The sequence below is a fragment of the Mesoplodon mirus genome (assembly GCF_964341445.2).
Source record: "Mesoplodon mirus genome assembly, contig: HAP1_SCAFFOLD_34, whole genome shotgun sequence".
Taxonomy (NCBI): Eukaryota; Metazoa; Chordata; class Mammalia; order Artiodactyla; family Ziphiidae; genus Mesoplodon; species Mesoplodon mirus.
This window is the reverse complement of record NW_028295813.1, coordinates 6,567,252-6,639,340: the sequence shown is the minus strand read 5'-3', so window position 1 is coordinate 6,639,340 and position 72,089 is coordinate 6,567,252.

The following is a 72,089-nucleotide window of genomic DNA, read 5'->3' as shown; positions in this document are numbered from 1 at the left end:
TGATGACAAGAGCATGTAATATTTTGAGGAGAAGTGTCATGTAGCATTGTGATGACAAGGACGTGGAGAATTGTGATGACAAGGGACATGGAGCATTGTGATAACCAGGGCATGGAGCATTGTGATGACAGGGGCCATGGAGCATTATTATGACAAGGCCATGGTGCATTCTGACATAAGATATCACTTATGAAGGGAATGTAAACATGGCTACATATGAACTGAATTAGGGAAGAGAACAGAGTCTCAGATATAGAAAACAATCTAACGCTTGCTTAAGGGGAAAGACACGTGGGGAGATGCACAAAAAAAGTTTGATATTAGCACAGGTACCGTTCCATAATCCAAAAACAGAAGACACAAGCCCTACTCCTTCCTCAGTGAACGGAACTCAACATCCTTATTCCCCGCAGAGAAATATATCTGACTAGTAAGAATCTTAAAACCTATGTATTGATATGTCTCCGTAAGGGAACTAAGTGTGTCTAGAACGACATAAACATGGCAGTGAGAATAAGCTCAAACCCACTATAAAAATGAATTTCAAAACAAAACATATATACAGTAAAATTCTTACACAATACCTTCAGGGGTTCTGATGAAACCTGGAATGACCCTATCTACAATGACAGCTGGATGTGGCATAACGCTGGTCACTTGGGACTGAGAGGATTGGTGAGATTGGGTGAAAAAATGCAGACGCTTTAAAGCAATAATGCCTGCCACGCATTCCAAGGTTCCCAACTCTCCAAGTAGAAGGGAATATCACTACAGTTATAACATGTATGGGACCCTAGAGAATGGAAACCATCTGATGGTGAAAGGTTTCTAAAACTCTACTACATTTTTCTCTCCTTGTGCTCCAGTTAGACATTCCAACTGCTTTACTATAAATCTCCCAACTTGGAGAGTCAGCCCCTATAACCTGCTGGTTCGCACAGTTGGCAAATTGTGCAGAGGATATAAGGGAACAGAGAGAACCAATGAGAGAGTAGCTGTAGGCATTTGGACGGTCACATTTCACTCTAATTTCCCGTCACAAAGAGGAATTAACCAAAGACTCAGCCTGCCCCCCCCAGAACCAGTATAGGTCCAGAAGCAAAACTGTGGATTTGCGGTCAGCTCACAAAAACGCGAGTTGAAAAATGGAACTCAGGGCCACAGCAATTCACTAACCTGCAGAGTTATAAAGGACTACTCTCTTCCAAAAATCTGTTGAGGGAAAGCCACGAGGCGGAAGTGAAAATGAGGCAGAGTGGCATGAAACAGATTTCAAGAGGTACATTGGAATCGCCTTTAAACACAGGAAAAGCATCACAACTTCGAAAATAATGGAAATGGTCATAAAGGGCATGTGGGTTTTCACGTGAATATATTCAGGAGTAAACGCATATGCCCTTTTCGGCCAAGCAAGCAAGGGGGCAATGCAAATCTGCATTACAAAGAACTATCACTTTCCACCAGCCAAAAGGGATATCCGCAAAATGTGTAAAAACCAGACAGGAAAGACAGGCACTGGAGAACAGGGAGCCTTGTTATGCTGATGGGCGGGATGTAAATTGCCAACTGCCTCTCTGGAGGAGTGCACTGTGTTCCCTAAAACAAGTAAACAACAGAGCTACAGAGCAAAGGGCACTTCCAGTCTAGGGAATATTGCTTGGGAAAACTGAAAATTAATAAGACAGATCCACACCAAAATTCAGGGCTGCACTGCATACAAAAACCTCAACTTGGGTACACCTTAAATATCCCAGGAAAGACAAAAATGGTTCAAGAAATTGTGGTACTTATGTATGACGGAATATCCCTCAGCCATGAAATCAATGTCATAAGACGAGTAGCAGCAAAATGAGTGGATTCAGGTACGATAATTCTAAGTGAAATAAGTCACACAGAAAAAGAAAATTATCATAAGATATCAATGATGAAGATCCTGTAAACATGGCTACACATGAACTGAGTTAGGAAAGAGAAGGGAGTCTCACATTTAGAAAACACCCTTATGCCTTCTTAAGGGGGAAGGAGGGGTGGGGTGATGCATAAAACCAGGGTTTGATATTAGTACAGGTACAGTTCCAAAAACCATATACGGAATAGACAAGACCTACACCTTCCTCAGTGAAAGGGACTCAACACCCCATATTCACCACAGAGTACTATATCTTACTAGTAAGAAACTTAAAACTTATGTATTGATATGTCTCCGTAAGGGAATCAAGTGTGTCTAGACTGGCATAAAAATGGCAGTGGGAATCAGCTCAACCCACTATAAAAAGGAATTTCAAAAACAAAACAAAAAAAAAACAGGGACATTCCTTAAAATTCCTTCAGGGTCTCTGATGAAACCTGGAATGACCCTATCTACAATGACAGCTGGATGTGGCATAAGGCTGGACACTTTGGACTGAGAGGATTGTTGAGATTGGGTGAGCAAATGCAGACCCTTTAAAGCAATAATGAGTGGCACCCATTCCATGGGTCCCAACTCTCCAGGTTGAAGGGAATATTACAACAGCTATAACATGTACGGGATACCTAGAGAATGGACACACTGTGAATACAAAAGGTTTCTAAAACTCAACTAATAGTCCCTCTCCTGGTGCTCCGGATTGACTTTCCAACTGCTTTACTATCAATCTCCCAACTTAGAGAGACAGCCCCTTTAACCTCCTGCTTCTCACAGGTTGCCAATATGGCAGAGGATGAAAGGGAAGAGGGAGAACCAATGAGACAGTAGCTGTTAGGCATTTGGACTGGCAAATGTCACTCTAATTTTCCGGCCGGAAGGAGAATTAACCAAAGTCTCAGCCACCCACCGGACACCAGTATAAGTCCTGAACCAAAATTTGGACTTGGATTCAGCTCACAAAAAACGAGGTGAATAATGGAGCTCAGTGGCACAGCAATTCACCAAATGGCAGAGTAGTGAAGGACAACTCTCGTTCAAAACTCTGTTGCGGGAAGGTTAAGAGGCAGACGTGAAAGCGAGGCAGAATAGCAGGAAACAGATTTCAAGTGGTATGCTGGAATCGCCTTTAAAGCACGGGAAGAGGGGCTCAACTTCGACAATGATGCACTTGGCCAAAAAGCGTGTATGAGTTTTCTCCTGAATATATTCAGGAGAAAACACATACACCCTCTTTGGCCAAGCAAGTAAGCGGGCAATGCAAATCTGCACTACAAAGAAGTATAACTTCCCACAAGTCAAAAGGGATATCCACAAAATGGGTAAAAACCAGAAAGGCAAGACAGGCCCTGGCAAACTGGGAGCTTTGTTATGCTGATGGGTGGGAGGCAAACTGCCAACGGCCTCTCTGGAGCAGTGCATTGTGTTCCCTAAAACAAGTAAACAACAGAGCTACAGAGCCCAGGGCACATCCAGTCTACATAAGATACCTTGGGAAAACTGAAAATCAATAAGACACAGCCACCCCGATATTTAGGGGTGCACTGCTTACAAGACCCTCATCTTGGATTCACCTTAAATATCCCAGGAAAGATAAAAATGGTACAAAAATTTGAGGTACTTACGTCCAATGAAATATCCCTCAGCCATGAAATAAATGCCATAAGACATGTAGCAGCAAAATGAGTGGATTCAGGTACGATGATTCTAAGTGAAATAAGTCACACAGAAAAAGAAAGTTATCATAAGATATCACTTATAGAGATTCTGTAAACATGGCTACACATGAACTGAGTTAGGAAAGAGAACAGAGTCTCACATTTAGAAAACACACTTATGCCTGCTTAAGGGGGAAGGAGAGGTGGGGTGATGCATAAAACCCAGAGTTTTATATAAGCACAGGTACCGTTCAAAAAATCAAATACGGAATAGACAAGACCTACACCTTCCTCAGTGAAAGGGACTCAAAACCCCATATTTCCCTCAGAGGAATATATCTGACTAGAAAGAATCTTATAACCTATTTATTGATATGTCTCCATGAGGGAATCAACTGTGTCTAGACTGGCATAAACATGGCAGTGAGAATCAGCTCAAACCCATTATAAAAAGGAATTTCAGACACACAAAAAAACAGGAAATTCTTTACAATTTCTTCATGGTCTCTGACGAAACCTGGAATGACCCTATCTACAACGACAGCTGGATTTGGCATAAGGCTGGACACTTGGGACTGAGAGGATTGGTGAGATTGGGTGAGCAAATGCAGACCAATTAAAGCAATAATGCATTGCACCCCTTCCATGGGTCCCAACTCTCCAGGGTGAAGGGAATATTACTACAGCTATAATATATATGGGAAACCTAGAGAATGGACACACTGTGAACATGAAAGGTCTCTAAAACTCAACAAATAGTCCTTCTGCTGGTGCTCTGGTTTGACTTTCCAACTGCTTTACTATCAATCTCCCAGGTTGCAGAGACTGCACCTTTAACCTCCTGGTTCTCACAGGTTGCCAATTAGGAAGAGGATGAAAGGGATGAGGGAGAACCAATGAAAGAGTAGCTGTTAGGCATTTGGATGCGCACATGTCACTCTTATTTCCTGGAGGAAGAAGAATTAACTAAAGTCTCAGCCAACCACCCAGAACCAGTATAGGTCCTGAACCAAAATATTGGACTTGCATTCAGCTCACAAAAAACGAGTTAAATAATTGAGCTCAGGGGCAAAGCAATTCACAAACAGGCAGAATAATAAAGGACAACTATCGTCCAAAAATCTGTTGAGGGAAGGCAACGAGGCGAACTTGAAAGCGAGGCAGAATAGCAGGAAACAGATTTCAAGAGGTACGTTGGAATCGCCTTTAAAGCACAGGAAGAGGGGCACAACTTCGACAATGATGCACTTGGCCAAAAAGGGCGTATGCGTTTTCTCCTGAATATATTCAGGAGAAAACACATACGCCCTTTTTGGCCAAGCAAGCAAGCGGGCAATGCAAATCTGCACTACAAAGAAGTATCACTTCCCACCTGTCAAAAGGGACATCCACAAAATGGGTAAAATCCAGAAAGGCAAGTCAGGCCCTGGAGAACAGGGAGCATTGTTATGCTGATGCGCGGGATGTAAATTGCCAACTGCCTCTCTGGAGGTGTGCATTGTGTTCCCTAAACCAAGTAAACAGCAGAGCTACAGAGCCAAGGGCACTTCCAGTCTAGGGAATATATCTTGGGAAAACTGAAAATCAATAAGACAGAGCCATTCCAAAATTTAGGGCTGCACTGCTTACAAGAACCTCAACTTGGGTACACCTTAAATATCCAAGGAAAGATAAAAACGGTTCAAAAAATTATGTTATTTACATACAATGGGATATCCCTCAGCCATGAAAGCAATGTCATAAGGCCAGTATCAGCAAAATGAGTGGATTCAGGTACGATAATTCTAAGTGAAATAAGTCACACAGAAAAATAAACTTATCATAATATATCTCTTATGAAGATCCTGTAAACATGGCTACACATGAACTGAGTTAGGAAAGAGAACAGAGCCACACATTTAGAAAACACTCTTATGCCTGCTTAAGGGGAAAGGAGAGATGGGGTGATGCATAAAACCAGAGTTTGATATAAGCACAGGCACCGTTCCAAAAACCAACTATGGAATAGACAAAACCTACACCTTCCTCAGTGAAAGGGACACAAAACACCATATTTCCCACAGAGCAATATATCTGACTAGTAAGAATCTTAAAACATATGTATTGATATGTCTCCGTAAGGGAATCAAGTGTGTCTAGACTGGCATAAACATGGCAGCGAGAATTAGCTCAAACCCACTATAAAAAGGAATTTGAAAAAAAAAAAAAAGGTAATTTTTTTACAATTCCTTCAGGGTCTCTGACAAAACCTGCAATGACCCTATCTGCAATGACAGCTGGATGTGGCAGAAGGATGGACACATGGGACTGAGAGGATTGGTAAGATTGGTGAGCAAATGCAGACCCTTTAAAACAATAATGCATGGCACCCATTCCATGGGTCCCAACTCTCCAGGTTGAAGGGAATATTACTGCAGCTATACCATGTACGGGAAACCTACAGAATGGACAAACTGTGAATACGAAAGGTCTCTAAAACTCAACGAATAGAACCTCTCGTGGTGCTATGCATTGACTTTCCAAATGCTTTACTATCAATCTCCCAGCTTGGACAGACTGCACCTTTAACCTCCTGGTTCCCACAGGTTGCCAATTTGGCAGAGGATGAAAGGGAAGAGAGAGAACCAATGAGAGAGTAGCTGTTAGGCATTTGGATGTTCACAGGTCACTCTTATTTCTCGGGAGGAAGAAGAATTAACTAAAGTCTCAGACACACACTGGGAACCAGTATAGGTCCTGAACCAAAATTTTGGACGTGCGTTCAGCTCACAAAAAACAAGTTAAATAATTGAGCTCAGGGGCACAGCAATTCACTAACAGGCAGAGTAATAAAGGACAAGTATCGCCCAAAAATCTGTTGAGGGAAGGCAACGAGGCGGACTTGAAAGCGAGGCAGAATAGCAGGAAAAAGATTTGAAGAGGTACTTTGGAATCGCCTTTAAAGCACAGGAAGAGGGGCACAACTTCTACAATGATGCACTTGGCCAAAAAGTGTGTATGCGTTTTCTCCTGAATATATGCAGGAGAAAACGCATACACCCTTTTTGGGCAAGCAAGCAAGCGGTCAATGCAAATCTGCACTACAAGAAGTACGACTATCCACCGGTCAAAAGGGATATCCACAAATGGGTAAAATCCAGAAAGGCAAGAGAGGCCCTGGAGAACAGGGAGCCTTGTTATGCTGATGGGCGGGATGTAAATTGCCAACTGCCTCTCTGGAGGAGTGCATTGTGTTCCCTAAACCAAGTAAACAACAGAGCTACAGAGCCAAGGGCACTTCCATTCTAGGGAATATATCTTGGGAAAACTGAAAATCAATAAGACAGAGCCATTCCAAAATTTAGGGCTGCACTGCTTACAAGAACCTCAACTTGGGTACACTTTAAATATCCCTGGAAAAATAAAAACGGTTCAAAAAATTGTGTTACTTCCATACAATGGAATATACCTCAGCCATGAAATCAATGTCATAAGACCAGTATCAGCAAAATGAGTGGATTCAGGTACGATGATTCTAAGTGAAATAAGTCACACAGATAAAGAAATTTATCATAAGATATCACTTATGAAGATACTGTAAACATGGCTACACATGAACTGAGTTAGGAAAGAGAAGATAGTCTCACATTTAGAAAACACTCTTATGCCTGCTTAACGGGGAAGGAGAGGTGGGGTGATGCATAAAACCAGAGTTTGATATAAGCACAGGTACCGTTCCAAAAACCAACCATGGAATAGACAAGACCTACACCTTCCTCAGTGAAAGGAACTCAAAAGCCCATATTTCCCACAGAGGAATATATCTGATTAGTAAGAATTTTAAAACCTATGTATTGATATGTCTCCGTTAGGGAATCAAGTGTGCCTAGACTTGCATAAACTTGGCAGCGAGAATCAGCTCAAACCCATTATAAAAAGGAATTTGAATAACAAAAAAAGGGATATTCTTTACAATTCCTTCAGTGTCTCTGATGAAACCTGGAATGACCCTATCTACAATGAGAGCTGGATGTGGCATAAGGCTGGACACATGGGACTGAGAGGATTGGTGAGATTGGGTGAGCAAATGTAGACCCTTTAAAGCAATTATGCATAGCGCCCATTCCATGGGTCCCATGTGTCCAGGTTGAAGGGAATATTACTACCACTCTCACATGTACGGGAAACCTAGAGAATGGACGCACTGTGAATATGAAAGGTCTCTAAAACTCAGCGAATAATCCCCCTCCTGGTGCTCCGGTTTCACTTTCCAACTGCTTTACTATCAATCTCCAAATTTGGAGAGACAGCACCTTTAACCTCCTGGTTCGCACAGGTTGCCAATTTGGCAGAGGATGAAAGGGAAGTGGGAGAACCAATGAGAGAGTAGCTGTTAGGCATTTGGACGGGCACATGTCACTCTTATATCCCGTGAGGAAGAAGAATTAACCATAATCTCAGCCACCCAATGGGAACCAGTATAGGTCCTGAACCAAAATTTTGGACTTGCGGTCTGCTCACAAAAAACGAATTTAAAAATGGAGCTCAGGGGCAAAGGAATTCAGAAACTGGCAGAGTAATAAAGGACAACTGTCGCCTAAACATCTGCTGAGGGAAGTAATCGAGGCGGACATGAAAGGGAGGCAGTATAGCAGGAAAAAGATTTCAAGAGGTATGTTGGAATCGCCTTTAAAGCACAGGAAGAGGGGCACAACTTCGACAATGATGCACTTGGCCAAAATGAGCGTATGCGTTTTCTCCTGAATATATTCAGGAGAAAACGCATACGCCCTTTTTGGCCAAGCAAGCAAGCGGGCAATGCAAATATCCACTACAAATTAGTATCACTTCCCACTGGTCATAAGGGACATCTGCAAAATGTGTAAAAACCAGAAAGGCAAGACGGGCCCTGGAGAACAGGGAGCCTTGTTATGCTGATGGGCGGGATGTAAATTGCCAACTGCCTCTCTGGAGGAGTGCATTGTGTTCCCTAAAACCAGTATACAATAGAGCTACAGAGTCAAGGGCACTTCCAGTCTAGGAAATATACCTTGGGAAAACTGAAAATCAATAAGACAGAGCCACCCCAAAATTTAGGGCTTCACTGCTTAAAAGAACCTCAACTTGTGTATACCTTAAATATCCCAGGAAAGACAAAAATGGTTCAAGAAATTTTGGTACTTACGTACGATGGAATATCCCTCAGCCATGAAATCAATTTCATAAGGCCAGTAGCAGCAAAATGAGTGGATTCAGGTACGATGATTCTAAGTGAAATAAGTCACACAGAAAAAGAAACGTATCATAAGATATCACTTATGAAGATCCTGTAAACATGGCTACACATGAACTGAGTTAGGAAAGAGAAGAGAGTCTCACATTTAGAAAACACTCTTATGCCTGCTTAATGGGGAAGGAGAGGTGGGGTGATGCATAAAACCAGAGTTTGATATAAGCACAGGTACCGTTCCATAAACCAACTATGGAATAGACAAGACCTAAACCTTCCTCAGTGAAAGGGACTCAAATCCCCATATTTCCCGCAGAGGAATATATCTGACTAGTAAGAATCTTAAAACCTATGTATTGATATGTCTCCGTAAGGGAAACAAGTGTTTCTAGACTGGCATAAACATGGCAGTGGGAATCAGGTCAAACCCACTATAAAAAGCAATTTCAAAAACAAAACAAAAAAACAGGGAAATTCTTTACAATTCCTTGAGGGTCTCTGATGAAACCTGGAATGACCCTATCTACAACGACAGCTGGAGGTGGCATAAGTCTGGACACATGGGAATGAGAGGATTGTTGAGATTGGGTGAGCAAATAGAGACCCTTTAAAGCAATAATTCATGGCACTCATTCCATGGGTCCCAACTCTCCAGGTTGAAGGGAATATTACTACAGCTATAACATGTACAGGAAACCTAGAGAATGGACACACTGTGAATACGAATGGTATTTAAGACTCAACGAATAGTCCCTGTCCTGGCGCTCCGGTTTGAATTTCCAACTGCTTTACTATCAATCTCTCAACCTGGAGAGACAGCACCTTTAACCTCCTGTTTCGCACAGGTTGCCAATTTCACAGAGGTAGAATGGGCAGAGGGAGAACCAATGAGAGAGTAGCTGTTAGGTATTTGGACGGGCGTATGTCACTCTTATTTCCCGGGAGGAAGAAGTATTGAACAAAGTCTCAGCCACCCACCGGGAACCAGGTCATGAACCAAAATATTGGACTTGCGTTCAGCTCAGAAAAAACGAGTTAAAAAATGGAGCTCAGGGGCACAGCAATTCACAAACTGGCAGAGTAATAAAGGGCAACTATCGTCCAAAAATCTGTCGAGGGAAGTCAACGAGGTGGACTTGAAAGCGAGGCAGAATAGCAGGAAACAGATTTGAAGACGTACGTTCGAATCGCCTTTAAAGCACAGGATGAGTGGCACAACTTCGACAATGATGCACTTGGCCAGAAAGGGCGTATGTGATTTCCCCTGAATATATTCAGGAGAAAACGTATACGCCCTTTTTGGCCAAGCAAGCAAGCGGGCAATGCAAATCTGCACTACAAAGTAGTATCACTTCCCACCGGTCAAAAGGGAAATTCGAAAAATGTGTAAAAACCAGAAAGGCAAGACAGGCCCTGGAGAACAGGGAGCCTTGTTATGCTGAAGGAAGGCATGTAAATTTCCAACTGCCTCTCTGCAGGAGTGCATTGTGTTCCGTAAAACAAGTAAACAACACAGCTACAGAGCCAAGGGCACTTCCAGTCTAGGGAATATACCTTGGGAAAACTGAAAATCAATAAGACAGAGCCACCCAAAAATTTAGGGCTGCACTGCTGACAAGAACCTCAACTTGCGTACACCTTAAATATTCCGTGAAAGATAAAAATGGTTCAAAATATTGTGGTACTTACGTTATGATGGAATATCCCTCAGCCATGAAATCAATGTCATAAGACCAGTAGCAGCAAAAAGAATGGATTCAGATATGATGATTCTAAGTGAAATAAGTCACACAGAAAAAGAATATTATCTTAAGATATCACTTATGAAAATCCTGTAAACATGGCTACACATGAACTGAGTTAGGAAAGAGAACAGAGTCTCACATTTAGAAAACACTCTTACGCCTGCTTAAGGGGGAAGGAGAGGTGGGGTGTTGCATAAAACCAGAGTTTGATATAAGTAGAGGCACCATTCCAGAAACCAAATACAGAATAGACAAGATCTACACCTTCCTCACTGAAAGGTTATCAAGACCCCATACTTCACACAGAGGAATATATCTGACTAGTAAGAATCTTAAAACCTATGTATTGATATATCACCGTAAGGGAAACAAGTGTGTCTAGACTGGCATAAACACGGCAGTGAGAATCAGCTCAAACCCACTATAAAAAGGAATTTCAAAAACAAAACCAAAAAAACAGGGAAATTCTTTACAATTCCTTCAGGGTCTCTGATGAAACCTTGAATGACCCTGTGTACAACGACAGCTGGATGTGGCATAAGGCTGGACTCTTGGGACTGAGAGGATTGGTGAATTTGGGTTAGCAAATGCAGACCCTTCAAACCAATAATGTGTGGCACCCATTCCATGGTTCCCAACTCTCCATGTTGAAGGCAATATTACTACAGCTATAACATGTACAGGAAACCAAGAGAATGGACACACAGTGAATACGAAAGGTTTCTAAAACCCAACTAATTGTCCCTCTCCTGGTGCTCCGGTTTGACTTTCCAACTGCTTAACTATCAATCTCCCAACTTGGAGAGACAGCCCCTTTAACCTCCTGGTTTTCTCAGGTTGCCAATTTGGAAGAGGATGAAAGGGAAAAGGGGGAACCAATGAAAGAGTAGCTGTTAGGCATTTGGACGGGCACATATCAGTCTAAATTCCCGGCAGGAAGAAGAATTAACCAAAGTCTCAGCCTCCCGCCGTGAACAAGTATAGGTCCTAAACCAAAATTTTGGAGTTGTGGTCAGCTCACAAAAAACGAGTTAGAAAATGGAGCTCAAGGGCACAGCAATTCACAAACTGGCACAGTAATAAAGGACAACTATCGTCCAAAAAATCTGTTAAGGGAAGGCAACGAGGCGACCTTCTAAGCGAGGCAGAATAGCAGGAAACAGATTTCAAGTGGTTCGTTGGAATCACCTTTCAAGCACAGGAAGAGGGGCACAACTTCGAAAATGATGCACTTTGCCAAAAAGGGCGTATGCGTTTTCTCCTGAATATATTCAGTAGAAAACGCATACGCACTTTTTGGCCAAGCAAGCAAGTGGGCAATGCAAATCTGCACAGCAAAATAGTATCACTTCCCACCAGTCAAAAGGGACATCCACAAAATGTGTAAAAACCAGAAAACCTAGAGAGGCCCTGGAGAACATGGAGCCTTGTTATGCTGATGGGCGGGATGTAAATTGCCAACTGCCTCTCTGGAGGAGTGCATTGTGTTCCCTAAAACAAGTAAACAACAGAGCTACAGAGCCAAGGGGACTTCCAGTCTAGGGAATATACCTTGGGAAAACTGAAAATCAATAAGATAGAGCCACCCCAAAATTTAGGGCTGCACTGCTTACAAGAATCTCAAATTGAGTACTCTCTAAATATCCCAGGATAGATAAAAATGATTCAAAAAATTGTGGTACTTATGTACGGTGGATTATCCCTCAGCCATGAAATCAATGTCATAATGTCAGTAACAGGAAAATGAATGGATTCAGGTACGATGATTCTAAGTGAAATAAGTCACACAGAAAAACAAACTTATCATAAGATAGCACTTATGAATTTTCTGTAACATGGCTACACATGAACTGAGTTAGGAAAGGGAACAGTGTCCCACATTTAGAAAACACACTTATGCCTGCTTAAGGAGGAAGGAGAGGTGGGGTGATGCATAGAACCAGAGTTTGATATTAGTACAAGTACCATTCCAAAATCAAAATACGGAATAGACAAGACCTACACCTTCATCAGTGAAAGGGACGCAATACCCAATATTCTGCGCAGAGGTATATATCTGACTAGTAAGAATCTTAAAACCTATGTATTGATATGTCACCGTAAGGGAATCAAGTGTGTCTAAACTGGCATAAACATGGCAGTGAGAATCAGCTCAAACCCAGTAAAAAAAGAAATTTCAAATACAAAACAAAAAAAACAGGGAAAATCTTTACAATTCCTTCAGGGGCTCTGATGAAACCTGGAATGACCCTACTTACAACGAGAGCTGGATGTGGCATAAAGCAGGACACTTGAGACTGAGAGGTTTGGTGAGACTGGGTGAGCAAATGTAGACCCTTTAAAGCAATAATATGTGGCACCCAATCCATGTGTCCCAACTCTCCTTGTGTAAGGGAATATTACTACAGCCATAACATTTACTGGAAACCTAGAGAATGGACACACTGTGAATACGAAAGGTTTCTAAAACTCAACTTATAGTCCCTCTCCTTGTGCTCCAGTTTGACCTTCCAACGGCTTTACTATCAATCTCCCAACTTGGAGTGATAGCCCGTAAAACCTCCTGGTTCGCACAGGTTGCCAATTTGGCAGAGGATGAAAGGGAAGAGGGAGAACCAATGAGAGAGTAACTGTTAGGCATTTGGACAGCTACATGTCACTTTAATTGCCCGGCAGGAAGTAGAATTAACCAATGTCTCAGCCACCCGCCGGGAACCAGTATAGGTTTTGAACCATAATTTTGTATTTGCTGTCAGCTCACAAAAACGAGTTGAAAAATGGAGCTCAGGGTCACAGCAATTTACAAACTGGCAGAGTAATAGAGGACAACTATCGTCCAAAAATCTTTTGAGGGAAGGCAGAGAGGCGGACTTTAAAACGAGGCAGAATAGCAGGAAACAGATTTCAAGAGGTACGTTGGAATCACATTTCAAGCACAGGAAGAGGGGCACAACTTCGAAAATGATGCACTTGGCCAAAAAGGGTGTATGCGTTTTCTCCTGAGTATATTCAGGAGAAAATGCATACGCCATTTTTGGCCAAGCAAGCAAGCAGCAATGCAAATCTGCACTAAAAAGAAGTATCCCTTCCCACTGGTGAAAAGGGACATCCACAAAATGTGTAAAAACCAGAAAGGCAAGACAGGCCCTGGAGATCAGAGAGCCGTGTTATGCTGATGGGCGGGATGTAAGTTGCCAAATGCCTCTCTGGAGGAGTGCATTGTGTTCCCTAAAACAAGTAAACAACAGAGCTACACAGCCAAGGGCACTTCCTGTCTAGGGAATATACCTTGGGAAAACTGAAAATCAATAAGACAGAGCCACCCTAAAATTTAGCGCTGCACTGCTTACAAGAACCTCAACTTGGGTACACCTTACATATCCCAGGAAAGACAAAAATGGTTCAAGATATTGTGGTACTTACGTACGATGGAATATCGCTCAGCCATGAAATCAATGTCATAAGGCCAGTAGCAGCAAAAAGAGTGGATTCAGGTACGATGATTCTAAGTAAAATAAGTCACACAGAAAAAGAAACTTATCATAAGATATCACTTATGAAGGTCCTGTAAACATGGCTACACATGAACTGAGTTAGGAAAGATTACAGAGTAACTAATCTTATCATAAGTTATCACTCATAGCGGGAATGTACACATGACTACACATGAACTGAATTACAAACACAACAGAGTCACACATTTAGAAAACGTCTTCTGCCTGCTTAATGGGAAAGCCGAGGTGGGGTGATGCATAAAACCACAGTTTTAAATTAGCACAGATTCCGTTATATAAACCATGTATGTAATAGACAACACCTACTCCCGGCACAATGAACTGGACTCAACACCCCCTATTCATTGCAGAGGAATATGTCTGACTCTAAGTATTTTAAAACATATGTATTCTCATGTCTCCATAAAGGAATCATATGTGTGTATAACGGCATGAACACAGCACTGAAATTCAGATAAACCCACTTATAGAAATAAATTTCAAAACCAAAATGCAAAAACAGAGAGAAAGTCTTAAAAATTATGTTCAGGGCCTGTGATGCAAGCTAGATTGACAACCTTTACACCCACAGCTGGATGAGACATAAGACTGGACTCTTGGGGCTGACAAGATTGCTGAGGTTGTGTGAACAAAAGAACACCACTTAGAGCAATACTGTGTGCTACCCATTCTAGTGGTCCCAACTCTCCAGGTTTAAGGGAATCTTCCTCCAGTTAAAACATGCATGGGAAACCCAGTGGATGGTACACTGTGTAATTGGGAAAGTTTTCTATAAGGTACCTCATTTTTCCTTTTGTCGTGCTCGGCTTTGCCATTCCATCTGCATTACTCAAAATCTCCACACTTGGAGTGTCAGTGCCTTTACCCTCCCGTTATGCACAGTTTGCAAACTGTGCAGAGGATGAACAGGAAGAGGGGAAATAAATGAGAGATTAGCTGTAGGTGTTTGGATGGGTACATGTCACTCTAGTTTCCCATCAGGAAGAATAATTAACCAAAGGCTCAGCCTGAAGCCCTGGAAGCAGACTAGGGCCTAAAGCCATCCTGCGGTATTGCAGCCAGCTCACAAATAGGCGAGTTGAAAAATGGAAATCAGGGGCACAGCAATTCACAAACTTGCAGAATTATAAAGGACAACTATCATCCAGAAATATATTGAGGAAAGGCAGTGAAGAGGATTTGAATGCAAGGCAGAATTGAAGGAAACAGATTTCAAGAGGTAGATTGGAGTCATCTTTAAAGCACATGAAAAGCGACAGAATTTCGACAATGTTGCCCTTGGCTGAAAAGGGATTATGTGTATTTTCTTGAATATATTCGGGAAAAAATGCATATGCCCTTTTTGGCTAAGCAAGCCATCAGGCATTGCAAATCCACACTACAGAGAAGTGTCCCTTACCTCCAGTCTAAAGGGCCATCCACAAATAGTGTAAAAACCACAAATGCAGGACAGGCCATGGAGAAAAGGGAGCCTGGTTACGCCGATGGACAGGATGTAAATTTCCAACAGCCTCTCTGGAGAACTGTATGTTGTTTTCTAAAACAGAGCTACAGAGTATAGCACACTTCCACTCATGGGCGTGTATTTTGGGAAAACTAAAAATCCACAACACACAGCAAGCCCAAACTTTAGGGCTGCTCTGTTTACAAGAACCTCGACTTCGGTACACTTTATATATCCCAGGACAGGAAAAAAAAATGGATATAGATGTTGTGGTACTTATATACAAAGGAAAGTCACTCAGACATAAAATCAAAGTCATAAGGCCAATAGCAGCATAATGAGTGGCTTTAGGTACGATGATGCTAAGTGAAATGAGCCACAAAGAAAAAGAAACTTATTGTAATATATCAATTATAGAGGGAATGTAAACATGGCTACACATGAACTGAATTTCAAAAGAGAACAGAGTTACACATTTAGAAAACACACTTATGCCTCCTTAAGGGGAAAGGTGACGTGGGGTGATGTGTAAAAGCAGAGTTTGAAATTAGCACAGATCCTATTCCATATACCAAATAGTTAATAGACAAGACCTACTCCTTTCTCAATGAACTGGGCACAAAACAACCTATTCACTGAAGAGGAATATATCTGACTGGTAATAACCTTGAAACCTATGTATTTATATGTCTGCATAATGGAATCAAGTGTATGTAGATTGGCATAAACACAGATCAATGGAACAGGACAGAAAGCCCAGAGATAAACCTACATACCTATGGCTATCTCATCTATGACAAAGGAGCTAAGGATATACAATGGAGAAAAGACAGTCTCGTCAGTAATTGGTGCTGGAAAAACTGGACCCCTACACATAAAAGAATGAAATTAGAACACTCCATAACACCATACACAAAAATAGACTCTAAATTGATTAGAGATCTAAATATAAGACCAGACACTATAAATCACTTAGAGGAAACCAGAGGCAGAACACTCTATGACATAAATCACAGCAAGATCCTTTTGGACCCACCTCCTAGAGAAATGGAAATAAAAACAGAAATCAACAAATGGGACCTAATGAAACTTAAAAGCTTTTACACAGTACAGGAAAACATAAACAAGATGCAAAAACAACCCTCAGAATGGGAGAAAATATTTTCAAATGAAGAAATTGACAAAGGATTAATCTCCAAACTTTACAAGCACCTCATGTAGCTCAATATCACAAAAACAAACAACCCAATCCAAAAACGGGCAGAAGACCTAAATAGACATTTCTCCAAAGAAGATATACAGATTACCAAGAAACACATGAAAGGATGCTGAACATCACTAATCATTAGAGAAATGCAAATCAAAACTACCGTGAGGTATCACCTCACAGCAGTCAGAGTGGCAATCATCAAAAAAATCTACAAAACAATAAATGCTGGAGAGGCCTTTATTGGAGAAAAGGGAACACACTTGCACTGTGGGTGGGAATGTAAATTGATATGAGCACTAGGGAGAACAGTACGGAGGTTCCTTTAAATAACTAACAATAGAAGTACCATACGACACAACAATCCAACTACTGGGCATTTGCCTTGCGAAAACCGTAATTCAAAAAGAGTTATGTACAAAAATGTTCATTGCAGCTCTATTTGCATTAGCCAGGACATGGAAGCAAACTAAGTGTCCATCGACAGATGAATGGATAAAGAAGATCTGGCAAATATATACAATCAAATATTACTCAACCATAAAAAGAATCAAAACTGAGTTATTTGTACTGAGGTAGATGGACTTAGAATCTGTCCTACTCAGTGAAGTAAGCCTGAAAGGGAAAAACAAATACTGTATGTTAACAGAGATATATGGAATCTAATGAAGAAAAAAAAAAGATTTTGAAGAACCTAGTGGCAGGACAGGATTAAGGACACAGACATAGAGAAAGGACTTGAGGACACCGGAAGGGGGATGGGTAAGCTGGGACGAAGTGAGAGAGTGGCATGGACATAAATACATTACCAAATGTAACACCGATAGCTACTGAGAATCAGCCACATAGAACAGGGAGATCAGCTCCGTGCTTTGTGACCACATAAAGGGGTGGGATATGGAGTGTGGGAGGGAGATGCAAGAGGAAGGGGATCTGGTGATATTTGTATATGTATAGCTGATTCACTTTGTTATACAGCAGAAACGAACACTCCATTGTAAAGCAATTATACTTCAATAAACGTGTAAAAGGAAAAAAAAAAAAGCCCAGGGATAAACCTACACACCTATGGTCAACTAATCTATGACAAAGGAGGCAAGACTATACAATGGAGATAAGACAGTCTCTTCAATCATTGGTGCTGGGAAATATGGACAGCTACATGTAAAAGAATGAAATTAGAACACTCCCCAACACCATACATAAAAATATATTCAAAATGGATTAGAGATCTTAATGTAAGACCAGACAGTATAAAACTCTGAGAGGAAAAATTACGAAGGATACTCTGACGTAAATCACAGCAAGATCTTTTTTGATCCACCTCCTATAGCAATGAAATTAAAAAGAAATCTAAACAGATGGGACCTAATGAAATGTAAAAGTTTTGCAAAGCAAAGGAAACTACAAACAAGACGAAAAGACAACCCTCAGAATGGCAGAAAATATTTGCAAACGAATCAATGGACAAATGATTAATCTCCAATATATATAAACAGCTCATGCAGCTCAATATTAATAAAACAAACAACCCAATACAAAAATGGAAGATCTAAATAGACATTTCTTCCAAGAAGACATAGAGATGGCCAGTACGCACATGAAAATCTGCTGAACATCACTAATTATTAGAGAAATGGAAATCGAAACTACAATGAGGTATCACGTCACACCTGTTAGAATGGGCATCATCAGAAAATCTACAAACAACAAATGCTGGAGAGGGTGTGGAGAAAAGGAACCTTCTTCCACTATTGGTGGGAATGTAAATCGATACAGTCTCTATGGAGTACAGTATGGAGGTTCCTTAAAAAACTAAAAATAGAATTACCATATAATCCAGCAATCCCACTACTGGGCATATCCCCAGAGAAAACCATAAATCAAAAAGACACATTCACCACAATGTTCACTGCAGCACTATTTACAATAGACAGGTAATGAAAGCAACCTAAGTGCCCACAGACTGACGAATGGATAAAGACCTGGTACATATATACAACGGAATATTACTCAGCCATACATAGGAATGAAATTGGGTCATTTGTAGAGACCTTGATGGATCTAGAGACTGTCATACAGAGTGAAGTAAGTCAGAAAGAGAAAAACAAATATTGTATATTATTGCATATATGTGGAACCTAGAAAAATGGTACAGATGAACCAGTTTGCAGGGCAGAGATAGAGACAGATGTAGAGAACAAACATATGGACACCAATGAGGGAACGCCATGTGAGGGTGGTGGTGGGATGAATTGGGAGACTGGGATTCACATGTGCACACTTATATGTATAAAATACATATCCAATAAGAACCTGCTGTATAAAAGAAATAAATTTAAAAAAATTAAAAATAATTAAATAACATTTAATAAAATAAAACAGAAAAAAAGTTTTTCGCTTCACATAGACGTCCTTATATTAATGCATTATTTCCATGTTTATATCTCCAAATTAAAAAAAAGAGGAATAAAGAAAATCTAAATTGAACCAAAAAGAAAAAACGAAAGAAAAAAAACAGAACTCACCAGTTATACAGAGGAAAATCATATCAGGGCACTTGCTCCAGTGGTAAAAAATTCTTAATTTGGTCAGAGGTGGGAAATCGTCTCCCATGCCGTCAGCAACGCTCTCCCCCAAAAGGAGCATCCTCATTGCAAAGCTGGGGGACTGTGTCGAGGCGTCTGTGAGTAAATGTGAGCTGAGCCCCAGTCCTGCTGCAGCTGAACTCTTCCCACCCTTTCCAGGTAAAACACCTGAATATGTACAAGCACTTGCAAGCCTAGAGGAAGGGCTGTGGAGCCACACTAGCGAGAGCACGCAGGCCGACTTGGTGCCTGCAGGCCAGCCAGGATGGTCCTGGCCCCAGATGCTCTTCTGGAAGCCTTTCATTTCCCTGCCTGAGATACCCCTCCTGCCACAGCACCCACTGATTTTTACTTCCTCACCTCGGCCTGGGGAGAAATTCCAGTGGCAGGTATGGGTGACACATCCTCTTCTTTAGCAGGTGGCAGCCTGGCAACTCCTGCAGAAAGTCCAGCAGAGCCCCACTCACACTGGGCCACCCACAAAGCCACGGCCCATCACTCCTCCCACCACCCCAGCACCGAAACTGCTGACGGGGCAGACAATATGGCGTCAGTCACAGCTACAGGGGCTCATGCTGACTGGAGAGGTGTTTATATTGACCTCAACCAAGGCACACCTGTGGGGGGGGCTGGCAAGCAGTGTCAGGCTGCCCAAATCAGCCAATCCTCACCCCTCAGGGGCTCACAGTTTCAGAAAATGAACCTTGCTAAACGGGTCAGTCCCAAGGAACAGGTGTGGGCCTTGAGAGTCAGGATAGACAAGGGGCTGCAGCTGCGGCTTGTTTTCTTATCATTTTATCTGGTCCATGAGTGGAAAACAACTTCAAGAAGACCCTATCCTAATGAGAGGAACCCAGGAGTCAGGGAGAGGAGTGATGGTGGGTGGAGACAGAGGCCTGGTGCCCTGGCTGCAGTGGAAGTGTCTGGAAGACCAGGCAGAGAGAGGCTGCACAGAGTGATAGCCAGGGTCACATACCTGTCAGAGCTGCTGTTTGTTAGTTCAAGTCCTGCTCTGAGGTGTTCTGTGTCAGCTGTGAGTGACAGGTGAGCTGGGGGTTCTCTGCAAGGTGGGCTATGTGCACAGTTCCTGTGTGTCCAGCCCTGCTGCGGTACCTGCCCAGGGGAGCTCCGTATCCTAGGAGGGGCCTGACTATGAGAGCCCCATGTGCTGCTGGGTAGCTGCACAGGTGATCTCCATACCCTGGGAGGGACTTGAACACGAGAGCCCCGTGGGCTGTGGGGTGCGGGATGCAGCACAGGTGAGCTCCATATCCTGGGATTGGCCTAACCATGAGAACCCCATGGGCTGCTGGAGACCTGGTAAAGGACATCAGGACAGTCAGTGAAGCCACCGAGGATATACATCCAGTAGCTCCTATTTCCTACTCCCTGCTGCTCATTCTACCATCCACCAGGCCATGGCATTCTGTATTACACTTCAATGATGCATTCTTCTGTATTCCATTCATCTCAGAGTCACAAGAATTTTTGGCTTGTGTGTGGCAGGACACAACATGCAACACAAGCAATAATGCTGGGCCATCCTGCACCAATGGTTCAAAAATACCCACACCATCATTGGGGAAATGTCCTCTAAAAACCTAAACGTTCTACCTCTGTAAAAGGGAACCCTCCTTCAATATGCAGATGACATTCTGATTGCCAGGACTACTAAAGACGCCTCGGAACTACCTAGCCAAGAAAGGATAGAAGGTGTCCACGAAAAAGGCTCAAATATCACAGGCTCAGGTGACTTGCCTGGGCTTCATTCTCACAGATATTTGGAGAAACGCATGCCAGGATAGGGAAGAAGCCATTTGCAGCCTTACTACTTCTAAAACTAGAAGACAGCTTAAGGGTTCCTGGGGAGGCCAAGGTTTTCTGCATCTGGATCCCTAACTACAGTCTAATAGCTGCGCCTCTACATGAAACACTGACACGAAAAGATGATGATCCTTTTGAATAGAATCCAGAAGCAGCCTTTCAAGAATGGAAAGAGCAGTCAATTCAGATCCTTGCCCAGGAACTCGCTAATTTAGCTAAACCCTTTGACCTTTACATACCCGGTCAAAGGTTAATCGCCCTTGGAGACTTAGTGCAAAAACTGGGACCACTTGAAATGGAGCAACACAAGAATGCCCTTCAGGTATGATAAACTATGTTCACCAAGGGCTTTGCCTATCGACACCTCAGGCCAGGATACTGGGGTATCTAAAAAGCTGGAAATCAGCAGCCCACACGGCCAGCTCCCTCCTAAGGGAATAGGACCCCACGTGGTGATCCTAACCACCCATCATGTCCTGAAGTTGCAGGGGTCGCTCTGTGGACACACTGACCTTGAGTGAGGAGGCCCTCCAACTCCAACCTCCAGAGAGACAAATGGGGGCAACAGGCCCCCAAGATGACTCATGGGACCATCACTTGACCTGGAGTTTCTCTCAGAAAACAACAAGACTGTGCCCCGAAAGAGCAGACTACTGCTTGCAGGACTTACTGCACCCAGAGGGGAGCTAATAAGCTTGGCGGGGGAAACGTATATCACGCTTTCACCATAAAAAACCCTACAGACACCGCGGTGATGGTGGCCAATATGACCGGCTGGACTGCTGGCTACTTCTAAAGGCCATTGACTCAGTGGACGTCATGATCCTGGATCTCCACTGACCCTGGACTGTCTGGGAGTTGCGCGGGCAGGGCTCTGACACATGGTGCTGTTTGTACATTAATTCAGGGACCTAATTAAAGAAAGCACAGACTACTGGTCAGAGCATCTAGACTGGCAAAAACCGTCAGCCTAATGTCACCGAACAAATGTGGGGTGGGGTGAAACCTGCCACCTCAGCATCTATGCGCATCTCTTTCCTGGACCCTTAAAGGTCAATAGAATCTATAACACTTCCAATGCTGGTGCTCAGGCGGACGAGAAGTGAGGCAGGAGACTTTGGGACAATCAACCTCACCTGGAGGCTGGGGGGGAGACGTTTTGCCCCTCCCCCCAGGTATCAGGGCTGCTACCACAGCATGAAGCAGTTACAAAATAGCGGTCTGCACCCTCAACACCCCAATAATGAGGAACGGAACAAAAAGCAGAGGAGGTGTTCGTCTCTGGCAACGTTCATTAAAAATTCCTGGGAGATAAAAAGAGAATCTGGGCAATAAAATAAAGTCTAACCTTTTTTTCCTTTGTGCTTTGTCTAATTTCACGTGCTCCTAGGGTTCCGCATGCAGAGGTCCCACACCCGGCACTTCAGACCCGAATTCCTAGTGCAGAATGGCTGGGTAGACAACTCAGCTAGCGGAGTCCCATGCAGACTGCACGGCATAGAGCCTGAGCTGCAGCCAACCCAGCCCTCGAGAGCTCCATCCCCTAACTCCCACTGATGCTGCTGGGATCCCTACTCAGCATCCCAGCCCACAGCCCGTGGGGGAGTGCACACTCTCACGTCTCCATTCGGTTTTCAAAATAATGTTTCCTTTGCTTCTGAACCGAACTCAGTCTTGATCTGTTGGCTCCAATGACACTGGGCACGGTGAATCCTGTTGGGGTCCCCTCTGGATGATCAGTAACAGAAATTGAGAACTTTGTAACTTCATTGAACAGATGTGTGAGCCAAACTGTAGTTAACATAGAGCAGTGTATAATGCTCGGGTAAAATAAGATTTTTCTAAGACTTACATTTGATATTTCCATCACTTTACTACAAGCAAGTTCAGTGAAGACGTCTGTCTTATTTGTCAGGTCAACATTAGAGAAATGAAGTGATTTATTTTCATGGATGTACATCGAATACTCTTGGCTGAAGCTTCAATCTTGTTTAGAATGCTTTTCCATTGAAAAGGATACCTCTCTTTCAGCTCCCCCATTTCTGAGAAGTATAAAATCTTATAATTTATTATTACCAAAGGGGAAATGTAGGAGAAGGGATAAATTAACAGTTTGGGATTAACACATACACACTGCTATGTATAAAATAGACTATCAACAAGGAACTACTGTATAGCACAGGGAACTACACTGAATAATTTGCAATAACCTATAAGGGGAAATAATATGATAAAGAATCGATATTTTTATTGACATCATCTATCAATGACAGATAAAATGTAACCTAAGCAAGGCCGATGGTGAGCACTTCTGAACCTGAAGATTTCAATTATCTAATGTTTGGGCTCTGCCTATTTCCCAAGGCCTTTAATGGACATATGTGTAGCCGTAGCTTAAAAATTCCCCAGTTTGTGGTTCGGGGAGGCACTGATTTGGAAAAATCCCTGGTGTTCTCCTTCCATGCACGGGACCCTTCCTACAGCTAAAACATGCCTGTCACACCTAGAGGATGGTACACCATTTGATCGGAAAGAGTTTGGAAAAGGCACCTCATCTCCTCATCGCCTGGTGCTCGGGTTCACCCCTCCAGCATCTTTCCTAACAATCTCCTCACTTGGGGATATCAGCACTGTCAACATCCTGTTGCACACAGTTTGGAATTTGTCCAGAGGATGAAGCGGAAGGATGAGAAAAATTTAGAGACAAGTCTTAGGTTTTCGGACAGGCACATGCCACTCAAATTTCCAATCCGGAAGACAAATTCATCAAAGGCTAGAATTGCCCACAGAAAGAGAATAGGGCTAGAGGAAATCCTGCTGTTTTGTGTCGAGTTTCCAAAAACACAAGTTGAAAAATGGAACTCAGGGGCACTAAAATTCATGAAACTGCAGAGTTGAAAATATCTATTGTTGAAAAACGTATTGAGGTAAGTCACAGAAAAGGACTTGTAAGCAAGGGAGAGTGGCAGGAATCAGATTTGAAGAGGTAGAACGGTCTCCCCATTAAAGCACAAGAAAAGGGGCTGAACATCGCCAATGATGCAGTTGGCCCAAAAGGGCGTATGCATTTTTTTCTGAATATATTCAAGTAAAGGCCATTCACACTTTTTATCCAACCAAACAGGTGGGCACTGGAAATCAATACTACAAAATGTATCACTTCACATCAGTCAGAAGGGCCATCCACATAAAGTGTAAACACGAGAATTGCAGGACAGGGTGAGGAGAAAAGGGAGCCCTGTGAGGCTGATAGTGGAAATGTAATTTGCCAACGGCCACTCTGGAGAAGTGTATTGTGTTTGCTAAAACATCTGAAAACTGAGCTACAGAGCATAGGGCACTTGCACTCATGGGCGTATACCTTGGGAAAAACAAAAAATGACAGAAAACAGGCACTCCAACGTTTACCACCTCTCTGTTAAAAAGGGCCTCCACTTAGATATAACCTAAATGTCCCTGGAAGGATAAAATGGATAAAAGAGATGGGGTACTTATGTAGAGTGGAATATTAATCATCCAGAAATCAATGAAATAAGGCCAGTTGTAACAACTCTGGAGGAGTTACATATGATCATTCTAAGTGACACATGTCAGAAAGAAAAAGACACATATCATAAGATGTCACTTAAAGGTGGAATCAAAAATGGCTACACATGAAATAAACTACAAAACAGAAACATAGTCAAATATGTAGAAAATAGACATAAGGCTGCTAAATGGGAAAGGTGGGGAATGGTGAGGTATTATCCAGGAGGTTGAAATTAGCAAAGATACCATTCCAAGTACCAAATTGAATAACTGGCAAGGCCTACACGGTACCTCAAAGAACTGCACTCAGTCCACTCAAGTCACTGGAAAATAATACATATGACTCATAAGCATCTGAGAAAGAATTTATTGTTGTCTCACAGTACATGAATCAAGTGGATGTACAGCAGCAAAAAACAGAGCTTTGAAAATCAGCTGTAACCAATATAAAAATAAATTTAAATATATTTATAAAAACAGTGAGGCAGACAAAAATTCTTACAACTTTTGTTGAAGGGTTACGATGTAACATGGATTGAACACATGTAGACCCACAGCAGGATGATATATAAGGCTGGAAGCTATGCACGCTAAGAGATGTTAGAGAGGCTGGGTGAGGAAATGCAGACCTTTTAAAGTAATACTGCCTGGTACCCATTCCATGGGTCCCAAATCTGCAGTTTCAAGGGAATCTTCTGACAGTGAAAACATGCCTGGGAAACCGAGATGAATGTACACCGTGTGCTCAAGAGAGGTGTCTAAAATGCACCTCATTTTTGATCTCCTGGTGCTGGGGTTCGCCATTCCAGCCACATTACTAACAATCTCCCGACTTGGAGAATCAGCACCTTTAACCTCCTGTTTCACACAGTTTGCAATTTTTGCAGAGGATAAATGGGAAGAGGAGGAACCAATGAGAGATTAGCTGTAGGAGTTTTGACAGGCACATGTCACTCTAATTTCCCATTAGGAAGAAGAATTAACCAAAGGCTCAGCCTGCCTCCCCAGAACCAGAATAGGGCCGGAAGCAATCCAATGGTTTGGCGGTCAGCTCACAAAAAAAGCGAGTTGCAAAATGGAGCTCAGGAGCAGACAATTCAAAGACCTGCAAAGATATAAATGATAACCAACGTCCAAAAATATATTCAGGTAAGGCAACGAAGAGGTTCTGAATGAGAGGCAGAATTGCAGGAAACAGATTTCAAAAGGTAGATTGTACTCACATTTAAAGCATATGAAAAGCAGCAGAATTTCTAAAATGATGCAGTTGGGCAAAAGGGTGTATGCGTTTGTTTCGTGAATATCTTCAGGAAAAAATCACATACAGAGTTTTTGGCCAACCAAGCAAGAGGGAAATGCAAATCCGCACAATAAAGAAGTCTCAATTTCCACTGCTCAGAAAGTCCATCCAAAAAATGTGTACAAATCAAAAATGCAGGAGAGGCCATGGAAAACAGGGAGCCTAGTCACGCTGATGGGTGGGGTATAAATATCCAAGAGCTACTCTGAAGAAGTGTATGCTGTTTCCTAAAACATCTAAAATACAAAGCCCCCGAGCAAAGGGGACTTCAACTCATGGACATATAACTTGGGAAGACTAAATATCAACAAGACACAGGCACCACAAAGTTTAGGGCTGCTCTGCATACAAGAACCTCAACTTCGGTACACCTAAAGTATCCCAGGAAAAAGAGAAATGCATAAAGAACTTGTGGTAATTTTATACAACGGAATATCACTCAGACGTGAAATCAATGTCATAAGGCCAGTAGCAGCATAATGAGAGGATTTAGGTATGATGATTCTAAGGGAAATTAGTCACACAGAAAAAGAATCTTATCATAAGATATCACTTACAGAGGGAATGTCAACATCACCACACATGAACTGAATTAGGAAAGAGAGCAGCGTCTCACATTTAGAAAACACTCTTATGCCTCCTTAAGGGGAAAGGAGAGGTGGGGTGATGCATAAAACCAGAGTTTGATATTAGCACAGGTACCATTCCATAAACCAAATACAGAATAGAAAAGACCTACACCTTCCTCAGTGAACGGGCCTCAAAACACCTATTCCCCACAGAGGAATATATCTGATTAGTAAGAATCTTAAAACCTATGTACTGATATGCCTCTGTAAGGGAATCAAGTGTGTCTAGACCGGCATAAACACGTCAGGGAAAATCAGCTCAACCCCATTATAAAAATGAATTTCAAAAACAAAACAAAAAACAGCGAAATTCTTACACAATTCCTTCAGGGGTTCTGATGAAACCTAGAATGACCCTATCTGCAAAGACAGCTGGATGAGACATAAGGCTGGACACTTGGGTCTGAGAGGACTGGTGAGATTGGGAGAGAAAATGCAGACCCTTTAAAGTAGTAATGCATGCCACCATTCCATGGGTCCCAAATTTCCAGGTAGAAGGGAATATCACTACAGTTATAACATGTATGGGAAACCTAGAGAATGGACACCCTGTGATGGTGAAAGGTTTCTGAAAGTCTCCTACTTTTTCCTCTCCTTGTGCTACAGTTTGGCATTCCAATAACTTTACTATCAATCTCCCAACTTAGGAGAGTCATCCCCTATAACCTCCTGGTTCGCACAGTTTGCTAATTGTGCAGAGGATGAAAGGGAAGAGGGAGAACAAATCAGAAAGTAGATGTAGGCCTTTGGACGGACACATGTCACTCTAAATTCCCATCTGGAAGAAGAATTAACCAAAGCCTCAGCCACCCACAGGGAACCAGTATAGCCACCCCTGGAACCAGTATAGTTCCTGAAGCAAAATTGTGGATTTGCGGTCAGCTCCCAAAAATGGGATTTGAAAATTGGAGCTCAGGGGCAAAGCAAATCAAAAACCTGCAGAGTTATAAAGGACTACTCTCTTCCAAAAATCTGTTGAGCGAAGGCAACAAAGCGGACTTGAAAATGAGGCAGAATTGCACAAAACATATTTCAAGAGGTAAATTGGAATCGCCTTTAAAGCACAGGAAAGGCATCACAACTTCGAGAATTATGCACTTGGCCAAAAACAGCATATGAATTTTCTCCTGAATATATTCAGGAGAAAAGGCATAGGCCCTTTTTGGCCAATCAAGCAAGTGCACAATGCAAATTCACACTACAAAGAATTGTCACTTCCCACCGTTCAAAAAGGACATCCAAAAATCTGTAAAAAACAGAAAGGCAAGATAGAGATGACAAGGGCATAAAGCAATATGATCCCAAGGGTCATGGAGGATTGTGATGACAAGCACATGGAGCATTGTGATGACAAGATTATGTATCATTTTGCTGTCAAAGGCATTGTGATGACAAGGTTCATGGAGCACTGTGATGACAAGCATCATGGAGCATTGTGATTACAGGGTTCATGGAGCATTGGGATGACAAGGGCATGGAGCATTTTGATGACAAGATTCCCGGATCATTGTGTTGTCAGGGTTCATGGAGCGTTGTCATGACAGTGGTCATGGAGCATTGTGATGACAGAGGTCATGGAGCATTGTGATGAGAACGTCATGGAGCATTGGGCTGAAAATGTTCATGGAGTATTGTGATGACAGGGGTCAAGGAGCATTGTGATGACAAGGTACTGGAGCATTGTGATGAGAAGACCATGGAGCCATGTGATGACAAGTCTCATGGAGCATTCTGATGAAAAGGTTCATGGAGCATTGTGATTACAGGGGTCTTGGAGCATTGTGATGACAAGGGCATGGAACATTGGTATGAGAATGTCATGGAGCGTTCTGATGACATGCATCATGGAGCTTTCTGATGACAAGGGCATGGAACATTGTGATTACAGGGATTTTGGAGCATTGTGATGACAAGGGCAGTGAACAATGGGATGAGAATGTCATGGAGCGTTCTGATGACATGCATCATGGAGCTTTGTGATGACAAGGGCATGGAGCATTGTGATTACAGGGGCCTTGGAGCACTGTGAGGGAAAGAGCATGTAACATTGTGATGAAAAAGGCATGGAGCCTTGTCATGACAGGGTTCAAGGAGCATACTGATGACAAGTGTCAGGGACCATTGTGATGACAAGGGTATTGAGCACTGTGATGACAAATGTCATGGAGCATTGTGATTAGAAGACCATGGATACTTGTGATGACGAGCGTTATGTGGAGATGTGATGATAGGTGTTATGGAATATTGTGATCACAAGGATTTGGAGCATTGTGATGACAGAGGTCATAGAGCATTTTGATTTCATTGTGATGACAATAGCATGAAGCATTATGATGATGTGCATTTGGTGCATTGTGATGACAGCGTTCATGGAGCATTGAGATGAAAAGGGGCATGGAGCATTATGATTACAGGAGTCTTGGATCATTGTGATGAAAAGGGCATGGAACATTGGTCTGAAATGTTTCATGGATTATTGTGATGAGAGGGGGCAAGGAGCATTGTGATAACAAGGGAACGGAACACTGTGATACATGGTTCATGGAGGATTGTAATGAGAAGCGCATGGAGCATTGTGAGAAGAATGGCATCGAGCATTGTGATGAAATGCATCATGGATCTTGTGATGGCAAGGGCTTTGAACAATGTGATGAGAGGTCTTTGGAGCATTGTGATGACAATGGCATGGAGCATTGTGATGCCAAGGGTCATGGAGTTTTGTGATGACAAAGGTCTTGGAGCATTTTGATGACAAGGGTGTGGTGCATTCTCTTGTGATGGGCAGGGAGCATTGTGATGACAGGGTCATGGAGCAATTTGATGAAAAGTGTCATGGAACATTTTGATGACAGAGGTTATGGAACATTGTGATGTCAGGAGTCATGGAACATTTTCATGACGGTGTTGTGGACCATTGTGATGACAGGGGAGTGGGTGTATTGTGATGACTATTGAGGGAACATTTTGATATCATTCGTGAGAGAGCATTTTGATAAGAAGTGCATGGAGCATTGTGAGGACAAGTTTTATGGAGCATTGTGATGACAAGCTTGTGGAGCACTGTGATGACAAGCACATGGCGCATTGTGATGACATGGGTCATGGAGCACTGTGGTGACAAAGGAATGGAGCAATGTGATGAGAAGGGTCACCGAGCATTGTGATGAAAATTTCATGGAGCATTTTGGTGATAAAGGTCACAGAGCCTAGTGATGACGAGGGCATGGACCACTGTGATGACAATGGTAATGAAGCATTGGGATGACTGGTGTCACGGAGCATTGTGATGACAGGGGTCATAGAGCTTTGTGATGAAAAGGCAATGAGCATTGTGATGACAGGGGCATGGAGCATTGGTCTGACATGTTTCATGGATTATTGTGATGACAGTGGGCATGGTGCAATGTGATGACCAAGGCATGCAGCATTGTGATGAGAAGGTCATGGAGTATTTTGAAGACAGGTCTCAGGGAGCATTGTGATGACATATGTCATGGTCCATTGCGATGACAATGGAATGGAATATTGTGATGCCAAGTGTCATGGAGGATTGTGATGACAAATGTAATGGAGCATTTTGATGACAAGGGCTTGGAGCATTGTGATGACAATGGACATGGAGCATTGTGATGACAAGGGCATGGAGCATTGTGATGACAAGGGCCATTGAGAATTTTGATGACAAGTTCATGAAGCATTGTGATGAGAAGCACATGGAGCTTCCTATGACAGGGGTCATGGAGCATTGCGATGACAAGTGCATAGAGAATTGTGATGACAAATCATGTAACACGGTGATGAGAAGTGTCATATAGCATAGTGATGCCAAGAACGAGGAGAATTGTGATGACAGGGGACATGGAGCGTTGTGATGACCAGGGCATGGAGCATTGTAATGGCAAGACCGTGGAGCTTTGTGATGAGAAGACCATGGATAATTGTGATGACGAACGTCATGGAGCACTGTAATGACAAGGGGAATGGAGACCTGTGATGAGAGTGGCCATGGAGCATTGTGATGACAAGGGTCATGGAGCATTTTGATGACAAGGGCGTGGAACATTGTGATGAGAAGACCATGGATAATTGTGATGGCGAGAGTCATGGAGCACAGTAATGACAAGGGGTATGGAGCATTGTGATGACAGTGACCATGGAGCATTGTGATGACAAGTGTCATGGAGCATTCTGATGACAAGCTTGTGGAGTATTGTGACGACAATGGCATGGAGCATTGTGATGAAAAGGGCATGGAGCATTGTGATAAAAAAGGCATGAAGCCATTTCATGACAGGTTTCAAGGAGCATTCTGACGACAAGTGTCAGGGAACATTGTGATGACAAGTGTATTGAGAATGGTGATGAAAAAGATCATGGAGCATTTTGACGAAAAGGGCATGGAGTATTATGATGACAGGCATCATGGAGCGTTGTGAGGACAAGTGTTATGGAACATTGTGATCACAAGGGTTTGGAGCATTGTGATGACAGAAGTCATGGCTAATATTGTTTTCAAGGAGCATGGAGCATTGGGATGACAAGGGCATGAATCAATGTGATCCCAAGGTTCATGGATGATTGTGATGACAATGCTAAGGGAGTATTGTGATGACAAGCAAATGGAGCATTTTGATGACAAGGTCATGTAGCATTTTGCAGACACAGGCATGGAGCATTGTGATGATAAGGGTCATGGAGCACTGTGATGAGAAGCATCACGGATCATTGTGATTACAGGGGTCATGGAGCATAGGGATGGCAAGGCCATGGATCATTGTGATGACAAGTGTCATGGACCATTGGGCTGAAAATGTTCATGGAGCATTGTGATGACTAGGGAATGGAGCATTGTGATGACAAGAGTCCCGGATCACTGTGTTTTCGGGGGTCATGGAGCGTTGTGATGACAGTGGTCATGGAGCATTGTGATGATAGGGATCATGAAGAATTGTGATGAGAAGTTCCTGGAGAATTGGACTGAAAATGTTCAGGAAGTATTGTGAGGACAGGGGTCATGGAGCATTGTGATGACAAGGGAATGGAGCACTGTGATGAAAAGTTCCTGGAGAATTGTGATGAGAAGACCATGGAGCCTTGTAATAACAAGTCTCATGGAGCATTCTGATGAAAAGGGGCATGGAGTATTGTGATGACAGGGGTCTTGGAGCATTGTGATGTCAAGGGCATGGAGCACTGTGATTACTGGTGTCTTGGAGCATTGTGATGAAATTGGCATGGATCATTGTTATGAAAATGGTATAGAGCCTTGTCATGACAGGGTTCCAGGAGCATACTGATGACAAGTGTCAGGGAGCATTGTGATGACAAGTTTATAGAGCATTGTGATGACAAAGGTCATGGAGCACTGTGATGAGAAGAGCATGGATAATTGTGATGATGAGCGTCATGTGGCTTTGTGGTGATAAGTGTTATAGAACATTGTGATCACAAGGATTTGGAACATTGAGATGAGACAGATCATCAACTATTTTTATTTCATTGTGATGACAAGAGCCTGAAGCATTATGATGATGGGAATGGTGCATATTGATGACAGGGTTCATGGAACATTGAGATTCAAAGGGGCATGGAGCATTGTGATTAGAGGGTTCATGGAGCATTGTGATGACAATGGCATGGAGCATTGAGATGCCAAGGGTCATGGAGCTTTGTGATGACAAATATCATGGAGCAATTTGATTACAAGGGCTGGTGCAATGTGATGAGAAGGGCAGGGAGCATTGTGATGACAGGGTCATGGAGCAATTTGATGAAAATTGTCATGGAACATTTTTATGACAGGGGTGATGGAACATTGTGATAGCCATGTCATGCATTATTGTGAAGACTGGTTTCAGGGAGCATTGTGTTGACATATGTAATGGCCCATTGTGATGACAATGGCCTGGAGCATTGTCATGCCAATTGTCATGGAGGATTCTGATGACAAAGGAAATGGAGCATTGTGATCACAATGGCTTGGAGCATTGAGATGACAAGAGTCAGGGAGCATTGTGCTGACAAGTGCATGGAGAATTATGATGACATGGGTCATGGAGCATTCTCATGACAAGCTTGTGGAGTATTTTGATGACAGTGGCTTGGAGCACTGTGATGAAAACGGCATGGGGCATTGTGTTGAAAAAGGCATGGAGGCTTTTCGTGACAGGGTTCAAGGAGCATTCTGACAAGTGTCAGGGAGCATTGTGATGACAAGTGTATTGAGAATTGTGATGACAAAAGTCATGGAGCATTGTGATGAAAAGTGCATGGGGTATTGTGATGACAGGCATCATGGAGCGTTGTGATGACAAGTGTTATGGAACATTTTGATCACAAGAGTTTGGAGCATTGTGATGACAGAGGTCATGGATCATTTTGATTTCAAGGAGCAGGGAGCATTGTGATAACAAGGGCATGAAGCAATGTGATCCCAAGGTTCACGGAGGATTGTGATGACAATGGTAATGGAGTACTGTGATGACAAGCGCATAGAGCATTGTAATGACAAGGTCATGTAGCATTTTGCAGACAAAGTCATGGAGCATTGTGATGACAGGTGTCATGGAGCACTGTGATGACAAGCGTCACGGAGCATTGTGAATACAGGGGTCATGGAGCATTGGGATGACAAGGGCATGGATGATTGTGATGACAAGGGTCATGGAGAATTGGACTGAAAATGTTCATGGAGTATTGTGATGACCGGGGTCATGGAGCATTGTGATGACAGAGGTCATGGAGCATTGTGATTTCATTGTGATGACAATAGCATGAAGCATTATGATGATGGGCATGGTGCATTTTGATGACAGGGTTCATGGATCATTGAGATGAAATGGGGCATGGAGCATTGTGATTACAGGGGTCTTGGAGCACTGTGATGACAAGGGCATGGAGCATTTTGATGAGAAGGACATGGAACATTCTGATGTCATGTATCATGGAGCTTTGTGATGACAAGGTCATGGAGCTTTTTGTTTACAGGGGTCTTGGAGCATTGTGATGACAAATGTCATGGAGCCTTGTGATGACAAGGCCGTGGAACATTGTGATGGCAGGTGTCATGGAGCATTGTTATGACAGAGGTAAAGGAGCACTCTGATCAGAAGGGCATGGAGCATTGTGATTACAAGTTTTATGGAGCATTACCATGACAAATTTGTGGACCGTTGTGATGAAAAGTATGTCGCACATTTTGATGATAAGGTTCATGGAGCATTGTTCTCACAAAGGCATGGAGCATTTTGATGACAAGGATCACGGAGCATTGTGATGAAAAGTTCATGGAGCACTGTGGTTATAAAGGTCACAGAGCCTTGTGATGACGCGGGCATGGACCATTGTGATGACAAATATTATGAAGCACTGTGATGACTTGAGTCACGGAGCATTGTGATGCCAGTGGTCATGGAGCATTGTGATAACAAGGGCATGGAGCATTGTGGTGACAGGGGCATGGAGCATTGTTCTGACCAGTTTCATAGATTATAGTGATGACAGTGGACATGTTGCATTGCGATGACAAGGGCATGGATCATTGTGAAGAGAAGGTCATGGAGTATTGTGAAGACAGGTGTCAGGGAGCATTGTGATGACATATGTCATGGTCCATTGCAATGACAATGGCAGGGAGCATTGTGATGCCAAATGTAATGGAGGATTTTGATGACGAATATAATGGAGCATTGTGATGACTAGGGCTTGGAGCATTATGATGACAAGGGGCATTGAGAATTTTCATTATAAGGTCGTGAAGCAGTGTGACGACAAGGTCCTGGAGCATTGTGATGTGAAATCCATAGAGAAGTGTGATGGCAAATCTCATGGAGCATACTGATGAAAAGGGGAATGGGCCATTGTGATTACAAGGGTCTTGGAACATTGTGATGACATGGGCATGGAGCATTGTGAGGAGAAGGCCAAGGAGCATTCTGAAGACATGTTTCATTGAGATTTGTGATGACAAGAGCACGGAGCATTGGGTTTAAAGGTGTCTTGGAGCATTGTGATGGAAAGGGCATGGATCATTGTGATGAAAAAGGCATGGAGCCTTGTCATGACAGGGTTCAAGGAGTATACAGACAACAAGTGTCAGGGAGCATTTTGATGACAAGTGTATTGAGCATTGTGATGACAAAGGTCATGGAGCATTGTAATGAGAAGACCATGGATAATTGTGATGACGAGTGTCATAGGGCACTGTGATGAAAAGTGTTATGGAATATAGTGATCACAAGGGTTTGGAGCATTGTTATGACAGAGGTCATGGAGCATTTTCAATTCATTGTGATGGCAATAGCATGAAGCATTATGATGATGGGCATGGTGCATTGTGATGACAGGGATCATGGATCATTTTGATGAAAAGTGGCATAGAGCATTGTGATTACAGGGTTTATGGAGCATTGCTATGACAAATATGTGGACCGTTGAGATGAAAAGTGCATGGCACATTGTGATGACAAGTGTCATGGAGCATTTTTCTGACTAAGCCATGGAGCATTGTGATGACAAGTATCACAGAGCATTGTGATGAAAAGTTCATGGAGAATTGTGGTTACAATGGTCACAGAGCCTTGTGATGACGCCGGCATGGACAATTGTGATGACAAATGTTATGAAGCATTGTGATGACTGGAGTCACGGAGCATTGTGATGACAGGGGTCAAGGAGTACTGTGATGACAAGGGCACGGAGCATTGTGATGACAGGTGCATGGATCATTGGTCTGACAAGTTTCATAGATTATTGTGATGACAGGGGACATGGTTCATTGTGATGACAAGAGCATGGATCATTGTGATGAGAAGGTCATGGAGTATTGTGAAGACAGGTTTCAGGGAGCATTGTGATGACATATGTCATGGTCCATTGCAATGACAATGGCAGGGAGCATTGTGATGCCAAATGTAATGGAGGATTTTGATGACAAATATAATGGAGCATTGTGAGGACTAGGGCTTAGATCATTATGATGACAAGGGCCATTGAGAATTTTCAGGACAATGTCGTGAAGCACTGTGATGATAAGGTCCTGGAGCATTGTGATGAGAAAAACATGGAGAAATGTGATGACAACTCTCTTGGAGCATACTGATGAAAAGGGGCATGGACCATTGTGATTACAGGGGTCTTGGAACATTGTGATGACATGGGTATGGAGCATTGTGAGGAGAAGGCGAAGGAACATTCTGAAGACATGCGTCATTGAGCTTTGTGATGACAAGGGCATGTAACACTGTGATTGCAGGGGTCTAGGAGCATTGTGATGAAAAGGGCATGGATCATTGTGATGGAAAAGGCATGGAGCCTTGTCATGACAGGGTTCAAGGAGCATACTGACGACAAGTGTCAGGGAGCATTTTGATGACAAGTGTATTGAGCATTGTGATGAGATAGGTCATGGAGCCTTGTGATGACAAGGCCATGGAACATCGTAATGGCAGGGGTCATGGAGCATTGTTATGACAGGGGTAATGGAGCACTGTGATGGCAAGGGCATGGAGCATTGTGATGAGAAGGCCATGGAGCATTCTGATGACATGTGTCATGGAGCTTTGTGAAGACAAGGGCATGGAGCAATGTGATGAGAGCGTTCATGGAGCATTGTGATGACAATGACATGGAACATTGTTATGCCAAGGGTCATGGATATTTGTGATGACAAAGGTCATGGAGCATTTTGATGGCAAGGGCGTTGTGCATTGTGATGAAAAGTGCAGGGAGAATTGTGATGACAGGGTCATGGAGCAATTTGATGAAAATTGTCATGGAACATTTTGATGACAGGTGTTATGGAACATTATGATGTCAGGGGTCATCGAACATTGTGATGATAAGTGCATGTAGCATGGTGATGACAGGAGTCATGGAACATTGTGATGACAGGGTGAGCGAGTATAGTGACAATTAGTGATGTAGCATTTTGATATCAGTGGAGAGAGAGCACTTTGATGAGAAGTGCATGGAGCATTATGATGACAATGTTTATGGAGCATTGTGATGACAAGATTGTAGAGCACTGTGATGACAAGCGCATGGTGCATTGTGATGACATGTGTCATGGAGTATTGTGCTGACAAGCGCATGGAGCATTGTGATGACAAGGGTCATGGAGCATTGTGCTGAGAGAGGTATAGAGCATTGTGATGACAAGGGTCAAAGAGCACTGTGATGAAAAGTTCATGGATCATTGTGGTTAAAATGGTCACAGAGACTGCTGATGACGAAGGCATGGACCATTGTGATGACAAAGGTCATGAAGCATTGTGATGACTGGAGTTACGGAGCACTGTGATGACAGGGCTTATGGAGGATTGTGATAACAAGGGCATGGAACATTGTGATGACAAGGGCATGGAACATTAGTCTAATAAGTTTCATGGATTGTTGCGATGAGAGTTGGAATGGCGCATTGTGATGACAAGGGCATGGAGCATTGTGATGACCAGGTAATGCAGTATTGTGAAGACAGCTGTCAGGGAGCATTGTGATAACATATGTAATGGCCCATTGTGATTACAATGGCATGGAGCATTGTGATGCCAATGGTCATGGAGGATTCTCATCACAAAGATAATGGAACATTGTGATGACAATGGCTGGGAGCATTGTGATGACATGGGTCAGGGAGCATTGTGCTGACAAGTGCATGGAGAATTGTGATGACAAGGGTCATGGAGCATTCTGATGTCAAGCTTGTGGAGTATTGTGATGACAATGGCATGGAGCATTGTGATGAAAACGGCATGGGGCATTGTGATGAAAATGTCATGGAGACTTTTCGTGACAGGGTTCAAAGAGCATTCTGATGACAATGTCAGGGAGCATTGTGATGACATGTATATTGAGAATTGTGATGACAAAGGTCATGGAGCATTGTGATGAAAAGGGCATGGAGCATTGTGATGAAATGTGTCATGGAGCACTGTGATGACAAGCGTCATGGAGCATTGTGAATACAGGGGTCATGGAGCATTGGGATGACAAGGGCATGGATCATTGTGATGACAAGTGTCATGGAGCACTGGGCTGAAAATATTCATGGACTGTTGTGATGACAGGGGTCATGGATCACAGTGATGAGTAGAGAATGGAGCACTGTGATGACAAGAGTCCCGGATCATTGTGTTGTCAGGAGTCATGGAGTGTTGTGATGACAGTGGTCATGGAGCATTTTGATGATATTGGCCATGGAGCATTGTGATGTGTAGGTCGTGGAGCATTGGGCTGAATATGTTAATGTATTATTGTGATGACAAGGGTCATGGAGCACTGTATGACAAGGCAATGGAGAATGGTGATGACAAGGTCCTGGAGCACTGTGATGAGATGAGCATGGAGACTTGTGATGACAAGGTTCACGGAGCCTTCTGATGAAAAGGGGCATGGAACATTGTGATTACAGGGGTCTTGGAGCATTGTGATGACTAGGGCATGGATCATTGTGATGGGAAGGCCATGGAGCATTCTGATGACATGCTTCATGGAGTTTTGTGATGGCAAGCCCATGGATCATTTTGATTACAGTGATCTTGGTGCATTGTGATGAAAAGGGCACGGAGCATTGTGATGAAAATGCATGGAGCCTTGTCATGACAGGGTTCAAGGAGCATACTGACGACAAGTGTCAGGGAGAATTGTGATGACAAGATTATTGAGCATTGTGATGACAAAGGTCATGGAGCACTGTGATGAGAAGACGATGGATAATTGTGATGATGAGCGTCATAGGGTGTTGTGATGATAAGTGTTATGGAACATTGTGATCACAAGTGTTTGGAGCATTATGATGACAGAGGTAATGGAGCATTTTGATTTCATTGTGATGACAATAGTCTGAAGCATTATGATGATGGGCATGGTGCATTGTGATGACAGGGTTCATGGAGCATTGAGATGAAAAGGGGCATGGAGCATTGTGATTACAGGGGTCTTGGCGCATTGTGATGACAAGGACATGGAGCTTTGTGATGAGAAGGCCATGGAACATTCTGATGACATGTGTAATTGAGCTTTGTGATGAAAAGGGCATGGAGCATTGTGATTACAGGAGTCTTGGAGCATTGTGATGACAAGGGTCATGGAGCCTTGTTATGACAAGGCCGTGGAACATTGTGATGGCAGTGGTCATGGAGCATTGTTATGACCGATGTAATGGAGCATTGTGTTGAGAAGGGCATTGAGCATTGGCCTGAAAGCTTTCATGGATTATTGTGATGAGAGTGGGCATGGAGCGTTGTGATGACAATGCACGGAACACTGTGATACATGAGTCATGGAGGATTGTGATGAAAATGGCATGGAGCATTTTGATGAGAAATGCATCGAGCATTGTGATGACAAGTGTCATGGAGCTTTGTGATGAGAAGTGCATGGAGCAATGAGATGAGAGGGTTCTTGGAGCATTGTGATGACAATGACATGGAGCATTGTGATGCCAAGGGTCCTGGAGCTTTGTGATGACAAAGGTCATGGAGCATTTTGATGACAAGCGTGTGGTGCATTGTGATGAGAAGGTGAGGGATCATTTTTTTTGAATGATTTAATAAAATTTGTTAGGGCCATTTTGAGAAATGTTTTTATTATAGATTTTTTTAACCCACTTTCTATTTATTTATTTATTTATTTATTTATTTATTTATTTATTTATTTATTTATTTATGGCTCTGTTGGGTCTTCGTTTCTGTGCGAGGGCCTTCCCTAGTTGTGGCAAGTGGGGGTCACACCTCATCACGGTGCGTGGGCCTTTCATTATCGTGGCCTCTCTTGTTGCGGATCACAGGCTCCAGACGCGCAGGCACAGTAATTGTGCCTCACGGGGCTAGCTGCTCCGTGGCATGTGGGATCTTCCCAGACCAGGGCTCGAACCCATGTACCCTGCATTGGCAGGCAGACTCTCAACCACTGCACCACCAGGGAAGCCCCCATAAGGTCAGGGATCATTTTGATGACAGGGTCATGCAGCAATTTGTTGAAAAGTGTAATGGAACATTTTGTTGACAGGGGTTACAGAACATTGTGATGCCATGGGTCATGGAGCGTTGGGATGAAAAGTGTCATGGAGCATTTTGATGAGAGTGGTTATGGAAAATTGTGATGTCAGAGGGGTCCTGGAACATTGTGATTACAGGGTTGAGGGAGGATTGTGATGACTAGTGATGGAACATTGTGATATCTCAGGTGAGAGAGCATTTGGATGAGAAGTGCATGGAGCATTGTGATTACAAGTTTTATGGAGCATAGCGATGACAAGGTTGTGGATCATTGTGATGAAAAGCGTGTGGCACATTGTGATGACAAGGGTCATGGAACATTGTTCTGACAAAGGCATGGAGCATTGTGATGACAAGGGTCACGGAGCATTGTGATGAAAAGTTCATGGAGCATTGTGGTTACAAAGGTCACAGAGCCTTGTGATGATGCGGGCATGGACCATTGTGATGACAAACGTTATGAAGCAATGTGATGACTGGATTCACGGAGCATTGTGATGACAGGGGTCATGGAGCATTGTGATGAAAAGAGCATGGAACATTGTGATGTCAGGGACATGGAGAGTTGTGGAGACAAGTTTCATAGATTATTGTGATGACAGTAGACATGGTGCATTGTGATGACAAGGGCATGGAGCATTGTGATGAGAAGGTCATGGAGTATTGTGAAGAGAGCTGTCACAGAGCATTGTGATGACATATGTCATGGTCCATTGCGATGACAATGGCATGGAGCATTGTGGTGCCAAATGTAATGGAGGATTGTGATGACAAATATAATGGAGCATTGTGATGACTAGGGTTTGGAGCATTATGATGACAAGGGTCATTGAGAATTTTCATGACAAAGTCGTGAAGCATTGTGATGACAAGCTCCTGGAGCACTGTGATGAGAAAACCATGGAGCATTTTGATGAATAGTCTCATGGAGCATACTGATGAAAAGGGGCAAGGAGCATTCTGATTACAGGGTTCTTGGAACATTGTGATAACAAGGGCATGGAGCATTGTGATGACAAGTGCATGGAACATTGTTCTAATTAGTTTCATGGATTATTGCGATGACAGTTGGAATGGCGCATTGTGATGACAAGGGCATGGAGCATTGTGATGACCAGGTCATGCATTATTGTGAAGAGAGGTGTCAGGGAGCATTGTGATGACATATGTAATGGCCCATTGTGAAGACAATGGCATGGAGCATTGTGATGCCAAGTGTCATGGAGGATTCTGATGACAAATGTAATGGAGCATTGTGATGACAATGGCTTGGAGCATTGTGATGACAAGGGTCAGGGAGCATTTTGCTGACAAGTGCATGTAGAATTGTGATGACAAGTGTCATGGAGCATTCTGATGACAAGCTTGTGGAGTATTTTGATGACAATGGCATGGAGCATTGTGATGAAAACGGCATGGGGCTTTGTGATGAAAAATGCATGGAGCGCTTTTGTGACAGGTTTCAATGAGCATTCTGACGACAAGTGTCAGGAAGCATTGTGATGACAATTGTATTGAGAATTGTGATGAGAAAGGTCATGGAGCATTGTGATGAAAAGGCCATGGAGTATTGTGATGGCAGGCATCATGGAGCGTTGTGATGACAAGGGCATGAAGCAATGTGATCCCAAGGTTCATGGAGGATTGTGATGACAGTTGTAATGGAGTATTGTGATGACAAGCGCATAGAGCATTGTAATGAGAAGGTCATGTAGCATTTTGCTGAGAAAGGCATGGAGCATTGTGTTGACAGGTGTCATGGAGCATTGGGATGAAAAGGGCATAGATCATTGTGATGACAAGGGTCATGGAGCATTGGGATGAAAAAGTTCATGGAGTATTGTGATGACAGGGGTCATGGAGCATTGGGATAACAAGGGCATGGAGCATTGTGATGACAAGGGCATGGAACATTGGTCTAATAAGATTCATGGATTATTGCGATGACAGTTGGAATGAAGCATTGTGATGACAAGGGCATGGAGCATTGTGATGACAAGAGTCCCGGAGCATTGTGTTGTCAGGTGTCATGGATTGTTGTGATGACAGTGGTCATGGAGCATCATGATGATATTGGTCAGGGAGCATTGTGATGAGAATGTCATGGAGCATTGGGCTGAAAATGTTCATGGAGTATTGTGATGAAAGGGGTCATGGAGCATTGTGATGATAAGGGAATGGAGCATGGTGATGACAAGGTCCTGTAGCATTGTGATGAGATGACCATGGAGACTTGTGATGACAAGTCTCATGGAGCATTCTGATGATAAGGGGCATGGAGCATTATGATTACAGGGGTCTGGGAGCATTGTGATGACAAGGGAATGGAACATTTTGATGAGAAGGCCATGGAACATTCTGATGACATGTGTCATGGAGCTTTGTGATGACAAGGGCATGGAACATTGTGATTACAGGTGTTTTGGAGCATTGTGATGACAAGGGTCATGGTGCCTTGTGATGGCAAGGCCATGGAACATTGTGATGGCAGGGGTCATGGAACATTGCTATGACAGTGGTAATGGAGAATTTTGATGAGAAGGGCATGGAGCATTGTGATTACAAGATTTATGGAGCATTGTGATGACAAATTTGTGGACCGATGCGATGAAAATCGCGTCACCCATTGTGATGACAAGGGTTATGGAGCATTTTTCGGACAAAGGCATGGAGCATTGTGATGACAAAGGTCTCCGAGCATTGTGATGAAAAGTTCATGGAACATTGTGGTTACAAAGGTAACAGAGCCTTTTGATGACACGAGAATTGACCATTGTGATGACAAATGTTATGAAGAATTGTGATGACAGGAGTCACCGAGCATTGTGATGACAGGGGTCATGGAGCACTGTGATGACAAGGGCATGGAGCATTGTGCTAAGAAAGGCATAGTGCATTGTGATGACAAGTGTCAAAGAGCATTGTGATGAAATGTTCATGGAGCATTGTGCTTAAAAATGTCACAGACTGTTGATGATGAGGGCATAGACCACTGTGATGACAAAAGTCATGGAGCATTGTGATGACTGGAGTCACGGAGCATTGTGATGACAGGGGTCATGGAACATGGTGATAACAGGGGTGAGTGAGGATTGTGATGACTAGTGATGGAACATTGTGATATCTCATGTGAGAGAGCATTTGGATGAGAAGTGCATGGAGCATTGTGAGTACAAGTTTTATGGAGCATAGCAATGACAAGGTTGTGGATCATTGTGATGAAAAGTGCATGGCACTTTGTGATGACAACGTTCATGGAGCATTGTCCTGACAAAGGCATGGAGCATTGTGATGACAAGGGTCACGGAGAATTGTGATGAAAGGTTCATGGAGCATTGTGTTTACAAAGGTCACAGAGCATTGTGATGACGCACGCATGGACCGTTGTGATGACAAACGTTATGAAGCATTGTGATGACTGGAGTCACGGAGCATTGTGATGACAGGGGTCATGGAGCATTGTGATAACAAGGGTATGGAGCATTGTGATGACAGGTGCATGGAGCATTGGTCTGACAAGTTTCATAGATTATTGTGATGACATTGGACATGGTGCATTGTGATGACAAGGGCATGGAGCATTTTGAAGAGAAGGTCATGGAACATTTTGATGACATGTGTCATGGAGCTTTGTGATGACAAGGGCATGGAGCATTGTGATTACAGGGGTCTTGGAGCATTGTGATGACAAGCGTCATGGAGCCTTGTGATGACAAGGCCGTGGAACATTGTGATTGCAGGGGTCATGGAGCATTGTTATGAGAGGGGTCATGGAGCATTGTGATGACAAGGGCATGGAATATTGTGAAGACAGGTGTCAGGGAGCATAGTGATGACATATGTCATGGTCCATTGCAATGACAATGGCATGGAGCATTGTGATGCCAAATGTAATGGAGGATTGTGATGACAAATATAATGGAGCATTGTGATGACTAGGGCTTGGAGCATTATGTTGACAAGGGCCATTGAGAATTTTCATGACAATGTCGTGAAGCATTGTGATGATAAGGTCCTGGAGCACTGTGATGAGAAAATCATGGAGACTTCTGATGACAAATCTCATGGAGCATACTGATGAAAGGGGGCATGGAGCATTCTGATTACAGGCGATTTGGAACATTATGATAACTATGGAATGGAGCATTGTGATGACAAGGGCATGGACCATTGGTCTAATAATTTTCATGGATTATTGTGATGACAGTTGGAATGGTGCATTGTGATGACAAGGGCATGGAGCATTGTGATGACCAGGTTACGCATTATTGTGAAGAGAGGTGTCATGGAGCATTGTGATGATATATGTAATGGCTCATTGTGAGGACAATGTCATGGAGCATTGTGATGCCAAGTGTCATGGAGGATACTGGTGACAAAGGTAATGGAGCTTTGTGATGAAAACGGCTTGAAGCATTGTGATGACAAGGATCTGGAAGCATTGTTCTGACAAGTGCATGGAGAATTATGATGACAATGGTCATGGAGCATTCTGATGACAAGCTTGTGGAGTATTTTGATGACAATGGCATGGAGCATTGTGATGAAAATGGCATGGGGTTTTGTGATTAAAAATGCATGGAGCTTTTTTGTGACAGGTTTCAAGGTGCATTATGACGACAAGTGTCAGGGAACATTGTGATGACAAGTGTATTGAGAATTGTGATGACAAAGGCCATGAAGCACTGTGATGAAAAGGGCATGGATTATTGTGATGACAGGCATCATGGAGCGTTGTGATGACAACTGTTATGGAACATTGTGATCACAAGTGTTTGTAGCATTGTGATGACAGAGGTCATGGATCATTTTGATTTCAAGGAGCATGGAGCTTCGGGATGACAAGGGCATGAAGCAATGTGATCCTAGGTTCATGTAGGATTGTGATGACAATGGAAATAGAGTACTGTGATGACAAGCGCATAGAGCATTGTAATGACAAGGTCATGTAGCATTTTGCTGACAAAGGCATGGAGCATTGTGATGACAGGTGTCATGGAGCACTTTGAATACAGGGTTCATGGAGCATTGGAATGACAAGTACATGGATCATTGTCATGACAAGAGTCCCGGATCATTGTGTTGTCAGGTGTCATGGAGTGTTGTGATGACAGTGGTCATGGAGCACTGTGATGAGAATTTCATGGAGCATTGGGCTGAATATATTCATGGAGAATTGTGATGACAGGGGTCATGGAGCATTGTGATGACAAGGGAATGGAGCATGGTGATGACAAGGTCCTGGAGCATTGTGATGATAAGACCATGGAGACTTGCGATGACAAGTCTCAGGGAGCATTCTGATGAAAAGAGGCATGGAGCATTGTGATTACATGGGTCTTGGAGCATTTTGATGACAAGGGCATGGAGCATTTTGAGGAGAAGGCAATGGAGCATTCTGATGACATGTGTCATGGAGCATTGTGATGAAAAGGGCATGAAGTATTGTGATGACAGGGGTCATGGAGCCTTGTGATGACAAGGCCGTGGAACACTGTGATGGCAGGGGTCTAGGAGCATTGTTATGACAGAGGTAATGGAGCATTGTGATGACAAGCGTCACAGAATATTGTGAATACAGGGGTCATGGAGCTTTGGGATGACAAGGGCATGGATGATTGTGATGACAAGGGTCATGGAGGATTGGGCTGAAAATGTTCATGGAGTATTTTGATGACAGGGGTCATGGAGCATTGTGCTCATAAGGGGATGTAGCATTGTTATGACAGGGGTCATGGAACATTGTGATAACAGGGTTAAGGGAGGATTGTGATGAGTAGTGATGGTACATTGTGATATCCCATGTGAGAGAGCATTTGGATGAGAAGTGCATGGAGAATTGTGATTACAATGTTTATGGAGCATAGCAATGACAAGTTTGTGTATCATTGTGATGAAATGCGCATGGCACAATGTGATGACAAGGGTCATGGAGCATTGTTCTGACACAGGCATGGAGCATTGTGATGACAAGTGTCACGGAGCATTGTGATGAAATGTTCATGGAACATTGTGGTTACAAAGGTCACAGAGCCTTGTGATGACACGGGCATAGACCGTTGTGATGACAAACATTATGAAGCACTGTGATGAATGGAGTCACGGAGCCTTGTGATGACAGGGGTCATGGAGCATTGTGATGAAAAGGGCATGGAGCATTGTGTTCAAAGGGGCATGGAGAATTGGTCTGACAAGTTTCATATATTATTGTGATGACAGTGGGCATGTAGCATTGTGATGACAAGGACATGGAGCATTTTGAAGACAAGGGCATGTAGTATTGTGAAGACGTGTCAGGGAGCATTGTGATGACATATGTCATGGTCCGTTGTGATGACAATGGCATGGAGCATTGGTCTAATAAATTTCATGGATTATTGTGATGACAGTTGAAATGGCACATTGTGATGACAAGAGCATGGAGCATTTTGATGACCAGGTCATGCAGTATTGTGAAGAGAAGTGTCAGGCAGCATTGTGATGACATATGTAATGGCCCATTGTGATGACAATGGCATGGAGCATTGTGATGCCAAGTGTCATGGAGGATTCTGAGGACAAAGGTAATGGAGCATTGTGATGACAATGGCTTGGAGCATTGTGATGACAAGGGTCAGGGAGCATTGTGCTGACAGGTGCATGTAGAATTGTGATGACAATGGTCATGGAGCATTCTGATGACAAGCTGGTGGAGTATTTTGATGACAATGGCATGGAGCATTGTGATGAAAATGGCATGGGGCTTTGTGATGAAAAAAGCATGGAGCCTTTTCGTGACAGGGTTCAAGGAGCATTCTGATGACAAGTGTCAGGGGGCATTGTGATGACAAGTGTATTGAGATTTGTGTTGACAAATGTCATGGAGCATTGTGATGAAAATGGCATGGAGTATTGTGATGACAGGCATCATGGAGCGTTGTGATGACAAGTGTTATGGAACACTGGGATCAGAAGTGTTTGGAGCATTGCGATGACAGATGTCATGGATCATTTTTATTTCAAGGAGCATGGTGCATTGTGATGACAAGGGCATTAAGCAATGTGATCCCAAGTTTCATGGAGGATTGTGATGAAAATTGTAATGGTGTATTGTGATGACAAGCGCATAGAGCATTGTAATGAAAAGGTCATGTATCATTTTGCTGACAAAGGCATGGAGCATTGTGATGACAGGTGTCATGGAGCAGTGTGATGACAAGCGTCACGGAACATTGTGAATACAGGGGTCTTGGAGCATTGGGATGGCAAGGGCTTGGATCATTGTGATGACAAGGTTCATGGAGCATTGGGCTGAAAATGTTCATGGACTATTTTGATGACAGGGGTCATGGTGCATTGTGATGACTAGGGAATGGAGCATTGTGATGACAAGAGTCCTGGATCATTGTGTTGTCAAGTGTCATGGAGTGTTGTGATGACTGTGGTCATGGAGCATTGTGATGATATTGGTCAGGAAGCATTCTGATGAGAAAGTTATGTAGCATTGGGATGAAAATGTTCATGGAATATTGTGATAACAGTGGTCATGGAGCATTGTGATGACAAGGGAATGAAGCATGGTGATGACAAGGTCCTGGAGCATTGTGATGAGATGACCATGGAGACTTTTGGTGACAAGTCTCATGGAGCATTCTGGTGAAAAGGGCATGGAGCATTGTGATTACAGTGGTTTTGGACCATTGTGATGACAAGGGTCATGGAGCCTTGTCATGACAAGCCCGTGGAACATTGTGATGGCAGGTGTCATGGAGCATTGTTATGACAGAGGTAATGGAGCATTGTGATGATATTGGCCATCGAGCATTGTGATGAGAAGGTCGTGGAGTATTTGGCTGAAAATGTTCATGGAGTATTGTGATGACAGTGGTCATGGAACATTGTGATGACAAGGGAATGGAACATGGTGATGACAGTGGTCATGGAATATTTTGATTACAGGTTTGAGGGAGGATTGTGATGACTAGTGAGGGAACATGGTTATATCTCAGGTGAGAGAGCATTTGGATGAGAAGAGCATGGAGAATTGTGATTACAAGTTTTATGGAGCATAGCGATTACAAGGTTGTGGATCATTGTGATGGAAAGCCCGTGGCACGTTTTGATGACAAGGGTCAAGGAGCATTTTTCTGACAAAGGCATGGAGAATTATGATGACAAGTGTCACGGAGCACTGTGTTGAAATGTTCATGGAGCATTGTGGTTACAAAGGTCACAGAGACTTGTGATGACGCAGGTATGGACCGTTGTGATGACAAACGTTATGAAGCATTGTGATGACTGGAGTCACGGAGCATTGTGTTGACAGGGTTCATGGAGCATTGTGATGACAAGGGCATGGAGCATTGTGATGACAAAGTCATGGAGTATTGTGAAGACAGGTGTCAGGGAGGATTTTGATGACATATGTCATGGTTCATTTCGATGACAATGGCATGGTGCATTGTGATGCCAAATGTAATGGAGGATTGTGATGACAAATATGATGGAGCATTGTGATGACTAGGGCTTGGAGCATTATGATGACAAGGGCCATTGAGAATTTTCATGACAATGTCATGAAGCATTGTGATGACAAGGTCCTCGAGCATTGTGATGAGAAAACCATGGAGCCTTGTGATGACAGGTCTCATGGAGCATACAGATGAAAAGGGGCATGGAGCATTCTGATTACAGGGGTCTTGGAACACTGTGATAGCAAGGGCATGGAGCATTGTGATAACAAGGGCATGGAGCATTGGTATAATAAGTTTCATGGATTATTGTGATGACAGTTGGAATGGCGCATTGTGATGACAGTGGTCATGGAGCATTGTGATGATACTGGTCATGGAAAATTGTGATTAGAAGGTAATGGTGCATTGGGTTGAAAATATTCATGGAGTATTGTGATGACATATGTCATGGAGCATTTTGATGACAAGGTCCTGGCGTATTGTGATGAGATGACGATGGAGACTTGTGATGACAAGTCTCATGGAGCATTGGGATGAAAAGGGGCATGGAGTATTGTGATTACAGGGTTCTTGGATCATTGTGATGACAAGGGCATGGAGCATTGTGAGGAGAAAGCCATAGATCTTTCTGATGGCATGCGTCATGTAGTTTTGTGATTAAAAGGGCATGGAGCATTGTGATTACAGGGGTCTTGGAGCATTGTGATGAAAAGGGTCATGGAGCCTTTTGATGACAAGGCCCTGGAATATTGTGATGGCAGTGGTCATAGAGCATTGTTATGACAGAGGTAATGGAGCATTGTGATGAGAAGGGCATTGAGCATTGTTTTGAAATGTTTCATGGATTATTGTGATGAGAGTGGGCATGGAGCATTGTGATCACAAGGGCACGGTACACTGTGATACATGGGTCATGGAGGATTGTAATGACAAGGGCATGGAGCATTGTGATGAGAATGGCATCGAGCACTGTGATGACAAATGTCATGGAGCTTTGTGATGACAAAGCATGGAGCAATGTGATGAGAGTTTTCATGGAGCATTGTGATGACAATGACATGGAGCATTGTGATGCCAAGGGTCATGGAGCTTTGTGATGACAAAGGTCATGGAGCATTTTGATGACAAGTGTGTGGTGCATTGTGATGAGAAGGGCAGGGAGCATTTTGATGACAGGGTCATGCAGCAAGTTGATGAAAAGTGTTATTGAACATTTTGATGACAGGGGTTATAGAACATTGTGATGCCAGGGATCATGGAGCTTTGGGATGAAAAGGGTCATGGAGCATTTTGATGACAGGGGTTATGGAACATTGTGATGTCAGGGGTCAAGGAACATTGTGCTGATAAGGGGATGTAGCCTTGTGATGACAGGGGTCATGGAACATTGTGATAACAGGGGTGAGGATGGATTGTGATGACTAGTGATGGAACATTGTGATATCTCATGTGAGAGAGCATTTGGATGAGAAGTGCATGGAGCATTGTGATTACAAGTTTTATGGAGCATAGCGATGACAATGTTGTGGATCATTGTGATGAAAAGCGCATGGCACATTGTGATGACAAGGGTCATGGAGCATTGTTCTTACAAAGGCATGGAGTATTGTGATGACAAGGGTCACGGAGCATTGTGATGAAATGTTCATGGAGCATTGTGGTTACAAAGGTCAGAGAGCCTTGTGATGATGCGGGCATGGAGCGTTGTGATGACAAACGTTATGAAGCATAGTGATGACTGGAATCAAGGAGCATTGTGATGACAGGGATCATGGAGCATTGTGATGACATGAGCATGGAGCATTGTGATGACAGGGGCATGGAGCATAGGTCTTATATGTTTCATAGATTATTGTCATGACAGTGGACATGGTGCATTGTGATGACAAGGGCATGGAGCATTGTGAAGACAAGGGCATGGAGTATTGTGAAGACAGGTGTCAGAGAGCATTGCGATGACGTATGTCATGGTCCATTGCGATGACAATAGCATGGAGCATTGTGATGCCAATTGTAATGGAGGATGTGATGACAAATATAATGGAGCATTGTGATGACTAGGGCATGGAGCATTATGTTGACAAGGGCCATTGAGAATTTTCATGACAATGTCGTGAAGCATTGTGATGACAAGTCCTGGAGCACTGTGATGAGAAAACCATGGAGGCTTGTGATGACAAGTCTCAAGGAGCATACTGATGAAAAGGGGTCTGGAGTATTCTGATTACAGGGGACTTGGAACATTGTGATAACAAGGGCATGGAGCATTGTGATGACCTGGTCATGCAGTATTGTGAAGAGAGGTGTCAGGGAGCATTGTGATGACATAAGTAATGGCCCATTGTAATGACAATGGCATGGAGCATTGTGATGCCAAGTGTCATGGAGGATTCTGATGACAAAGGTAATGGAGCATTGTGATGACAATGGCTTGGAGCATTGTGATGACAAGGGTCAGGGAGCATTGTGCTTACAAGTGCATGGAGCATTGTGATGACAAGGGTCATGGAGCATTGGTCTAATAAGTTTCATGGATTATTGCAATGACAGTTGGAATGGCGCATTGTGATGACAAGGGCATGGAGCATTGTGATGACCAGGTCATGCAGTATTGTGAAGACAGGTGTCAGGGAGCATTGTGATGACATATGTAATGGCCCATTGTGATGAAAATGGCATGGAGCATTGTGATGCCAAGTGTCATGGAGGATTATGATGACAAAGGTAATGGAGCATTGTGATGACAATGGCTTGGAGCATTGTGATGACAAGGGTCAGGGAGCATTGTGCTTACAAGTGCATGGAGCATTGTGATGACAAGGGTCATGGAGCATTCTGAGGACAACCTTGTGGAGAATTTTGATGACAATGGCATGGAGCATTGTGATGAAAACGACATGGAGCATTGTGATGAAAAAGGCATGGAGCCTTTTCGTGACAGGTTTCAATGAGCATTCTTATGGCAAGTGTCTGGGAGCATTGTGATGACCAGTGTATTGAGAATTGTGATGACAAAGGTCATGGAGCATGGTGATGAAAAGGGCATGGAGTATTGTGATGACAGGCATCATGGAGCGTTGTGATGACAATTGTTATGGAACACTGTGATCACAAGTGTTTGGAGCATTGTGATGACAGAGATCATGGATCATTTTGATTTCAAGGAGCATGGAGCATTGTGATGACAAGGGCATGAAGCAATGTGATCCCAAGTTTCATGTAAGATTGTGATGACAATGGAAATGGAGTATTTTGATGACAAGCGCATAGAGCATTGTAATGACAATCTCATGTAGCATTTTGCTGACAAAGGCTTGGAGCATTGTGATGACATGTGTCATGGAGCACTGTGATGACAAGCGTCACGGAGCATTGTGAAAACAGGGGTCATGGAGCATAGGGATGGCAAGGACATAGATCATTGTGATGACAAGGGTCATGGGACATTGGGCTGAAAATGTTAATGGAGAATTGTTAAGACAGGGGCTATGGAGCATTGTGATGACGAGGGAATGGAACATTGTGATGACAAGAGTGCCGAATCATTGTGTTGTCAGGTGTCATGGAGTGTTGTGATGACAGTGGTCATGGAGCATTGTGATGATACTGGCCATGGAGCTTTGTAATGATAAGACCTTGGGTAATTGTGATGTCCAGCATCATGGAGCACTGTAATGATAAGGGGCATGAAGCATTGTGATGACAGGTGTCAGGGAGCATTGTGATGACAGTGGTCATGGAGCATTGTGATGACAATTGCATGGAGCATTGTGATGACAAGTCCATGGAGCATTGCAATGTCAAGTGGATGGAGAATTGTGATGACAAGAGCATGTAACATATTGACGAGAAATGTCATGTAGCACTGTGATGACATGGACGTGGAGAATTGTGATGACAAGGGACATGGAGCATTGTGATAACCAGGGCATGGTGCATTGAGATGACAGGGGTCATGGAGCATTATTATAAGAACAGCCATGGTGCATTCTGACATAAGATATCACTTATGAATGGAATGTAAACATGGCTACATATGAACTGAATTAAGGAAGAGAACAGAGTCTCAGATTTAGAAAGCACTCTAACGCTTGCATAAGTGGAAAGAGAGGTGGGGAGATGCACAAAACATAAGATTGATATTAGCACAGGTACCGGTCCATAGTCCAAAAACAGAAGAGATAAGCCCTACTCCTTCCTCAGTGAATGGAACTCAACATCCCTATTCCACGCAGAGAAACATATCTGACTAGTAAGAATTTTAAAACCTATGTATTGATATGTCTCCGTAAGGGAAACAAGTGTGTCTAGAACGACATAAACATGGCAGTGAGAATCAGCTCAAACCCAATATAAAACTGAATTTCAAAACAAAACATAAAAACAGTAAAATTCTTACACAATAGCTTCATGGGTTCTGATGATACTTGGAATGACCCTATCTACAATGACAGCTGGATGTGGCATAAGGCTGGTCGCTTGGGACTGAGAGCATTGGTGAGATTGGGTGAAAAAATGCAGACCCTTTAAAGCAATAATGCCTGCCACCCATTCCATGGTTCCCAACTCTCCAGGTAGAAGGGAATATCACTACAGTTATAATGTGTATGGGAACCTAGAGAATGGAAACCATCTGATGATGAAAGGTTTCTAAAACTCTACTACTTTTTTCTCTCCTTGTGCTCCAGTTTGACATTCCAACTGATTTACTATCAATCTACCAACTTGGAAAGTCATCCCGTATATCCTCCTGGTTCGCACAGTTGGCAAATTGTGCAGAGGATATAAGGGAAGAGAGAGAACCAATGAGAGTGTAGCTGTAGGCATTTGGACGGCCACATGACACTCTAATTTCCCATCACAAAGAGGAATTAAGCAAAGTCTCAGCCTGCCCCCCCATAACCAGTATAAGTCCAGAAGCAAAACTGTTGATTTGCTGTCAGCTCACAAAAACGCGAGTTGAAAAATGGAGCTCATGGCCACAGCAATTCACTAACCTGAAGAGTTATAAAGGACTATGCCCTTCCAAAAATCTGTTGAGGGAAAACCATGAGGCGGAAGGGAAAATGAGGCAGAATGGCATGAAACAGATTTCAAGAAGTACAAGGGAATCGCCTTTAAACAAAAGAAAAGCATTACAACTTCGAAAATTATGGAAATGGCCATAAAGGGCATATGGCTTTTCACGTGAATATATACAGGAGAAAACGCATATGCCCTTTTTGGAAAAGCAAGCAAGTGGGCAATGCAAATCTGCACTACAAAGAAGTATCACTTCCCACCGGTCAAAAGGGACATCCACAAAATGTGTAAATACCAGAAAGGCAAGACAGGCCCTGGAGAACAGGGAGCCTTGTTATGCTGATGGGCGGCATGTAAACTGCCAACTGCCTCTCTGGAGGAGTGCATTGTGTTTCCTAAAACAAGTAAACAACAGAGCTACAAAGCCAAGGGCACTTCCAGACTAGGGAATATACCTTGGGAAAACTGAAAATAAATAAGACAGATCAACACCAAAATTCAGGGCTGCACTGCTTACAAAAACCTCAACTTGGGTACACTTTAAATATCCCAGGAAAGACAAAAATGGTTCAAGAAATTGTGGTAATTACGTATGATGGAATATCCCTCAGCCATGAAATCAACGTCATAAGGCCAGTAGCAGCAAAATTAGTGGATTCAGGTACGATAATTCTAAGTGAAATAAGTCACACAGAAAAAGAAACTTATCATAATATATCACTTATGAAGATCCTGTAAACATGGCTACACATGAACTGAGTTAGGAAAGAGAAGAGAGACTCACATTTAAAAACACCCTTATGCCTGCTTAAGGGGGAAGGAGAGGTGGGGTGATGCATAAAACCAGAGTTTGATTTTAGTAGAGGTACCGTTCCAAAAACCAAATACGGAAGAGACAAGGCCTACACATTCCTCAGTGAAAGGGACTCAACACCCCATATTCACCGCAGAGTAATATAACTTACTAGTATGAATCTTAAAACCTATGTATTGATATGTCTCCGTAAGGGAATCAAGTGTGTCTAGACTGGCATAAACCTGACAGTGAGAATCAGCTCAAACCCACTATAAAAAGGAATTTCAAAAACAAAACAAAAAAACGGAAATTGTTTACAATTCCTTCAGGGTCTCTGATGAAACCTGGAATGACACTATCTACAATGACAGCTGGCTGTGGCATAAGGCTGGACACTTGGGACTGAGAGGATTGGTGAGATTGGCTCAGCTAATGCAGACCCTTTAAAGCAATAATGAGTGGCACCCATTCCATGTGTCCCAACTCTCCAGGATGAAGGGAATATTACTACAGCTATAACATGTACGGGAAACCTAGAGAATGGACACACTGTGAACATGAAAGGTCTCTAAATCTCAACTAATAGTCTCTCTCCTGGTGCTCCGGTTTGACTTTCCAACTGCTTTACTATCAATCTCCCAACTTGGAGAGACTGCCCCTTTAACCTCCTGGTTCTCACAGGTTGCCAATTTGGCAGAGGATGAAAAGGAAGAGGGAGAACCAATGAGAGAGTAGCTGTTAGGCATTTGGACGGACACATGTCACTCTTATTTCCCGGGAGGAAGAAAAATTAACCAAATTCTCAGCCACCCACCAGACACCAGTATAGGTCCTCAACCAAAGTTTGCACTTGCATTCATCTCACAAAAAACGAGTTGAAAAATGGAGCTCAGTGGCACAGCAATTCACAAACTGGCAGAGAAATACAGGACAACTATCGTCCAAATATCTGTTTAATGTAAGGCAACGAGGCGGACTTGAAAGCGAGGCAGAAGAGCAGGAAACAGATTTCAAGAGGTACGTTGGAATCGCCTTTAAAGCACAGAAAAAGGGGCACAATTTCGACAATGATGCACTAGGCCAAAAAGGGCGTATGGGTTTTCTCCTGAATATATTCAGGAGAAAACACATATACGCTTTTTGGCCAGGCAAGCAAGCGGGCAATTCAAATCTGCACTACAAAGGAGTATCACGTCCCATCGGTCAAAAGGGACATCCACAAAATGGGTAATTACCAGAAAGGCAAGACACGTGCTGGAGAACAGGGAGCCTTGTTATGCTGATGGGTGGTATGTAAATTGTCAACTGCCTGTCTTGTGGAGTGCATTGTGTTCCCTAAAACAAGTAAACAACAGAGGTACAGAGCCAAGGGCACTTCCAGTCTAGGGAATAAACCTTGGGAAATCTGAAAATCAATAAGACAGAGCCACCCCAAAATTTAGGGCTGCACTGCTTACAAGAAGCTCATTTGGGTGCACCTTAAATATCCCTGAAAGATAAAAATGGTACAAAAATTTGTGGTACTTACGTCTGATTAAATATCCCTCAGCCATGAAATCAATGTCATAAGACCAGTAGCAGCAAAATGAGTGGATTCAGGTACGATGATTCTAAGTGAAATAAGTCACACAGAAAAAGAAACATATCATAAGATATCACTTACAGATATCCTGTAAATATGGCTACACATGAACTGAGTTAGGAAAGAGAAGAGAGTGTCACATTTAGAAAACACACTTATGCCTGCATAAGGGGGAAGGAGAGGTGGGGTGATGCATAAAACCAGAGTTTAATATTAGTACCAGTACCGTTCCAAAAACCTAATACGGAATAGCAGGACCTACAACTTCCTCAGTGAACGGGACGCAACAACCCATATTTCATGCAGAGGAATATATCTTACTAGTAAGAATCTTAAAACCTATGTATTGATATGTCTCCATAAGGGAAACAAGTGTGTCTAGATTGGCATAAACATGGCTATGAGAATCAGCTGAAACCCACTATAAAAAGGAATTTCAAAAACAAAACAAAAATAACAGGGAAATACTTTACAATTCCTTAAGGGTATGTGATGAAACCTGGAATGACCCTATCTACAACAACAGCTGGAAGTGGCATAAGGCTGGACACTTGGACTGAGAGGATTGGTGAGATTGGGTCAGCAAATGCAGACCCTTAAAAGCAATAATGCATGGCACCCATTCCATGGGTCCCAACTCTCCAGGTTGAAGGGAATATTACTACAGCTATAACATGTACTGGAAACCTAGAGAATGGACACACTGTGAATACGAAAGGTTTCTAAAACTCAACTAAGAGTCCCTCTCTTGGTGCTCTGGTTTCAATTTCCAACTGCTTTACTATCAATCTCCCAACTTCGAGAGACAGCCCCTTTAACCTCCTGGTTCGCACAGGTTGCCAATTTGGCAGAGCATGAAAGGGCAGAGGGAGAACCAATGAGAGAGTAGTTGTTAGGTATTTGGATGGTCACATGTCACTCTAATTGCCTGGCAGAAGAAGAATTACCCAAAGTCTCAGCCATCCGCAGGGAACCAGTATAGGTCTTGAACCAATATTTTGGACTTGCGGTCAGCTCACAAAAAATGAGTTGAAAAATGGAGCTCAGGGGCAAAGCAATTCACAAACTGGCAGAGAAACACAGGACAACTATCATTCAAATATCTGTTTAATGGAAGGCAACGAGGCGGACTTGAAAGCGAGGCAGAATAGCCGGAAACAGATTTCAAGAGGTACGTTGGAATCGCCTTTAAAGCACAGGAAGAGGGACACAACTTCGACAATGATGCACTTGGCCAAAAAGTGCGTATGCGCTTTCTCCTGAATATATTCAGGAGAAAACGCATACGCCCTTTTTGGCCAAGCAAGCAAGTGGGAAATGCAAATCTGCACTACAAAGAAGTATCACTTCCCACCGGTCCAAAGGGACATCCACAAAATGGGTAAAATCCAGAAACGCAAGACAGGCCCTGGAGAACAGGGAGCCTTGTTATGCTGATGGGTGGGAAGTAACTTGCCAACTGCCTCTCTGGAGGAGTGCACTGTGTTCCCTAAAACAAGTAAACAACAGAGCTACAGAGCCAAGTGCACTTCCAGTCTAGCAAATATACCTTGGGAAAACTGAAAATGAATAAGACAGAGCCACCCCAAAATTTAGGGCTGCACTGTTTACAACAACTTCAACTTGGGTACACCTTACATATCCCAGGAAATATAAAAATGGTTCAAAAAATTGTGGTACTTACGTACCATGTAATATCCGTCAGCCATGAAATCAATGTCATAAGACCAGTAGCAGCAAAATGAGTGGATTCAGGTACGATGATTCTAAGTGAAATAAGTCACACAGAAAAAGAAGCTTATCATAAGATATCACTTATGAAGATCCTGTAAACACGGCTACACATGAACTGAGTTAGGAAAGAGAACAGAGTCTCACATTTAGAAAACACTCTTATGCCTGCTTAGGGGGGAAGGAGAGGTGGGGTGCTGCATAAAACCAGAGTTTGATATAAGCACAGGTACCGTTCCAAAACCCAACTATGGAATAGACAAGACCTACACCTTCCTCAGTGAACGGGACACAAAACCCCATATTTCCCGCAGAGGAATATATCTGACTAGTAAGAATCTTAAAACCTATGTATTCATATGTCTCAATAAGGGAATAAAGTGTGTCTAGACTGGCATAAACATGGCAGCGAGAATCAGCTCAAACCCACTATAAAACGGAATTTCAAAAACAAAACAAAAAAACAGCAAAATTCTTTACAATTCCTTCAGGGTCTCTGATGAAACTTGGAATGACCCTATCTACAATGACAGCTGGAGTTGGCATAAGGCTGGACACATGGGACTGAGAGGATTGGTGTGATTGGGTGAGCAAATGCAGACCCTTTAAAGCAATAATGCATGGCACCCATTCCATGGGTCCCAACTCTCCAGGTTGAAGGGAATATTACTACAGCTATAACATGTATGGGAAACCTAGAGAATGGACACACTGTGAATACAAAAGTTTTCTAAATCTCAACGAATAGTCCCTCTCCTGGTGCTCCCGTTTGACTTTCCAACTGCTTTACTATCAATCTCCCAACTTGGAGAGACAGCACCTTTAAACTCCTGGTTCGCACAGGTTGCCAATTTGGCAAAGGATGAAAGGGAAGAGGGAGAACCTATGAGAGAGTACCTGTTAGGCATTTGGACGGGCACATGTCACTCTTATTTCCCGGGAGGAAGAAGAAATAACCAAAATCTCACCCACTCACCGGGAACCAGTATATATCCTGAACTAAAATATTGGACTTGCGTTCAGCTCACAAAAAACGAGTTGAAAAATGGAGCTCAGTGGCAGAGCAATTCACAAACTGGCAGAGTAATAAAGGACAACTATCATCCAAAAATCTGTTGAGGGAAGGCAACGAGTCAGACTTGAAAGTGAGGCAGCATAGCAGGAAACTGATTTGAAGAGGTACGTTGGAATAGCCTTTAAAGCACAGGAAGAGGGGCACAACTTCGACAATGATGCACTGGGCCAAAAAGGGCATATGCGTTTTCTCCTGAGTATATTCAGGAGAAAACGCATAAGCCCTTTTTGGCCAAGCAAGCAAGCCGGCAATTCAAGTCTGCACTACAAAGAAGTATCACTTCCCACCGGTCCAAAGGGACATCCACAAAAAGGGTAAAAACCAGAAATTCAAGACAGGCCCTGGAGAACATGGAGCCTTGTTATGCTGAGGGGTGGGACGTAAACTGCCAACTGCCTCCCTGGAGGAGTGCATTGTGTTCCCCAAAAAAGTAAACAACAGAGCTACAGAGCCAAGGACACTTCCAGTCTAGGGAATATACCTTGGGAAAACTGAAAATCAATAAGACAGAGCCACCCAAAAATTTAGGGCTGCAATGCTTACAAGAACCTCAACTTGGGTACACCTTAAATATCTCAGGAAATATAAAAATGGTTCCAAAAATTGTGGTACTTATGTACGATGGAATACCCCTCAGCCATGAAATCAATATCATAAGACCAGTAGCAGCAAAATGAGTGGATTCAGGTACCATGATTCTAAGTGAAATAAGCCACACAGAAAAAGAAAAGTATCATAAGATATCACTTATGAAGATCCTGTAAACATGGCTACACATGAACTGAGTTAGGAAAGAGAAGAGAGTCTCACATTTAGAAAACACTCTTATGCCTGCTTAAGGGGAAGGAGAGGTGGGGTGATGCATAAAACCAGAGTTTGATATAAGCAGAAGTACCGTTCCAAAAACCAACTATGCAATAGACAAGTCCTACACCTTCCTCAGTGAAAGGGATTCAAAACCCATATTTCCCACAGAGGAATATATCTGGCTAGTAAGAATCTTAAAACCTATGCATTGATATGTCTCTGTAAGGGAATCAAGTGTGTCTAGACCGGCATAAACATGGCAGCGAGAATCAGCTCAAACCCACTATAAAACGGAATTTCAAAAACAAAACAAAAAAACATCGAAATTCTTTACAATTCCTTCAGGGTCTCTGATGAAACGTGGAATGACACTATCTACAACGACAGCTGGAGGTGCCATAAGGCTGGACACATGGGACTGAGAGGATTGGTGAGATTGGGTGAGCAAATGCAGACCCTTTAAAGCAATAATGCATGGCAACCATTCCATGGGTCCCAACTCTCCAGGTTGAAGGGAATATTACTACAGCTATAACATGTATGGGAAACCTAGAGAATGGACACACTGTGAGTACGAAAGGTCTATAAAACTCAACGAATAGTCCCTCTCCTGGTGCTGCGGTTTGACTTTCCAACTGCTTTACTATCAATATCCCAACCTGGAGAGACAGCACCTTTAACCTCCTGTTTCGCACAGGTTGCCAATTTCGCAGAGGATGAATGGGAAGAGGGAGAACCAATGAGAGAGTAGCTGTCAAGCATCTGGACGGGCACATGTCACTCTTATTTCCTGGGAAGAAGAAGAATTAACCAAATTCTCTGCCACCCACCGAAAACCAGTATAGGTGCTGAACCAAAATATTGGACTTGCGTTCAGCTCACAAAAAACGAGTTAAAAAATGGAGTTCAGGGGCACAGCAATTCACAAACTGGCAGAGTAATAAAGGGCAACTATCGTCCAAAAATCAGTTGAGGGAAGTCTACGAGGTGGACTTGAAAGCGAGGAAGAATTGCAGGAAACAGATTTCAAGAGGTACTTTGGAATCGCCTTTAAAGTATTGGAAGAGGGGCATGACTTCGAAAATGTTGCACTTGGCCAAAATGGGTGAATGCGTTTTCTCCTGAGTATATTCAGAAGAAAACACATACGCCCATTTTGGCCAAGCAAGCAAGCAGGCAATGCAAATCTGCAATACAAAGAAGTATCACTTCCCACCGGTCAAAAGGGACATCCAGGGCTTCCCTGGTGGCGCAGTGGTTGGGAGTCCGCCTGCCGATGCAGGGGACACGGGTTCGTGCCCCGATCCCGGAAGATCCCACATGCCGTGGAGCGGCTGGGCCCGCGAGCCATGGCCGCGGAGCCTGTGTGTCCGGAGCCTGTGCTCCGCAACGGGAGAGGCCACAGCAGTGAGAGGCCCGCGTACAGCAAAAAAAAAAAAAAAAAAAAAAAAAAAGGGACATCCACAAAATGGGTAAAAACCAGAAAGGCAAGACAGGCCCTGGAGAAAAGGGAGCCTTGTTATGCTGATGGGCGGAATGTAAATTGCCAACTGCCTCTCTGGAGGAGTGCATTGTATTCCCTAAAACAAGTAAACAACAGAGCTACAGAGCAACGGGCACTTCCAGTCTAGGGAATATACCTTGGGAAAATTGAAAATCAATAAGACAGACCCACTCCAAAATTTAGGGCTGCACTGCTTACAAGAACCTCAACTTGCATATACCTTAAATATCCCAGGAAAGATAAAAATCATTCAAAAAATTGTGGTACTTACGTACGATCGAATATCCCTCAGCCATGAAATCAATGTCATAAGACCAGTAGCAGCAAAATGAGTGGATTCAGGTACAATTATTCTAAATGAAATAAGTCACACAGAAAAAGAAACTTATAATAAGCTATCACTTATGAAGATCCTGTAAACATGGCTACACATGAACTGAGTTAGGAAAGAGAACAGAGTCTCGCATTTAGAAAACACTCTTATGCCTGCTTGAGGGGGAAGGAGAGGTGGGGTGATGCATAAAACGAGAGTTTGATATAAGCACAGGTACCGTTCCAAAAACCAAGTATGGAATAGACAAGACCTACACCTTCCTCAGTGAAAGGGACTCAAAACCCCATATTTCCCGCAGAGGAATATATCTGACTAGTAAGAATCTTAAAACCTATGTATTGATATGTCTCCATAAGGGAATCAAGTGTGTCTAGACTAGCATAAACATGGCAGCGAGAATCAGCTCAAACACACTATAAAAAGGAATTTCAAAAACAAAACAAAAAAACAGGGAAATACTTTACAAATCCTTCAGAGTCTCTGATGATACCTGTAATGACCCTAACTACAACGACAGCTTTATATGGCATAAGGCTGTACACATGGGACTGTTGAGATTGGGTGAGCAAATGCAGACCCTTTTAAGCAATAATGCATGGCACCCATTCCATGGGTCCCAACTCTCCATGTTGAAGGGAATATTACTAGAGCTATAACATGTACGGGAAACATAGAGAATGGACACACTGTGAATACGAAAGGTTTCTAAAACTCAACGAATAGTCACTCTCCTTGTGCGCCCGTTTGACCTTCCAACTGCTTTACTATCAATCTCCCAACTTGGAGAGACAGCACCTTTAACCTCCTGGTTCGCACATGTTGCCAAATTGGCAAAGGATGAAAGGGAAGAGGGAGAACCAATGAGAGAGAAGCTGTTAGGCATTTGGACGGGCACATGTCACTCTTATTTCCCGGGAGGAAGAATAATTAACCAAAGTCTCAGCCACCCACCAAAACCAGTATCGTTTCTGAACAAAAATATTGGACTTGCGTTCAGCTCACAAAAAACGAGTTAAAAAATGGAGCTCAGGGGCACAGCAATTCACAAACTGGCAGAGTAATAAAGGGAAGCTATCATCCAAAAACCTGTTGAGGGAAGGCAACGAGGCGAACTTGAAAGTGAGGCAGAGGAGCAGGAAACAGATTTCAAGAGGTACGTTGGAATCGCCTTTAAAGCACAGGAAGAGGGGCAGAAATTCGACAATGATGAACTTGGCCAAAAAGGGCGTAGGCGTTTTCACCTGAATATATTCAGGAGAAAACACATATGACATTTTTGGCCAAGCAAGCAAGCGGGCAATGCAAATCTGCACTACAAAAAAGTATCACTTCCCACCGCTCAAAAGGGACATCCACAAAATGGGTAAAAACCAGAAAGGCAAGACAGGCCCTGGAGAACAGGGAGCCTTGTTATGCTGATGGGCGGCATGTAAATTGCCAAGTGCCTCTCTGAAGGAGTGCATTGTGTTCCCTAAAACAAGTAAACAGCAGAGATACAGAGCCAAGGGCAATTCCAGTCTAGGGAATATACCTTGGGAAAACTGAAAATCAATAAGACAGAGCCACCCCAAAATTTAGGGCTGCACTGCTTACAAAAACCTCAACTTGTGTCCACCTTAAATATCCCAGGAAATATAAAAATGGTTCAAAAAATTGTGGTACTTACGTACGATGGAATATCCCTCAGCCATGAAATCAATGTCATAAGACCAGTAGCAGCAAAATGAGTGGATTCAGGTACGATGATTCTAAGTGAAATAAGTCACACAGAAAAAGAAGCTTATCATAAGATATCACTTATGAAGATCCTGTAAACATGGCTACACATGAACTGAGTTAGGAAAGAGAACAGAGTCTCACATTTAGAAAACACACTTATGCCTGCTTAAGGGGGAAGGAGAGGTGTGGTGACACATAAAACCAGAGTTTGATATAAGCACTGGTACTGTTCCAAAAACCAACTATGGAATAGACAAGACCTACCCCTTCCTCAGTGAAAGGGACTCAAAACACCATATTTCCCACAGATGAATATATCTAACTAGTAAGAATCTTAAAACCTATGTATTGATATGTCTCCATAAGGGAATCAAGTGTTTCTAGACTGGCATAAACCTGGCAGCGAGAATCAGCTCAAACCCACTATCAAAATGAATTTCCAAACAAAACAAAAAAACAGCGAAATTCTTTGCACTTCCTTCAGGGTGTCTGATGACACCTGGAATGACCCTATTTACAATGACAGCTGGATGTAGCATAATGCTGGACACCTAGGACTGAGAGGATTGGTGAGATTGGGTGAGCAAATGCAGACCCTTTAAAGCAATAATGCATGGCACCCATTCCATGGGTCCCAACTCTCAAGGTTGAAGGGAATATTACTATAGATTTAACATGTATGGGAAACCTAGAGAATGGACAGACTGTGAATACGAAAGGTTTCTAAAACTCAACGAATAGTCCCTCTCCTTGTGCTCCAGTTTGATTTTGCAACTGCTTTACTATCAATCTCCCAACTTGGAGAGACAGACCCTTTTACCTCCTGGTTCGCACAGGTTGCCAATTTGGCAGAGGATAAAAGGGAAGAGGGAGAACCAATGAGAGAGTAGCTGTTAGGCATTTAGAAGGGCACATGTCACTCTTATTTCCCGGGCGGAAGAAGAATTAACTAAAGTTTCAGCCACACACCTAGCACCAGTATAGTTCCTGAACCAAAATATTTGACTTGCGTTCAGCTCACAAAAAACGAGTTAAAAAATGGAGCTCAGGGGCACAGCAATTCACAAACTGGCAGAGGAATAAAGGACAACTATTGTCGCAAAATCTGTTGAGGGAAGGTAACGAGGCGGACTTGAAAGCGAGGCAGAATAGCAGGAAACCAATTACAAGAGGTACTTTGGATTTGCCTTTAAAGCACAGGAAGAGGGGCACAACTTCGACAATGATGCACTTGGCCAAAAAGGGCTTATGAGTTTTCTCCTGAATATATTCAGGAGAAAACTCATAAGCCCTTTTTGGCCAAGCAAGCAAGCGAGCAATGCAAATCTGCACTACACAGAAGTTTCACTTCCCACCGGACAAAAGGGACATCCCCAAATATCGAAAAATCAGAAAGGCAAGACAGGCCACGGAGAACAGGGAGCCTTGTTATGCTGATGGGCGGGATGTAAATTGCCAACTGCCTCTCTGGAGGAGTGCATTGTGTTCCCTAAAACAAGTAAACAACAGAGCTACAGAGCCAAGGACACTTCCAGTCTAGGGAATATACCTTTGGAAAACTGAAAATCAATAAGACAGAGCCACCCCAAATTTAGGGCTGCACTGCTTACAAGAACCTCAACTTGGGTACACCTTAAGTATCCCGGGAAAGATGTATATGGTTCAAAAATTTGTGGTACTTATGTACGATGGAATATCCCTCAGCCATGAAATCAATGTCATAAGACCAGTAGCAGCAAAATGAGTGGATTCAGGTACGATGATTCTAAGTGAAATAAGTTACAAAGAAAAAGAAACTTATCATAAGATAGCACTTATGAATTTTCTGTATCATGGCTACACATGAACTGAGTTAGGAAAGGGAACAGAGTCTCACATTTAGAAAACACACTTATGCCTGCTTAAGGAGGAAGGAGTGGTGGGGTCATGCATAAAACCAGAGTTTGATATTAGTACAAGTACCATTCCAAAATCGAAATATGGTATAGACAAAACCTACACCTTCATCAGTTAAAGGGACTCAAAACCCAATATTCTCCGCAGAGGAATATATCTGACCAGTAAGAATTTTAAAACCTATGTATTGATATGTCACTGTAAGGGAATCAAGTGTGTCTAGACTGGCATAAACATGGCAGTGAGAATCAGCTCAAACCGAGTATAAAAAGGAATTTCAAATACAAAACAAAAAAACAGGGAAATTCGTGACAATTCCTTCAGGGGCTATGATGAAACCTGGAATGACCCTACCTGCAACGAGAGCTGGATGTGGCATAAAGCTGGACACATGAGACTGACAGTTTTGGTGAGACTGGGTGAGCAAATGCAGACCCTTTAAAGCAATAATGTGTGGCACCCATTCCATGGGTCCCAACTCTCCATGTATAAGGGAATATTACTACAGCCATAACATTTACGGGAAACCTAGAGAATGGACACACTGTGAATACGAAAGGTTTCTAAAACTCCACTTATAGTCCCTCTCCTTGTGCTCCATTTTGACCTTCCAACTGCTTTACTATCAATCTCCCAACTTGGAGCGATAGCCCGTAAAACCTCCTGGTTCGCACAGGTTGCCAATTTGGCAGAGGATGAAAGGGAAGAGGGAGAACCAAGGAGAGAGTAGCTGTTAGGCATTTGGACGGGTACATGACATTTTAATTGCCCGGCAGGAAATAGAATTAACCAATGTCTCAGCCACCCACCGGGAACCAGTATAGATTTTGAACCATAATTTTGGATTTGCGGTCAGCTCACAAAAAGGAGTTGAAAAATGGAGCTCAGGGGCACAAAAATTCAAAAAACTGGCAGAGAAATAAAGGACAATTATCGTCCAAAAAATCTGTTAAGGGAAGGCAACGAGGTGTCCTTCAAAGCGAGGCAGAATAGCAGGAAACAGATTTCAAGAGGTACGTTGGAATCACCTGTAAAGCACAGGAAGAGGGGCACAACTTCGACAATGATGCACTTGGCCAAAAAGGGCGTATGCATTTTCTCCTGAGTATATTCAGGAGAAAACGCATACGCCCTTTTTGGCCAAGCAAGCAAGCAGCAATACAAATCTTCACTAAAAAGAAGTATCCCTTCCCACTGGTCAAAAGGGATATCCGCAAAATGTGTAAAAAACAGAAAGGCAAGACAGGCCCTGGAGATCAGGCAGCCTTGCAATGCTGATGGGCGCGATGTAAGTTGCCAACTGCCTCTCTGGAGGAATGCATTGTGTTCCCTAAAACAAGTAAACAACAGAGCTACACAGCCAAGGGCACTTCCTGTCTAGGGAATATACCTTGGGAAAACTGAAAATCAATAAGACTGAGCCACCCTAAAATTTAGCGCTGCACTGCTTACAAGAACCTCAACTTGGGTACACCTTACGTATCCCAGGAAAGACAAAAATGGTTCAAGATATTGTGGTACTTACGTACGATGGAATATCGCTCAGCCATGAAATCAATGTCATAAGGCCAGTAGCAGCAAAAAGAGTGGATTCAGGTACGATGATTCTAAGTGAAATAAGTCACACAGAAAAAGAAACTTATCATAAGATATCACTTATGAAGTTCCTGTAAACTTGGCTACACATGAACTGAGTTAGGAAAGATTGCAGAGTAACTAATCTTATCATAAGATATCACTCATAGTGGGAATGTACACATGACTACACATGAACTGAATGACAAACACAACAGATTCACACATTTAGAAAACATCTTCTGCCTGCTTAATGGGAAAGCCGAGGTGGGGCTATGCATAAAACCAGAGTTTTAAATTAGCACAGATACCGTTATATAAACCATGTATGTAATAGACAACACCTACTCCCGGCACAATGAACTGGACTCAACACCCCCTATTCATTGCAGAGGAATATGCCTGACTCTAAGTATTTTAAATCATATGTATTATCATGTCTCCCTAAAGGAATCATGTGTGTGTATAACAGCATGAACACAGCACTGAAATTCAGTTAAAACCACTTATAAAAATAAATTTCAAAAGCAAAATGCAAAAACAGATAGAAAGTCTTAAAAACTACATTCAGGGCCTGTGATGCAAGCTAGATTGACCACCTTTACACCCACAGCTGGATGAGACATAAGACTGGACACTTGGGGCTGACAAGATTGCTGAGGTTGTGTGAACAAAAGAACACCACTTAGAGCAATACTGTGTGCTACCCATTCTAGTGGTCCCAACTCTCCAGGTTTAAGGGAATCTTCCTACAGTTAAAACATGCATGGGAAACCCAGTGGATGGTACACTGTGTAATTGGGAAAGTTTTCTAAAAGATACCTCATTTTTCCTTTTGTCGTGCTCGGCTTCGCCATTCCATCTGCATTACTCAAAATCTCCCCACTTGGAGTGTCAGCGCCTTTACCCTCCCGTTATGCACAGTTTGCACATTGTGCAGAGGATGAACAGGAAGAGGGGAAATAAATGAGAGATTAGCTGTAGGTGTTTGGATGGGCACATGTCACTCTAGTTTCCCATCAGGAAGAATAATTAACCAAAAGCTCAGCCTGAAGCCCTGGAAGCAGACTAGGGCCTAAAGCCATCCTGCAGTATTGCAGCCAGCTCACAAAGAGGCGAGTTGAAAAATGGAAATCAGGGGCACAGCAATTCACAAACTTGCAGAGTTATAAAGGACAACTATCATCCAGAAATATATTGAGGAAAGGCAGTGAAGAGGATTTGAATGCAAGGCAGAATTGAAGGAAACAGATTTCAAGAGGTAGATTGGAGTCGTCTTTAAAGTACATGAAAAGCGACAGAATTTCGACAATGTTGCCCTTGGCTGAAAAGGGATTATGTGTATTTTCTTGAAAATCATCAGGAAAAAATGCATATGCACTTTTTGGCCAAGCAAGCCATCAGGCATTGCAAATCCACACTACAGAGAAGTGTCCCTTACCTCCAGTCAAAAGGGCCATCCACAAATAGTGTAAAAACCACAAATGCAGGAGAAGCCATGGAGAAAAGGGAGCCTGGTTATGCCGATGGACAGGATGTAAATTGCCAATAGCCTCTCTGGAGAACTGTATGTTGTTTTCTAAAACAGAGCTACAGAGCATAGCACACTTCCACTCATGCGCGTGTATTTTGGGAAAACTAAAAATCCACAACACACAGCCAGCCCAAAGTTTAGGTCTGCTCTGTTTACAAGAACCTCGACTTCGGTACACTTTATATATCCCAGGAAAGGAAAAAAAAATGGATATAGATGTTGTGGTACTTATATACAATGGAATGTCACTCAGACATAAAATCAATGTCATAAGGCCAATAGCAGCATAATGTGTGGCTTTAGGTACGATGATGCTAAGTGAAATGAGCCACAAAGAAAAAGAAACTTATTGTAATATATCACTTATAGAGGAAATGTAAACATGGCTACACATGAACTGAATTTCAAAAGAGAACAGAGTTACACAATTAGAAAACACACTTATGCCTCCTTAAGGGGAAAGGTGACATGGGGTGATGTGTAAAAGCAGAGTTTGAAATTAGCACAGATCCCATTCCATATACCAAATAGTTAATAGACAAGACCTACTCCTTTCTCAATGAACTGGACACAAAACACCCTATTCACTGAAGAGGAATATATCTGACAGGTAATAACCTTGAAACCTATGTATTTATATGTCTCCATAATGGAATCAAGTGTATGTAGATTGGCATAAACACAGATCAATGGAACAGGACACAAAGCCCAGAGATATACCTACATACCTATGGCTATCTCATCTATGACAAAGGAGCTAAGGATATACAATGGAGAAAAGACAGTCTCTTCAGTAATTGGTGCTTGAAAAACTGGACCGCTACAAATAAAAGAATGAAATTAGAACACTCCATAACACCATACACAAAAATAAACTCTAAATTGATTAGAGATCTAAATATAAGACCAGACACTATAAAACACTTAGAGGAAACCATAGGCAGAACACTCTATGACATAAATCACAGCAAGATCCTTTTGGACCCACCTCCTAGAGAAATGGAAATAAAAACAGAAATCAACAAATGGGACCTAATGAAACTTAAAAGCTTTTACACAGTACAGGAAAACATAAACAAGATGCAAAAACAACCCTCAGAATGGGAGAAAATATTTTCAAATGAAGCAGTTGACAAAGGATTAATCTCCAAATTTTACAAGCACCTCATGTAGCTCAATATCACAAAAACAAACAACCCAATCCAAAAACGGGCAGAAGACCTAATAGACATTTCTCCAAAGAAGATATACAGATTACCAAGAAACACATGAAGGGATGCTGAACATCACTAATCATTAGAGAAATGCAAATCAAAACTACCGTGAGGTATCACCTCACAGCAATCAGAGTGGCACTCATCAAAAAAATCTACAAAACAATAAATGCTGGAGAGGCCTTTATTGGAGAAAAGGGAACACACTTGCACTGTGGGTGGGAATGTAAATTGATATGGGCACTAGGGAGAACAGTACGGAGGGTCCTTTAAATAACTAACAATAAAAGTACCATAGGACACAACAATCCAACAACTGGGCATTTGCCTTGCAAAAACCATAATTCAAAAAGAGTTATGTACAAAAATGTTCATTGCAGCTCTACTTGCATTAGCCAGGACATGGAAGCAACCTAAGTGTCCATCGACAGATGAATGGATAAAGAAGATCTGGCACATATATACAATCAAATATTACTCAACCATAAAAAGAAGCAAAACTGAGTTATTTGTACTGAGGTGGATGGACTTAGAATCTGTCCTACACAGTGAAGTAAGTCAGAAAGGGAAAAACAAATACTGTATGTTAACAGAGATATATGGAATCTAATGAAGAAAAAAAAAGATTTTGAAGAACCTAGTGGCAGGACAGGATTAAGGACACAGACATAGAGAAAGGACTTGAGGACACTGGAAGGGGGATGGGTAAGCTGGGGCGAAGAGAGAGAGTGGCATGGACATAAATACATTACCAAATGTAACACCGATAGCTACTGGGAAGCAGCCACATAGAACAGGGAGATCAGCTCCGTGCTTTGTGACCACATAAAGGCGTGGGATATGGAGTGTGGGAGGGAGATGCAAGAGGGAGGGGATCTGGTGATATTTGTATATGTATAGCTGATTCACTTTGTTATACAGCAGAAACGAACACTCCATTGTAAAGCAATTATACTCCAATAAACGTGTAAAAGGAAAAAAAAAAAAGAAAGCCCAAGGATAAACCTACACACCTATGGTCAACTAATCTATGACAAAGGAGGCAAGACTATACAATGGAGATAAGACCGTCTGTTCAGTCATTGGTGCTGGGAAATATGGAGAGCTACATGTAAAAGAATGAAATTAGAACACTCCCCAACACCATACATAAAAATATATTCAAAATGGATTAGAGACCTTAATGTAAGGCCGGACAGTATAAAACTCTGAGAGGAAAATTTACAAAGGATACTCTGACGTAAATCACAGCAAGATCTTTTTTGATCCACCTCCTATAGTAATGAAATAGAAAAGAAAACTAAACAGATGGGACCTAATGAAACATAAAAGCTTTTGCACAGCAAAGGGAACTACAAACAAGATGAAAAGACAACCCTCAGAATGGCAGAAAATATTTGCAAACGAATCAATGGACAAATGATTAATCTCCAATATATATAAACAGCTCATGTAGCTCAATATTAATAAAACAAACAACCCAATACAAAATGGAAGATGTAAATAGACATTTCTTCCAAGAAGACATAGAGATGGCCAGTACGCACATGAAAATCTGCTCAACATCACTAATATTTAGAGGAATGGAAATCGAATCTACAATGAGGTATCACGTCACACCTGTTAGAATGGCCATCATCAGAAAATCTACAAACAACAAATGCTGGAGAGGGTGTGGAGAAAAGGAACATTATTCCACTATTGTTGGGAATGTAAATCGATACAGTCTCTATGGAGAACAGTATGGAGGTTCCTTAAAAAAACTAAAAATAGAATTACCATATAATCCAGCAATCCCACTACTGGGCATATACCCAGAGAAAACCATAAATCAAAAAGACACATTCACCACAATGTTCACTGCAGCACTATTTACAATAGACAGGTAATGAAAGCAACCTAAGTGCCCACAGACAGACGAATGGATAAAGACGTGGTACATATATACAATGGAATATTACTCAGCCATACATAGGAATGAAATTGGGTCATTTGTAGAGACCTTGATGGATCTAGAGACTGTCATACAGAGTGAAGTTAAGTCAGAAAGAGAAAAACAAATATTGTATATTAATGCATATATGTGGAACCTAGAAAAATGGTACAGATGAACCGGTGTGCAGGGCAGAGATAGAGACACAGATGTAGAGAACAAACATATGGACACCAAGGAGGGAATGCCATGTGAGGGTGGTGGTGGGATGAATTGGGAGACTGGGATTCACATGTGCACACTTATATGTATAAAATAGATATCCAATAAGAACCTGCTGTATAAAAGAAATAAATTTAAAAAAATTAAAAATAAATAAATAACATTTAATAAAATATAACAGAAAAAACTTTTTCCCTTCACATAGACGTCTTTATATTAATGCATTATTTCCATGTTTATATCTCCAAATTAAAAAATAAGAGGAATAAATAAAATCTAACTTGAACCAAAAAGAAAAAAAAAGAAAAAAAAAACAGAACTCACCAGTTATACAGAGGAAAATCGCATCAGGGCACTTGCTCCAGTGGTAAAAAATTCTTAAGTTGGTCAGAGGTGGGAAATTGTCTCCCATGCACTCAGCAGCACTCCCCCCAACAAGGAGCATCCTCATTGCAAAGCTGGGGGACTGTGTCGAGGCGTCTGTGAGTAAATGTGAGCTGAGCCCCAGTCCTGCTGCAGCTGAACACTTCCCACCCTTTCCAGGTAAAACACCTGAATATGTACAAGCACTTGCAAGCCTAGAGGAAGGGCTGTGGAGCCACACTAGCGAGAGCACGCAGGCCGACTTGGTGCCTGCAGGCCAGCCAGGATGGACCTGGCCCCAGATGCTCTTCTGGAATCTTTCCATTTCCCTGCCTGAGATACCCCTCCTGCCACGGCCCCCACTGCTTTTTTACTTCCTCACCTCTGCCTGGGGAGAAATTCCAGTGGCAGGTATGGGTGACACATCCTCTTCTTTAGTAGGTGGCAGCCTGGCAACTCCTGCAGAAAGTCCAGCAGAGCCCCACTCACACTGGGCCACCCACAAAGCCACGGCCCCTCACTCCCTCCCACCACCCCAGCCCAGAAACTGCTGACGGGGCAGAGAATATGGCGTCAGGCACAGCTACAGGGGCTCTTGCTGACTGGAGAGGTGTTTATATTGACCTCAACCCAGGCACACCAGTGGGGGGGGGGGCTGGCAGGCAGTGTCAGGCTGCCCAAATCAGCCAATCCTCACCCCTCAGGGGCTCACAGTTGCAGAAAATGAACCTTGCTAAACGGGTCTGTCCCAAGGAACAGGTGTGGGCTCTTGAGAGTC